At 34.6% G+C, this 72,089-nt stretch overlaps 5 protein-coding genes across 17 annotated transcripts; 2 read left to right on the plus strand and 3 right to left on the minus strand.

Annotated features, from left to right (window-relative positions):
• Nucleotides 1-12,989: 12,989 nt before the first annotated feature.
• Nucleotides 12,990-16,241, plus strand: LOC110790513 (uncharacterized). Of its 3 annotated transcripts, XM_056829218.1 has the most exons (5): nucleotides 12,990-13,367; nucleotides 13,479-13,527; nucleotides 13,749-14,521; nucleotides 14,602-14,745; nucleotides 14,872-16,241. In XM_056829218.1, exon 5 carries the CDS (start codon nucleotides 14,890-14,892, stop codon nucleotides 16,039-16,041), a length of 1,152 nt encoding a protein of 383 aa, XP_056685196.1. In that variant the 5' UTR covers nucleotides 12,990-13,367; nucleotides 13,479-13,527; nucleotides 13,749-14,521; nucleotides 14,602-14,745; nucleotides 14,872-14,889; the 3' UTR covers nucleotides 16,042-16,241. The 3 variants fall into 3 exon arrangements, with proteins under 3 accessions (XP_056685196.1, XP_056685197.1, XP_056685198.1); XM_056829219.1 differs by having other exon boundaries at nucleotides 13,749-14,745; XM_056829220.1 differs by lacking the exons at nucleotides 12,990-13,367; nucleotides 13,479-13,527 and having other exon boundaries at nucleotides 13,598-14,521.
• Nucleotides 16,242-18,838: 2,597 nt separating this feature from the next.
• Nucleotides 18,839-20,543, minus strand: LOC110790504 (uncharacterized). Its single transcript, XM_021995293.2, has 3 exons — nucleotides 20,389-20,543; nucleotides 20,159-20,274; nucleotides 18,839-19,739 (listed from the first exon to the last, which is right to left on the minus strand). Exons 2-3 carry the CDS (start codon nucleotides 20,271-20,273, stop codon nucleotides 19,219-19,221), a joined length of 636 nt encoding a protein of 211 aa, XP_021850985.1. The 5' UTR covers nucleotide 20,274; nucleotides 20,389-20,543; the 3' UTR covers nucleotides 18,839-19,218.
• A 2,860-nt stretch (nucleotides 20,544-23,403) lies between these two features.
• LOC110790505 (uncharacterized) lies at nucleotides 23,404-26,652 on the minus strand. Its single transcript, XM_021995294.2, has 6 exons — nucleotides 26,493-26,652; nucleotides 26,190-26,298; nucleotides 24,967-25,327; nucleotides 24,001-24,454; nucleotides 23,835-23,890; nucleotides 23,404-23,730 (listed from the first exon to the last, which is right to left on the minus strand). Exons 1-6 carry the CDS (start codon nucleotides 26,533-26,535, stop codon nucleotides 23,686-23,688), a joined length of 1,068 nt encoding a protein of 355 aa, XP_021850986.2. The 5' UTR covers nucleotides 26,536-26,652; the 3' UTR covers nucleotides 23,404-23,685.
• Nucleotides 26,653-29,280: 2,628 nt separating this feature from the next.
• Nucleotides 29,281-40,343, minus strand: LOC110790506 (protein IQ-DOMAIN 31). Of its 11 annotated transcripts, none has more exons than XM_056830463.1 (7): nucleotides 40,054-40,343; nucleotides 36,931-37,024; nucleotides 35,182-35,478; nucleotides 33,998-34,198; nucleotides 32,586-32,660; nucleotides 30,517-31,582; nucleotides 29,281-29,675 (listed from the first exon to the last, which is right to left on the minus strand). In XM_056830463.1, exons 2-7 carry the CDS (start codon nucleotides 37,012-37,014, stop codon nucleotides 29,644-29,646), a joined length of 1,755 nt encoding a protein of 584 aa, XP_056686441.1. In that variant the 5' UTR covers nucleotides 37,015-37,024; nucleotides 40,054-40,343; the 3' UTR covers nucleotides 29,281-29,643. The 11 variants fall into 11 exon arrangements, with proteins under 11 accessions (XP_056686441.1, XP_021850991.2, XP_056686438.1 ...); XM_021995299.2 differs by having other exon boundaries at nucleotides 36,931-37,061; nucleotides 40,054-40,211; XM_056830460.1 differs by having other exon boundaries at nucleotides 29,281-29,684; nucleotides 36,931-37,061; nucleotides 40,054-40,211.
• A 22,201-nt stretch (nucleotides 40,344-62,544) lies between these two features.
• LOC110790479 (uncharacterized) lies at nucleotides 62,545-68,150 on the plus strand. The gene is made up of 12 exons (XM_056829164.1): nucleotides 62,545-62,740; nucleotides 63,313-63,443; nucleotides 63,548-63,595; nucleotides 63,758-63,811; nucleotides 63,971-64,090; nucleotides 64,547-64,695; nucleotides 64,779-64,926; nucleotides 65,006-65,086; nucleotides 66,274-66,389; nucleotides 67,044-67,102; nucleotides 67,294-67,384; nucleotides 67,675-68,150. Exons 2-12 carry the CDS (start codon nucleotides 63,332-63,334, stop codon nucleotides 67,903-67,905), a joined length of 1,209 nt encoding a protein of 402 aa, XP_056685142.1. The 5' UTR covers nucleotides 62,545-62,740; nucleotides 63,313-63,331; the 3' UTR covers nucleotides 67,906-68,150.
• The last annotated feature ends 3,939 nt before the right edge of the window (nucleotides 68,151-72,089 follow it).

The raw sequence follows: 72,089 nt of genomic DNA on the forward strand, positions 1-72,089 counted from the left end.
TTTTAAGTATATATGTTTTATTTATATGAAGATCCACATATAATGGGTTTTCTTTCTAAATTTTGTGGCTTGAATTGAACCGAAAGAAAAGTAAAACAAACAAAGGTAATCGGATTCCAAATTGCTAAACTATGAATTGCATATGATGATATAATCTACACACCAGACAAAATAAATTAAAAAAGTTCTATAGGCAAATCATCAATTTTCGAGTCGAGTTCGAGCTTGAGTACGTTTAGGTTTCGAGCTCGAGTCGAGCTTGACAATTCCAAGCTCGCGAGTTTTCGAGCCGAGTCGAGCTTGAGTTTGTGTTTTCGAGTTCGAGTCGAGTTTAGCCAAACTCGAGCTCGACTCGGCTCATAAGCATCCCTAGTTATCACGATGGCGGTAATATTTTAGTAATTCCTTTATTAAGTTGGAAAATGTGGTTTTATAAAAGAAAGGAATTATTAGGGTGGTGTAATTGCAGAGAATGTTCTTAAACAGACTCTTCGCAACGGGTAAAATTCATGACAACAATTCCAAATGAGCATTTTATACTTGAATGGACAATTAGAGAGAGAAACTTAGAGAAAGAAAACTTGTACTCCCTCCGTTCCCATTTGTTCATCCTGTTTCCCGAAATAACGTCCTATTTGTTCTTCCTGTTTCTATTTCTTGACATGATTTTTTACCAAAATACCCTAAGAATCTCTACATATTCTACCCTAATTTTTCATTCACATTTCCTCATTCACCCGCACTCCCTTTTCTGATTTTTTTTACTTTAATAAAAATATCTTCTCTTTCCTACATTTATTTATTCTTTTCTTTTACACCCAATCATTACTCTTACACCAATCATTACAAGATTTCAATTGTCTTAATCACCTCACTGATTTCAATTAGGAAGATAAAAAAAGGTACGGAGGGAGTATTTTGCTACTAGGGTTTCAGCATGGAAGAGGAAGGAGATCCTTGATGAGTGACATTTATGTCACTCATAAGGTAGTAATTTAGGGATTATTCGAGTTTTTTTTATTCACTTTTAGCATATTTTGTCTCTCTATTTTTTTAATTTTTAATTTTGAGTATTTATAGCTTAGTTTAGTTTAATTAGCAATTTTTATTAGCGTTTACGTCTTATTTTCTTAATTTATTTCTTTTTCCTTGTTTTGATAATTTTATAGTTTAATTATTTTAGTTTTCGTTATTAATTTACTATTTCTTTTATTTATTTATTGATTCATTATTATTATTATTATTTATTAATTATTATTATCATTATTATTATTATTATTATTATTATTATTATTCTATTTCTTGTTTCTCTCCTCGTTTCTATTTTTATTTTTGTGTAGGTGCACGTACTCGGGTTTTTGAGTACGAATTTCAAGGGCCCAAGTCAATTGCACTATATGGTCAAGTTAATTTTGAGTATTTACAAAACTTAATTTTTATTAGAAATTTCTTGTTCCTTGTTTCGATAATTTTATAGTTTAATTATTTTAGTTTTTGTTATAAATTTTCTATTTCTTTTTATTTATTTATTTATTTATTATTATTATTATTATTATTATTATTATTATTATTATGATCAAATGCTAACAAAGTCAAATAATTTACAAATAGTTAATGGGAAGCCGAGATACAATTTGGGCCCCCACTCCTCTGACTATAGCTAATTATTATTATTATTATTATTATTATTATTAACGTGTAAACATGTTACATAAAGTTGGATGGGAGTCTAGAAAGAAGTTGTACTCCCACCCCTTAGAAACAATCATCGAGGTCACAAATCGACTCCAAGAGGCTCAAATGGAGGTCGGAAACCTTTAAGAAATAAGAGCCATGCACTACGATCAAATGTTATGTAGTAACTTACTCGAAGTTGACTCAGCATAAGTTGCCATGATAGTCATGGATCTAATAAACAACTATCACTGGGATGGTTTCTTGTGGATAACAGAGGATCTTCCGCTTGCGGTCATGGGTGGGATTAACGCTATTGTCGTGGGTAACATCAATCGGATCAATTAGACGCAGAATAAATTATAGATTTATATATTTAAGGTATTCCATGTCTTTGGTTAGATAGATGTCTTGTGCTTAAGAAGTAATGCTATTATTTTTATTTCAGACATTTTAACCCACAAATAAGTTTATTTAAGTCAAATAATTTTTTTTCAGATAAAATAAGTACAAATAATATAAGTCCAGACAAAATACGTCGAATAAAACAGAACCTTAAGTTAACCAAATTTATCTAAACTTAATTCATTGTAATAGGTGTACTCGTATTTACATTCAATATAAGCTAGGTAACAATTTGCCAATATTTTTTTCTTTCAGTTCTTTATAAATAGTCTCTCATATTTACTCTATTCGCAACTTTTTTTCCCCTTTTCACTCCTATTCTAACTTATTTATTTACTTAAATTATTAATTTCATTACGTATTTCTTTGAAGATATAACACATTCATTTTTCGTAAGACAAAAGGATTTTAAGTCATTATTAAATTAATATAATACAAAGAAGTTTAAAATATTGTTAAAAGGTTTTGAAAATTATTTCTTATTTAAATTAATCAATACGGAGTACTTTTTTCCAAATAATAATTTATATAATGCATATGAGAGATATGGGCAACAATTAAATTTCTACAATAAGGATTGATAGCTACGGAAAAATATTTTTTCTCCATTTTTGTAAGTTTTATCATTATACATTTTTTAAGTTAACAAATATAAAAAAAAAACCTAAAGACTCATCAGGAGATGAAATGGACATTTATGGTGTGTCTTTTAGTATATAGTTATTGATGATTGAGGCTTAATTATGGCAAAATTTTAAGCTTTAATAGACTTCTATGTAATTTTTTCCCAATGTATATTAACTTTTTTTCTTTCCATATAAATATCCATATCATATATTTTTAATTAAAAAAATGTAGGACGCACCAGAAGATAACGTGTATTGTTTTGCGTGACTTTTTTTTGAAGGAGTTTTGTGTGTCTTTAAGTATATAGTAATTGATGTATTGATTGATTGTTATATTATTGATCTTGGTAGTTAAAAATGTAACACAAACATTCTAACAAAGAAGGAACACATAATAATTTTGGTATTATTTTAAAATAAAGTAGTGTAATTATTGATTGATTGTTCAGAAATGAAATTGTAAAAAAAAAATATATTACGTAGTACAAAAAATGTATGTTGCTATATATATATATATATATATATAAGAGGCATATTTGCTGAACTATTAGAGCGCCACATAGGATTACTAATGGTTTTGGGCTTTCGGCCAATGAAAAATAAGATTTCTAATTTATTTTTGAATTATAAAATCGAGTGCCACGTAGATAATTGATTAGGTGCCACATAGATATTTTAATTAATTAATTACTAATATATACAACTTCATCCAAAATCAAACGCTAATCTAAAAAAAAATTCAATTCAAAATCAAACAATCTAATATACATATATAAAGGAGGTATATTTGCTGAAAGATTAGAGCGCCACCTAGGATTACTAATGGTTTCGGCCAATGAAAAATAAGATTTCTAATTTCTTTTTGAATTAAAAAAATCAAGTGCCATGTAGATAATTAATTAGGTGCCACGTAGATATTTTAATTAATTAATTATTAATATATACAACTCCATCGAAAATCAAACACTCTAATAATTAAAAAATAATCGATTGTCACGTAGAGAATTAGTTAGGTGCCACATAGATATTTTAATTAATTAATTAATTACCAATATATACAACTCCATCTAAAATCAAACATTCTAACAATTAAAAAATAAATCTAAAATAAAATTCATCCAAAATCAAATAATAATCTAAAATAAAATAAATAAAATTCAATTTAAAAGTCAAACATTAATCAAATATTAGAGCGCCACGTAGAAAAATCTAATGGCTTCGGCCAATGGAGGAATATTTGCTGAAATATTAGAGCGCCACCTAGGATTACTAATGGTTTCGGCCAATGAAAAATAAGATTTCTAATTTCTTTTTGAATTAAAAAATCAAGTGACACGTAGATAATTAATTAGGTGCCACGTAGATATTTTAATTAATTAATTACTAATATATACAACTCCATCGAAAATCAAACACTCTAATAATTAAAAAATAATCGATTTCCACGTAGATAATTATTTAGGTGCCACGTAGATATTTTAATTAATTAATTAATTACTAATATATACAACTCCGTCTAAAATCAAACACTCTAATAATTAAAAAATAAATCTAAAATAAAATTCATCCAAAATCAAACAATAATCTAAAATAAAATAAATAAAATTCAATTTAAAATCTAACATTAATCCAATATTAGAGCGCCACGTAGAAAAATCTAATGGTTTCGACCAATGAAAAATAAGATTTCAAAATTAATTTTGAATTAAAAAAGTCCAGTGCCACGTAAAAAAATGATTAAGTGTCACGTAGATATTTTTTGTTAATTAATTATTAATATTACGCATATACAATTTCATCCAAAAACAAACACTCTCATAATAAAAAAAAATCTAATATGAAATTCAATGCAAAATCAAAAACTAATCTAATCTCATATATAAAAGTGGTATATACATAGGATTTTTATTTAAACATAACAATTTAATAGAATTCGTGCATCGCACGGGCTAAAATCTAGTAATCCAATATTAGAGCGCCACGTAGGAAACCTAATTGTTTTGGCGATTGAGAAATAAGATTTCAAAATTATTTATGAATTAAAAAAAGTCGAGTGTCACGTAGATAAATTATTAGGTTACACGTAGATATTTTTATTAATTAATTACGAATACTTCGTATGCAGTATATACAACTCCATCCAAAATCAACCACTCTAACAATTAAAAAAATTAATCTAAAATGAAATTCAATCCAATATCAAACACTTATCTAATCTAATATATAAATACAGAAGTTGGTATATATAATAGTTTTATTTTAACTTAACAATTTAATAGAATCCGTGGATCGCACGGGATAAAATCTAGTTAATAATATATACAACTCCATCCGAAATCAAATACTCTAATAATTAAAAAATAAATGTAAAATAAAAATTCTATCCAACATCAAACACTAATCCAACATTAGAGCTCCACGTAGGAAATCTAATGGTTTAGGCAATGAAAAATAAGATTTCTAAATTATCTATACTAATATATATTAAAAGGCGTTGTGAAAAATGTCTATGTGTCACGTACTACTCTCCCCATTACGACACATCATCCACTCACCAAGTGTTATGTCATGGGACAACCAAAAATTAATACAATGGGGTTCGAACACCAGACCTCGGGTATAGATGGTAACTCTCTTTACCATCTTAACCAACCACCAATTGTGGTTTATTTCTTCACATTAATTTACAAATAAATGGTAACATGAAGTCTAAAACAACTAAATTTGTATGTGACTTTTAATTTCTGTGTACTATTTGAAAAAATAAATAAAAATAAAGCATTATGACAACCATGAAGAAACATGATGTCATAAGTCTCATAAGTCTCATAAGAAAACGTGATAAGAATACCACCTAGAATTAAACATTGCATATAACTTTTATTTTGAGAACCTTTATATATACATTATAAAACAGTAATATATATATATACCTCTTTGTTCCTTAAAAAACAAAACTGTGTTCCAGAGTATAAACCTGTTACTAATAGAGAATAGAATTCTAATTGGATATAAATTGTACAATCCTAATCACATCAAGTTTCCTTATGATATCAAGAATATCAAGAATGATTCCCTTTAATTTACTTCGAATTAGATTTGGTTTTCTATTCTTTTTATTATGATATGCATCATCAGTATACAGATACTAATATGATAATCTAATCATAATCTAATCATGCCTTTCTTTTTTGTAGAAAAAAACAAAAACAAAGATGGAATATCTACTGTTTTGCACGAGTTACGGTCATCACGTATTCCATCAAGATGATTTTGTTGTCAAGTGCGGTCATTGATGGCGACTCAATGACCGCACTGGACAATAAAATCATCTTGATGGAGCAAAAACTAGAATTCTTTTGTGCGAAAATTCTTAGTGCAGGTCTTATTCTTAAAACAACTAAGAAAAGTAACAACGCGTGCGAAATTAATAGCGTACCTTCCCTAAAACTATAAAAAAAATAACAGATCTAAATTATTGAAGTAACATACCTAAACTAAAAATGTACCTCCCCTAAAATTATTTCGTATAAAAAAAAAAAGTAACATGTCTAAACTATAAAAATAACATACCTAAACTAAAAAAGTACCTCATCTAAAATTATAAAAAAAAAGTAACATATCTAAACTATAGAAGTAACATACCACTACAACAAATAAGATCAAAGATGGCGACATTTGTCGCCCTCTTTGATTCAAATATCGCCCTCTTAGGCTATAAGGGCGACATAAAATCGCCCTCAAGGTCGCCCTGTTATAGTCGTTGTATTAGCTTTGCAGGGCAATTGTTAAATGTCGCCCTCTTTGGTTGAGATCAAATAGGGCAATTCGTTTCATCCTCTTTGATTAAATCAAAGAGGGCAATCCATAATTTCCGCCATCTTTGCTCGAACCCAGACATGGCAACTATACCGCCCTCTTTGTTCAATACCAAACACAACAACAGACTATAGTCGCCCTGCTTGATCAATACCAAGAAGGGCAATATCAAAACATCGCCCTCTTTGTTCTTTTTTTTATTTTTAAAAAAATAACAATTAGGGAACAGGGGTGAGGAGGAGACCAGAAAAACACATTTACTCTGTTTTTTTGCTCACATACTGTAATTACACTAAAAGTTATTACAAGGGAATAAAAATAAGTACTAATAAATGACCAAAGATAAAATGTGGTTAGCCTAATTTAGTGCAAATCAAGAATCCAAAACTGCTCAAGCTTCATTTTTGGAGTAGAATAATTTCCTGATTGTATCCTTGTTGCTACAAGATGATTAGAAGCTTCAGCTTAATGAACTTCACTCCAAACTACACCCTTTCGTTTATCAGTCGTAGTGTCTGCGTGAAATAAGAAGCAGCAGTGCTTCAGCAAAAGCAAAAAACCATGCAGAACGCATAACAAACAACAAGTCCACAAATAGAAAGAAGCTTACCATTCATTTTTAACAAATAAACTTAAATCTTCTAAATTTCAAGAATCGCAATGTAAAGTTGTCATTTACGCCTAGTGATAACTAAAGAATAAAAATACACAGATATCACATGCAGGAAGTTCTGAGATGCTTTAGAGTGATAGAAAAAATGAATCACAATAATTGTATTGGAAATACATTTGGATTATCATATATCAGTAGGCAACTACTGTGGTCATACTATTCTACTCATAACCTTAACTCATAATCACTTGGTACTCACAAATATCGTAGGGAAGAAGTGAATTTGTCCTTAGTACATCCACAGTTGAATTTGTCAGCTCAACCAGACAACATAAATTAAAAATGTAAGCATAAATGACCAAACTAGTAGAAGTTTTATCCTAGGCCTGCATGCTTATCCTAAAACAACAAGCAGAATACAAGTTTTATCCACATGCAACACATAGCATCATCCAAAATCATGTTAACTGAGCCAATAGACTACAAAGACAGAAAATGGATCTACTACTATCATGACAACATCTAAATTACTCAATGTTCTCACTGACACGTGTAGCTAGATGTTCATTTAATCCCAATTCATCTTCCACAAACAATAGGTGTTCTGCATATTCTGAAAGTAAAGATCTTTGATTGCACGGAAAACAAACAAAGAATCTGAGCCTATATATAAAGTGGCAGGATGACAATAATATAGGAAAATATTTTATGGTAAGATAGTTAATGTAAACTATGAAACTATCTAACACATGATTTTGACTGCAATTATAAACTTATGGTTTGGTCACATTTGTATGATGGATCTAAACCAGGCTACTACCTAACACTACTTGAGTTCCTCAAACTATCTGATTCATTTCAAGTTTCTAATTCGGTACAAAATGGATAGAAATTGCCAAGTTTAGTAAACATCGTCCACATTGCTTTATAATGATGCAACCGAACGTACAAAACCCAAGTCTCTTGTACTACCCAATTACCAAGTTTGTGAACATCTTCAACATAGCTTGATGATATGACAATATTTCAAAACAATAAGGCGCAATAATCAAAGTACTGGTAGCAGCCTTGAACTAGTAAGCCATACCTTAATCCTACTATACAGTCGATCTATTTAAGTGCTTTGCTTGGACCTCGAAAAGGACCTGAAAACAAAAGAGTATAAACAAAACAAGTAAGGTTGTGTGTAGTATGTATTAGTTATGCCTTGATGTCTTGACGTATTTCTACCTTGTCTTTTTTTCTTTGGTTGTTGAGTGGTAATTAATGTAGCTGTGAAATCAAGTTTTACCAGTTTCTGAGGATAGTCAAGAACAACATCACTAAAATCAGCACCTTGAATAAGAGCACCAGTAAGGTCACTTCGAGTAAGGACTGATCTTACAAGAACAGCATTAGTAAGATTTGCTTCATTTAAGACCTGAAATTTGAGGATAACATGCTTAGCAACAAGCCTTTTCATTTCATTGTTTGGGGATTATACGGATCAAATAGGGCGAAATATGAAAGTTGCCCTCTTTACTAGTATCAAAGAAGGCAACATATAATTTTCGCCCTCTTTGTTATTTTCAAAGGAGGCGCCATATTTTTGCCCTGTTTGATGTGTTCTACTAGGACGATTTTTCAGTTGCCCTTGCTGTTACAAAAATATCGCCCTCCTTGGTACTTATTCTTGTAGTGTACCTAAACTAAAAAGAATACCTCCTCTAAAATTATTATAAAAAAAAGTAACATACCTAAACTGAGAAGGTATCTCCCCTAAATCTACTCCGTATAAAAAAAGTAACATATATAAACTATAGAAATAACATATCTAAACTAAAAAAAAGTACTTTCTCTAAAATTATATAAAAAAAAGTAACATGTTTAAACTATAGAAGTAACATACCTAAACTAAGAAGGTATCTCCCCTAAAATTACTCGGTATAAAAATGTAACATACCTAAACTAAGAAGGTATCTCCCCTAAAATTACTCGGTATAAAAAAGTAACATACCTAAACTAAAAAAAGTACCTCCTCTAAAATTATATATAAAAAAAAAAGTAACATGTCTAAACTATATAAGTAACATACCTAAATTCGCAAGTGTGAACTGATCTCAACATCAGTTGATGATGAGGACAGTCTCATATAAGAATTTGGGGAAAAGCAAACATGTAAGTTTTTGTATTGCTATCATTATTTTTATGTATTATACAATAATCAAATTATTTAATTACAAAATAAACTAACATCAAATTACTCCCGTCTTTTTCAAATCTCAACTCTTACTTCCATAAAAACAATATTCGTTTCTTGTAGGTTTGTTTCAAACATTTACTCCAACTACTTGTTACCCTTTGTAATAAATTTTACTCCGTAATTATAATTACAGGCGAAAAATTTAATTCATGATTTCGACATTGAAGAACAGTCACTAGCTGACTATAAGAGAAATAGGGTTAGTTTATTCCATGGTGATTTTTTTTTTGTTTTTTTTGTTTTTTTTGGTAACTTATATGCCTTATTATTTTAGGAAAATTTGGTAATATTAATCCAACCTTTGACCGATTTTCTTTTATTAAGTCCACCTACGACATATTTTTTAATAATCCCACCTTTACTACCCAACGACTTTTATTGGGCCTAACAGGTAATAAACTTGTTGTAGACGATAATATATCTCTACGTGGAAGTACTCTCTCGATATATTCAGTCATTATCATCAATTCATCACCATCTCGTTGACTTTTTCACCGATTTTCGATCACTTAAGCCCAATAAAAGTTTTTGGGTAGTAAAGGTGGGATTATTAAAAAATATGTCGTAGGTGGGATTAATAAAAGAAAATCGGCCAAAGATTGGATTAATATTACCAAATTTTCCATTATTTTATTTGCGTATGATATATTTTTTAGAAACCGTCCGGCACTTTGCAGTCTACTATGACGAAAAAGAAGGTATATACTTCCTACTCGTATACTATATGTGCCTATGCGGTGTGCCTATATGAATTCTGTATTGCGCGTTTCTATTTAATTTATCGTGATTCACATAATCACATCAATTATGAAACCAAAAAAAATAAAAAATTGATCACATCAAATAAAATTTTGAAATACTTTGTAAAAGATTAAAGCAGGGAGACATCATAGTTTATTACTCGTTGTTCATAGGCTACTATGCTTATAAATGCTTTGTGTGCTAAGAAAATATTATAAATATTTCGTTTGATAGGCTATTGTGCCTTTGGATTGGTTTTTAATTCCCCATATTTTATTAAATCAATTCTATTTTAATAAATCATTATATTTTTTTATTCCTCACCTGCGTCGATCATTTGTATCTTATTTAAACTTTATCGATAAAAGTATAACATTTAATAAAATACGGAGTGAGTAACTTGTTTCTTAGTTTTATCCAGCCCAGATTGTCAATTATGGGTCATTACAATTAACATTATTAACTTGTTCATAGAATATTGTAACAAGCCATGATTGGATGGTTGCAATATGATGACCCCCATGTATGAAATGCCCTCAACCTACTTGAAACCTGACACTCTTATGGCATTCCAATCACTCTTTAAGTTGGACATTGCTATTTCTATCAGCGGACGTTCCCTGAATCATTTTGTACAGTGGAAGAGACAATGACAATCCTTCCAAATGCTAATGTAATAAGCTGGTAATTTTATTGTACTTATTATTAGTGTTATATTATTTTTATTATGATTTTCTAATTAAGAACGTTTAAGAACGTTCCTAATGAAAGGAAATTTAATCTAACTTGCGTAGATAGTCCTATATTGCTAATAATGTTAACAAGTTTTTATAATATACATTATTAAATTAATTAACAATATATAGCGATACATAAAACTCTCGGTATTGAGCCCGTACACTCATTTAATATATATAGCAATTACATTTATTTATTTAATTAGGTTTGGACATGATCCTTATGGACTTGACTAATTTGTAGAGCAAATATGAAAAAATTCCTATTCGGTTGGATATGCGGCTAAAATTCCAAAGATGGGTCTTGTCCACCCCTTTGGAGCGCATGCTGACACCAAGTAAGCTAAAGAAATGAACAGACAAAAAACTTATAAGATATTACCCGCCAGCTGTCAAACCTGAAAACATCAAGCAGATACTCTAAAATGACGGAATATTTTCATTTTATAATTCTACTCCCTCCGTCCCGGAATACTCGACCCGGTTTGACCGGCACAGAGTTTAAGGGACTTGAATTGACTTATTTAATTTAATATGTAGTAGATGATAGTGGGGTATTATTTTAATATAGTTAGTGTGAGGTGGGTTAAGAGGTGGGGTTGGGGGAGAGTAGGGGTTGAATTTTTAATTATTTTTTGTATGGAGTAGGGGTAGGTGGGTTAATAGGGGTGGAGTGAGAAATAATATAATATTGTTAGAATATTTCCATTTTTAAAAACAAGTCAAGTATTAAGGGACGGCCCGATAAGGAAAACAGGTCAAGTATTCCGGGACGGAGGGAGTAGTTTTTAATTATTTGTCTACTATATTTGTTTATCAGATATTTATCCCAATGCACGAAGGAAAGCATTGGTTCCTATTGGTGATTCACTTTGGCGAGAAGAAATATTACATCCTAGATTTTGGAGGGGTGTTCACTAAGCGTCATGCAAAAGTTGTAAATTTGGTAAGCAAACCAAATAATGCTCGGACTTATCATCCACATGTTTTACTTATTTAATTGTGATTAAATATATGCACACTTGGTTTTATTCATAGATCCCCGTAAGGCTAAAGATCGTTACAAAGATGATGAGATTATAAGAGTTACTTTGCTAATGATTTTGATATTGTAACTTATCTTATTAGTAATATGTTTAACGGTGCTAACAATGGGATATTCATGCTCAAATACATAAAATCCATAGAAAGTCATGAGTGGGTTGACATTTTAACAACGGTAACTTTATATAATTGTTTCTCGTCTCATGCTTTTATGTATACTCTTAATTTAGAGATAAAATCGGTGATAACAACTTGTTTCACTTTTTTAGACTGAAGACATCCGTATGAAACGGATCAACTGGTTTATGAGGTTGTTTTTAAGCGACTACAATATTTCCAAGAAATAAATACACCTATCGGAATTCACTCCTATTAGGGTTAATAAAAACACACCTATCGGAATTCGCTGAGATCATCATCAATCCTAATTTTCAAAACAGAGTTCCTTATCTTGGACAAATTGTATTCGCTCAAAAACAACCTCATGAACCAATTGATCTGCTCCATACAAATGTCTTCAGTAAGAAGTGAAACAAAATGTTCTCCCTGATTTTATCTCAAAAAAGTATACATAAAAGCACGAGACGATAAACAATTATATAAAGTTATTATTGTTAAAATGTCAACTCACTCATGACTTTTTATATCTTCAATGTATTTGAGCATGAATATCCCACTGTCATCATCATTAAACATAGTACTAATAGGATATATTACAACTATCAAAATCATCAGCAAAATAACTCTTATAATCCTCATCATCTTTTTAATGATCTAATAGCCTTACGGATCTGTGAACAAAACCAAATTAATGTGCATATATTTAATCACAATTAAAGTAAGTAAAACATGCAAATTGTAAGTCCAAGCACTATTTGGTTTGCTTACCAAATTTACAACTTTTGCATGACGCTTAGCAGACACCTCCCCTCCAGAGTCTATGATGTAACATTTCTTGTTGTCAAAGTGAATCACCAACAGGAACCAATGCTCTCCTTTACACATTGGGATAAACATTTGATAAAAAAATAGTAGACAAATAATTAAAAACTAGAATTATAAAAGGCAAATTTGTTGGAAACTACCTTATAAAATTCATTTTTTGTGAAAAACTACCTTATAAAAAATATGTTGTAAGAAACTACCTTATAAAACATAAAATGTTGTAATATAGTACCTTATGCCGGATTGTAACCGTTGACCCGTATCTCCGGCGTTGACTTTTCCACGTGAAAGTCACGTGACCTTCTATGACTAATTTCCCTCCTTTTTGTGCCAGTTGTACCCAATTTCCCTTCAATTTCTACCTTGGTGATTTTAACCTAATTCCCAAATTCTAATTTTCCAACCTCTTCCAATAATCCTTCATCTTCTCTTCAATTTATTTACTGACTCAACAACCTGCACTCTCATTGATGGTGAACTAAAAAACAGAGGACATATGAACTTCAAAGCTCCATTAATTAGTAAGTTTATATTTCTTTTTCTTTCAACATATTACTCCGTAAGTAATAACATTGTTTATTGGATCAATTTGCTGAAATTTTTTGTCCTATTCCTTACTTTCAATGGGGAAGGGTACGTACTAGAGAACGCATAAAGGGACCAGTCAGTGCTTTTACCCAGGTACTATTTTCTTTTATTGTTAATTAATTGATTAAATTGCCATATGGATTTCATTAGTTAATTAGTTTCTGATTTGGGATGTGGGTTGTAGAAAGACCTAGTATTATCTTTTTCAATTTCTGATTTTTGGAATTGTGGGATTTGTGACAAGGCTCCATTACTTAATTATTTGTGATTTGTGCTTGAATTTAAAATTATTTTCTTTATTGTATTTGTAACAGGTTCAGTGGTAGAATTAACAAAGATTGTTCTTGGTATAGATTAATGGAACACATTAATATCAGGTGGTATTATGGTGGTGTTTTTGTGACAACGCCTAAGAAAAAGAAAACAAGTTATGAACCAGGGATTGGTAATAATTATGGGCTTAGTTTACATTCTAATGTACAAGAAGTTTGTTACTTTGAGTTTGTTGATTGGATTAGGAATAGATTAAAGTTCCAAGATATAGGGCATATTTGGTTTAGGAGGAGAGGATGTACACTGTATAATGGTAGGACGGAGATAATTGATGACTCTAATATCCCACGGTTTTTGGAATCTCCGGAAACAGATGGGTGGTACAATTTATACATCACTCATGATAATGGTGATGGAGATGGTGTGGAAAGGGAGGTGTATGTGGAGACTGATGCTGATGTTGAAAGTGAGGGTGAGTTGGAAAATAGGGGTGGGACTGAGATAGCAAACACAAGGGTACCACCTGATTTATTTTTAAACCCTGAGCAGGATAGCAACACAAGCTCATCCAAATTGCCTCTTGGTGTTAAACCCAATCTACAATCCAAAAAAACCATTTCTAGCTCGTCTAATAAGCGCATCAGATCTAAAACTTCATGTAGATCAAAAAAATGGAGAGCTTCATCCATTGAAACGTTAGTAGAAAATGAAGTTCATGTGACTAAGAGGGGAAGTAATGCTGATTTTGGAGATGATTCTGAAGATGACATTGATGTTGTTCTAAGTGAGGGGGACTACATTGATTTTGGAGAAGGTAACCCTCATTACGTTACTTTCATTTACATATTCAGTTGATTTTAATCATAAGCATGATACATTTTGTTGACGTTGTAGGGGTTATTGGATGCATTCAATAGAGTGGTGCCAAATGCAGAGATCAGATTTTGTTGTAGGCACATTTGGGCAAATTTTAAGTTGAAATTCCCTGGAGAACTGTATAGAGAATGTTTCTGGAAAGCAGCCAGATCATCAACCAAGGTAAAAGATTCTTTAAATATGTGTAATGCTCTGTTTTTATTTTATACGAAGTATTTTACTTGTTTAATGGTGTTTTCATATTCTTTGCATTGTGTATAATGTTCTTTATTATTTTACTTGTTACAGTGGCATTTTGATAGTCAAATGGAATCAATTAAGATGTTGTCTGTTGAGGCTTACAATTACTTGAATGAAATACCCTCGTGTCATTGGTCTAGGCATTCCTTTAGCACTAGCTCCAAATCTGGTATGTTGCTTAATAACTGTTGTGAGAGTTTTAATAACGTCATTAAGGATGCTAGGTCAAAACCTATCTTAACCATGATGGAATGGATACGAAGGTATGTCATGAAAAGGTGTTGTGTAAAGAGAGATGGGTTAAAAGAATTTGAGGGTATGATTATGCCGTCAGTGGTGAAGATGATTGATAAGGCTAGTGGTGAAGTATGTAAATGTGATGTTACTCAAGCCGATGTTTATGAATTTGAGGTGGATCACATTAGCACCGGTGAGTCTTATGTTGTAAATTTGGCTGAGAAGAGATGTGGGTGTTTTAGGTGGGAATTGATGGGTATACCTTGCTATCATGCAATGGCATGTATAGTGAAACAAAGACTGAATATTGAGGATTTTGTTCATCAAGCATACCATGTCTCTACATATGCAAAGACCTATGCTCCAACCTTCCACCCAATGCCAGGAAAACACCAATGGCCAACTATTAACCTCCCACAACCTTTACCTCCACCATACAGAAAAATGCCGGGAAGACCTAAAGGGAGTAAAAGAATTAAGGAGAAAGGTGAAGGGGAGGAGAGGGTGCTTGTTATTAGAACCAAGAAGCCAAACAAATGTGGGAACTGTGGTGAAACAGGCCACTACAAGAACACTTGCAAAAACCCTCAACTAGCTCCTTTCACCTCCCCAAAATCTAAAGGAGGAAGGCCAAGAAAATATCCAGCTCCTTCTTCAACAACAAATGCTACAACATCAACTTCTCCAACAACAATTTCTAAAGCAATTGCTCCTACCGATACACTTGTTATTAAGCCTACTACTGCTGTCACCAAGAGGAAGAAATCTGCTCCTTCATCTATGGTAGCAAGTGTAATTTTTCCTCATGCTCCACTTACTGGTTGTATTATATCCCTTGATGCCTCTGCTGTTGCTGCAACCGGTGCCTCAAGGAAGAAGAGTTCTGCACAAATTGGGATCCCTAAACCAAAGAAGCACAAGAGCATGGTTGATGTGTTATCATCTCAAAATAACACATCTTGTATCTCTCATGTGCCTTAATTTATGAACGTTTTTGTTTAGGATGGTAATGTACGGTTTTTGAGGGTTAAAACCCCGTAATCTTTTTGAAGTGACAATGGTGTCGAAGAATGTATGTTTTTAAAAGGCCAACACAGTAGCCTCTAACATTGAATTTGCACTTGTAATGTGGCGTAAAGCTATTTTATTAATTGCTAGATTAATTATAGCATAGATAGATTGATTTTGATCTCTTCTGCACTCCATTTTTGTTGTAAGAAAGCTAGCGAGGCAGTGGTACGTACCAGGGAAAGCCAAGACAAGACGAAGTATTTTAAGTTCCATGAACAATTGTAATATTATGAATTATTTTGAGAATTATAATATAATTTTAAAACTTCCCATATTGAAGATTGGTGGTCTCTCTCTTCATCTTTGCTCCTTGCCATCATCATTTACCGTGCTTCTGCTTTTAGTTTCTAATATATATCTCTCTTCAAGCTTGTGATACCTCTCGAAAAACACTGGTTGTTGTTAAATAGTTTGTTGTTTCTCGCCGACCAAATCGCCCAAGTCGAGGCCATCAGGTTGATGACACCATTGAAATTTCCAATTTGATTTTTTTTTTTTTTTGGAGATAGTTGGACCAATTGTAAAGCCAATCACTCAGTTTAATGTAATGAGAATTTAAGTATACACAACCCCAAATTTAAATCAAGTAGCAATTAAATTATATTCTTAAAAAAAAAAAAACAGAATTAGATTAATAAAAAAATAAAAAAAAATAAAAAATTAGAAGATTTAACTCACTACAGACCTAAAGGTATAAATTAATTTGATTTAGTGTGGATGAACAGAGAAATTGAAGAAAAAAAAAAGAAAAGATTATAAGGAAGCAGGGGAGGGGTGAAGATGAGTACGAAGGAGGAGGGAGAGAGATTGATTATAAAGAAAGGCCAACACATCATTAAAAGTAGGGGAGATTGAGTACACCTGGCGCAAAAAAAGGAGAGAAGTTAGTTATGGAAGGTCACGTGACTTTCACGTGGAAAAGTCAACGCCGGAGATACGGGTCAACGGTTACAATTCGGCATAAGGTACTATATTACAACATTTTATGTTTTATAAGGTAGTTTCTTACAACATATTTTGTATAAGGTAGTTTTTCACAAAAAATGAATTTTATAAGGTAGTTTCCAACAAATTTGCCATTATAAAATGAAAAACTCCTGTAATTTTGGAGTATTTGCTTGATGTTTTCAGGTTTGACAGCTGACGGGTAATAGCTTATAAGTTCTTTGTCCGTTCATTTCTGGTATTTTTCCATTTTTACTCTCCAAACTAGTCAAGTCCATAAGGATCATGTCCAAAACCTAATTAAATAAATAAACATAATTGCTATACATATAATGAACGAGTGTACGTATGGGCTCAATACCGAGAGTGTTATGTATCCGAGAGTAATCACTTGTTAACATTATTAGCAATATTGGATTGTCTATGCAAATAAGATTAAATTTCCTTCATTAGGAACGTTTTTAATTAGAACGTTCTTAATTAGAAAAGTTAATGAAAATAATACAAATAATAAGTATAATAAAATTAACTGCCTATTTACATTAGCATCTGGAAGGATTGTCGTTGCCTCTTCCACTGTATAAAATACTTCAGAGAACGTCGCTAATAGAAATTAACATCAGCAGTGTCCAACTTAAGGAGTGATTGGAATGCCACAAGAGTGTCAGGTTCCAAGTAGGTTGAGGGCATTTCATACATGGGCGTCATCATATTGCAACCATCCAATGTATCATCATTGCTTATTACAATATTCTCTATGAACAAGTTAATAATGTTAATTGTGATGACCCATAATTGACAATCTGATTGTTGTTTAGTTTCTACACAGAGGAAAGCCCTCCCCTAAAAACTATGAAGACAAACCCCATTACTAAAAGAGTATCAAAGGCAGTAATCTTATACGAGTGACCATAATAAGCATTCTTGTTGCTGTATCACTGTATGAGCCTATATTTGTTCTGTCACACTTACCTTTCCCATAAACGGAGCATCCTGCAGAATTCGAGCAGAACATTCAGTAAACAAACTAGTAATTCTCTGTGCATAGCAACATGTATGCAAACAATATACTAGCTTTGAATAATCCATTTTCATTAGTTGATTGAGGAAAAGGTTTACCATGGTTTTTCTTTGTTTCCTTCAAGTATTTCTTCCACATCCAATGCTTAATGCTTTATGCTTTGGCCGTGACTGTGAAAAATTAAAGCTCAAGTTAGTTGGACTGCAGTTTCAGTATAGTACTATACTGAAACTGCAGATTTCGTAGCTCTCAATTCTCAAATAAGGTTCTGACAGTCTCTCCAAGTTAAGCAAGGATTTTAGCTGAACAAGAGCATATAAATCAGAAAAGCTAATCAAATCACAGTTAGCAGCCTAATTACAGTACACACTGCATCTGGGATTCTGTGTTTTCGGCAATTTATACAATGTAAGCAAAGCAAGTCTTTGCCTCATAGGACAGCACAATAAAAACCCACATTATAGTAAAATCCTAGAATCATCTGTATGCAACATGTCATGTTTCAGAGTTTATAGTAATTGCACATATATGCACAAGTGTGCCCAGCCCACATTAGCAATTAGCATTTCCTACCCAACAAACCAACTACTCCGTACTTGGTATATAAAAAGCCAAGATTCATTACCTCACATCCTGCCTCAAGACTCAAGAGCAAGCTTCAAGAAGCCAAGTGAAAATAGAGTGTTTAGCAGCAGACTCTGACAGCTAAATTTGATAACTATCCTACAACAATTGACTTCCTTTTCATATAGTAATTATGACTATAGTATTATACAATTCAATAAAACACACAACCCATACAGCCATACTAATCGGATTCGATACAAACAACCCGATCAATAAGAAATTAAGAATGGAATGCATTCATTGAGAAAGAATACATACATCACCAACAACTTTTTTTTGGGTAATGTGATTAACCAAATGCTTGCAAGTGTCTCACAACAAAATACCAACATACTGTATATCAGTGGTTGATTTGGTTCTCCAATTCAGCACCGAAGATTTGTCATGTCCACAATAGATGGACTAATACAACCCAAAACCATCTACTATCATCATTAGAAATTAACAACAATTTCTCTAAAATTCTAAAATTCCTTTTCCTTCCTTCCCTTCCTTCACTTCCTCCTAGCTCTTGTACTAGGAGTCTTCCTTGCCGTCCCCTTGTCATCGATATTCATCGGTGCCACCGGAAGCGGTGGCTTCTTGGTGGTGCTCCTCAACGCGTACCGTGGGTGTTGGCTTCGATCCACGGATGAATAAGTAGTGGCCGCAGCCATCATCGACTTCTTCAAAGTCTCAGCCTTCTTCTTGGTTGAATCTTTCTTCAATGTAGAATCAACTTTAACACCCAAATGATTATAAGCAGTTTTGGGCTCATCTTCCCATGATTCACTCAGTTTCTTTCTTAGCCTTTCATTCCTCCTCTCTGAATAAGCATTGTACAAACTCCCTCTCTCAAACATCGTAGTATTACCCCCTCCAATTGATGAAACACTCCCAAATCCATTGTTGTTTTTCGCGTTGATTGCGCCCAGCTCGTCTTCCACCATTTTTGCTAATGCCCTCAATTCACAAGAAACTGTGTTGAGTTCTGGCCTGTTCTCCTGTTCTCTCATCTGGGGTTTGCTCATCATTGCTGCAATAACAGTAAAAAACTAAATTAAAACCCATTTCTTCCATCGCCCAGAAAACCCAAAGTAAAATCAAGGAAATAAAACAACCAAAATCAACAGACCAAGTAAGGGCTTGCTATTTGCGATCATTTTCCTTAAACCCACAACATACAGACTCTTCTCTTACAAATTAGAGGAATTTCAGACACTTGGTCAACCCAGAAATTCCAAATTAAAAAAAATGAAATAACAAGTTCTTGATTGTACTATACGCACCCCTAAAGAGCTAACTATACGCATCGATTGCGGATATCAGTTTCCTTAAACCCACAACATAACAAAAAAAAAATTGTGCAAAAGAGAGGAATTTCAGCAACTATATAAACAACGAAACAACCCACATCAAAAACCCCAAAATGATAAGATCTTTGGGGGAAAAAACCTGGTGTTCGAATAGGAGTGTTGGCGTTGAAATTGGAGTTAGGTGGTTGAAGGGGGCGACGGCCTCGAAGAGTCATCGGAGATCTAGCAAGCGGTGGTTTCCGATCAGTTTTCATCCTGCAAAAAAAACAGAGAAAATTGGCCAGATTTTGAGTTTGGTTAGAGAAGAAGAAAATGAAGACATAGAATAAAAAGAAGTATGGAAGATTGAATTTCTAAATTATATTTTACCTAATGAGAAATTGTAGGAGATTGGTCTCACAAGTTTTACTGATTCTCTGTGTTTAGGGTTCTGGGTTTGGTGTTGGAGTTGAATTGCAATATTGTAATGAATTAACAGTGACAACGGGCGGCTGTTTGAATTTTTAAAGCTGTACGAGCGTCTAACGGTCAAATCAATCCGACGGCTTGTGTTTAATTAAGCCTTTTTAGATGGACGGTTTGATGATCACGTACCATATTTAACATAAAATGATGATGGGCGAGTGGTGAGTCATGATGTTGGTTGGACTGCAGTCCTGCACCCTCTTACGGGGTTAAGCTAAAGATCAGAGTCCAATAATTCACAATTGGTATCTTTGAGGACTTATTTTTTTTTTTTACTTTTTGGGATTTTAAAGACAAATTCCGGTGAGTTAACTATAGTCTAACCCACTGTTAATTGAATGAGCAATATTATAATAACAAAAAAAAATTAAGTGCAAACGTAAATATTAATAAACGGATAATGGCCCAAGTGGAATATATAGTATTTCCGGTGATTGATGGTTAGAACATATGGAGTACAAGTAGTATTGAACTAATGGATTCCGGTAATAACATGAGGTTGCCATCATGCCATGTTTCTCGACTCCAGTAGTAATGCAATACGTAGTACAATAGTTCTAATCTTCTTCTACATAAAAAAAAATGATAAGCAAATTATTAAATTCAAAAGAAAAATAAACGATAACCCATATTAAAATTATCCAAAAGTATTTAGTGCCGTGCTTGTGAAAAAATCTTATGTTAATATAAATGTTTATTATCTTAAGAACTCTAATTGTTGAAAATAAATGAAATTTAGATTATAACAATTGTAATACTAACCTTTTTACTGATCTTATTCTAATTTTTTTACTGAAAGTTTCAATATTATTTCTCTTACAATTTAGTGTGATTGTACGTATTGTATACCTTGTCTCAAAATTATTATTATTATATTATTATTATTATTATTATTTAGAAATAACACATCAATTTATTTAGCCACGGGGTGATCCTATATATGTAACGCTTTAAAGTTACTAGAAAAAAAAATATATATATATATATATATATATATATAATAACATATACTTTGTACGTAGTAATACGTTAGATTTTTCATATTTTGATAATTTTCTTACAAATATGGTCATTTTAATTGTCGGATGTATCGAAATTGAAAATAAAATAAACCACGGTTTATACGGAGTCAAATAACCTATGGAGTAGACTTCTTAAAAGGAGATTATCAACTAAACTGATCCTAATAGAGTGATGGAAAAATGTAACGAAAAGGTGGTGTTTTTACATACTATGTACGAGTAGCTTTAATTCTTTCACCTCATTAATTAGGTACAATTCATTTAATTTCTTAAATTTTCCAAAAAGTAATTCAATTTCCTTTTTTTCAATGGACATACTTTGAAAATCAAACCAAGTTAATTTTAATTCAAGGACCTAAACTTTTAACTAGAAGGATTAAACTTTATCTATGCTTGGTTAAGTTTGGCTGGAAAATGAATAGTAGGTCCTGAAAGGTGAAAAAAACAAGTATAGGTCCAAACGTTGAAAAATGTAAAAGGTTAGACCTCAACCTTTAACTTAAGTCATTTAATTCTCATTGGCTAATTCATTACCCTTGTTTATCGCGCCACAAATAATACGCTGTTTATCGCGCCACAAATAATACGCTGACACGTGTACAGTTAACCATAGGGTCTAACCTTTTAACTAAGGGACTAAACTTTTATATTTTATGAGTTAATTTTGGCCGGAAACTGCTTTATAAGGTCAAAATCAAGTAGATAAAATAAGTTTAAATTAGATGGGATCAAATTAGAAAAATTAAGTTGAAATTAGATCAAAAGCCACAAAGAGTGCAAGATAGTCTGAATTTTCAAAGACATGTTAATGGGACAAGTCTAAGAGCTGCATCTTCTCAGACCTCAGTTGTACCTGATATTACTAGGCAATTTACTAAGAATTTGAGAAATATTGCTGACATTATTTCTGCCCCACAGACATCTAGTATTCTAGTGTACAGTCTCCACTTGCAATAAGCTCCTCTCCAATCTCCATCCATGCTAGTTAATTCGAATATGATGATCAGTATACACCAAGAGAGAGCTAGAAGGCTTGATGAGTAGAATAAAATGTTTGCTTCCCACAAGTTGTGCCTTGTTCTGGATCTGGATTCAGCAAAGGTGAATAAGGGACAAAACTACAACCTGGTATGTTAGAGTTATGGTATATCTAGGGTTCTAGTATGTTTAGGAAACTAGATTTGTGTTAGTTTAGGAATCTAATATAGTTATGTTATAGTTTCTTTATAGGAGTATAAACCAATGATGTAACCAAGTTATGATTAAGCTATTCAGTTACATTATCGTTAATCAATATTATTCTTTGTAGTTTATCATCAATATTATTCTTTGTAGTTTATCGTGGTATTTGGAATTTGTTGGAGAAGGTACTGCGACATAATAGTTTCTCCCTTGTATAGTTGTATTGGCTGGACTTTAAGTACAGCTTCATCAACTTCAATGCCCTTAATGTGATGATGGGGATCCTGTTGATTAAGGATTTAATTAGAAGGTGTTTTGGGTATGGAATCTTCTATGGTAATAATAGATGATTCTAACAAGCTAAACCTGATAGTTGTAGAAATACTTTGGTGTTGTGTGCACCAACCAGTTAGATGAACAAGTTGCCCATGTAGTTGCCAATTCATTAAGGTATTCTTTTTTTTTCTTTTTTAATGGACTATCAGTCCTTGATTGTGAGGAATCTGTCTGCATAGTTGATTCATTTAGAAGAATTACCTGTTACTTTTTTATTTCAATTAGTAGGCCCTGATTGTGTTAAATCTGTAACAGCTTAATTGGGCTATGTCAACAACCAGGATCATTACCCTAGCTTAATATCTCAACGTACTTCTATACTCATGTAAAACTGAACAACATCTCAACTGATTCTCATATAATAAAAGACAGAATGAAATTTGACAAGTAGAAATATATTATTATATTAACAAATGACTATATGATAAGAGACAAACACAAATTTGCAAAGATTCACGCCCACCTGTAGAAAAAATCAAAATAAATGGGGGAAGAAAATAACATCTTGCACCACAAACTGATTGTTGTTTAAACCTTTCTACACACAGGAAAGCCCTCCACTAAAAACTATGAAGACAAACCCTATTACTAAAAGAGTATCAAAGGCAGTAATCTTATACGAGTGACCATAATAAGCATTCATTCTTGTTGCTGTATGCGCCTATATTTCTTCTGTCACACTTACCTCTCCCATAAACGGAGCATCCTGCAGAATTCGAACAAACATTCAGTAAACAAACTAGTTATTCTCTATGCGTAGCAAACATGGATACAATATGCTTTCATTAGTTGATCGAGGAAAAGGTTTACCATGTTTTCTTTGTTTCCCTCGAGTATTTCTTCCACATCCAGTGATTTGGCCGTGACTGTGAAGTGCAAGCAAATAGCAAAATTAAGCTCAAGTCAGTTGGACTGTAGTTTGATTATAGTACAATGTCATCATATTACTGTAATATGCTAGAATAATGCAAAGTACCTTCTTCAGAGACTGGATTTTCATCCTGTTTGATGGACTCTTGCTTGACTGGTTTTTGAACTTTCTTCTTTATGTTATTGCCTCCACTTTCAGTGACTAGTTTTGGCTTTACAAGTTCACGGTTAACAGATGCTCGCGTTTTGGTTCCTGGAGTAATCCGCTGTACATTTTCCTTCTTGGAAGAAGCTTTTGCTGAAGAAGCTTGAACATCAGTGTTTAGAGGTTTTGGTTTGAGCTTTTTGGTTGCTGCTGTAGAAGAGTTACTCTGAGCATCCTCACCGGAGAGATTAGTAGCATCTTCTGGTACATGAGAGCAGGTCACAGATTCTTGCAATTGTTCTGGGGTTTCTGAGATTTTGTAGCTCTCAAATAAGGTTCTGACAGTCTCTCCAAGTTCAACAAGGTTGTGTTTCTGCACATAGGATTTTAGCTCCTCACGCAGTCTCTGCATAGGCTGAACAAGAGCATATAAATCAGAAAAACAAAATCAAATGATTCAAATCACCAATCACAGTTAGCCTAATCATGGTATGGCATCTAAGATTCTGTGTTTTCAATAGAAAATGAGGCCATTTGTACAATGGAAACGAAGCATAGTCTTTAGCTCATAGCCTCATAAGACAGCAGAAAACGGCTATGCATAACAGATGTGATTCATGTGAAAGTAGTCAATAAAAACAGAAAAATAATGTTCACTGTTCTCTAATCTATGACCAATAAGTTGTTTTATACAAAGATTTTGAGTATGATACCAACCTTGCACTACCAATCATGTAAACAAAGTTTTTTATTACATGCCAAGTAACTATATACACCTTACTAAGGTGCACTGCCTGTAAAATCCTAGAATCATCTGTATGCAACATGTCATGTTTAAGAGTTTATAGTAATTGCACATATGCACAAGTGCCCACATTAGCATTTCCTACACAACAAACCACTATATAAAAAGCCAAGACTCATTACCTCACATCCTGCCTCAAGGGCAAGGTTGAAGAAGCCGAGTGAAATCGAGTGATTAGCAGCAGACTCTGAGAGCTTAATCTGTGATAGCCAGTATGATGCTGAAGACAGGATATTGAACTTCCTACGCGTTGATGATCTAGAAACATCAGACAACGGCGTCTCACATCTTTCCTGACCAAAAGCCAGTCGTTTTGACCTAGCTCCTGAAATTGGAGTAATGTTGTTAGCAGTTTTTTGCCGAGGGCTTACAGATGACTTTGAAGGAATCGACAGCCTTCTTGGCGGCTTGGCAGATTTCTCCTTCTCCTTGCCAGAAAGCTCAAGAACACTCACACTTCTACTCACACTGGCAGTCCTCCCTCTGAAGAAGACATGTCACCCCACAATGAGGCAAAAGATAAGATACAACAAACACGATGAATTCACAACAGAAAACCGCCATCATTAAAACAAAATATGACTTGCTTTTTCGCAGTTACTGGAAAATCCAAAACAAAATTATTCAGCATTGTGAAAATTGACATTAAGTCGCATTATTTTAACTATCCTACAACATAAAAGCTGGGGAAGACCCACATTAAAACCCTAAAACTTAGCCAGAAAAACACTAAATATCAATGACAATTGCTAGTCTTCAACTAACACAAGATAAAATGATAAAGCTAAACTCCTCACTGATAACATGACCCCCTATTGAACAATCTACTTAAACAAACCCAAATGCCGCGGTCCTTGTCATAACTCATAACTAATGGAATTGTATGTTCCACATAACACAACTTAGCAACCTACTTGCGATAACCATTTGGCTGACACGACAGGACTTGTATACTAATACTATATATAGTAATATATGTGTTATGACAAATTCAGAAAGAAAAACTGTATATTACATGAAATGCTGATACAGGAAATGTACAATTGCGACAGCAAGTAAGACAACTAAGCATATTGAAACGATCACTAACCAAATCTCAGGAGATAATTCTCCATGCTTATCACATACAAATTCCTATTGAACTCCATTTTCAGCACAATTATCATTATCACAAATTTCAATGCGAACTCCATTTTCAGCACAATTATGATTATCCAGAATAAGATGGCAAAAATTCAATTATTTCATAGTGAATTATCCAATTACAGGAATCGTAGTGTAAAACTAAATTAAATATTAAAAACTCAAAATTAAATTGAAAACTGGCGGAACAAGAGAGAATTACCTCTTGGAAGAAGAAGCAGAAGGCAAATTATTAGCAATTTCAGGGGATTTGTTAGTTTGATCCTTTAATTTCGAAGCAGAACGCAGCGGATACCTAAGCTTCGATTTCGCTTTTCCCCCAAATTCAAAAAAACGAAACAAAAACCATAATCAGTTTCATAAGTCGGAAATGACATTAACTTCCATTCGCGAGGCAGAAATAAATGGTGGCAACCAGAATGAATTAAAAACCTCCATAAGTTACGCAATTCCTGAATCAAACCCTATAAATTGATTTGATTTAAGAGATAAACGTAACACTTACCAGAAGATACAGACGATTGTTGAACTTTCAGGGGATCCTCCATTGTTTAGTTGCAGGTTTATGGAGAGAGAAAGATGAGAGAATATTTGGCCGGAGACAGAAGGAATAAGAAGAGAGTGAGAGAGAGAATGAGAAACCTCCTCTCTTTATTATCTCATTTAGGCGGGAAATGTCATACTATTTTTCTTTTTCCTTTATTTAATTTTTGAATCTTAAACGTTAGACTGAGATGAATAAATAAAATGATTATTGTGTTTTTCGTTGACGTGTCGTGTGATGATTGGGGAATGAAGGAGTTTAATTATGTTAAACGGTTGGATTTTTGGCGGGACCCTCATTGTTTTTAATTTTCCTTTTTAATGACGCTCCTCCTCCTCCTCCTCCTTTATCCTTTTCTTTCTTTTTTTGGGATTCGAATTTCGAATTTAAACAATCCTCAAATCTAGGGAGAGTGAATCTGTGTTGCATGACACTGTGACAGTCCTTGTTTCTGCAAAGTTTTATTGACTGTGACTACAAAGTCCACAAAGACGATAGGGTTGTTCAAGAGGTTTGGACAAGAAAAATATACCGGATTAATCCGGTAAATTAAAATTGATGAAAATTTTCTAGTTTTGTAAGTCATATGATTTAGATTTAATAATGAACAAAAAAATAATCTTACTTATAGTAATCACGTTAATTTTGAAAACTGACAACAAAAAACTGAAAATTAGTTTTTGTGATTTTCATTTTTTGGTTTTTAGTTTTTAGTTTGTAAAAAAACTGAAAACTGAAAACAAAAAATGATACTGAACGGGCCCTAAGATTTTGTTTTTAGTTATTATTCCGGTTAATTTCATTTCAAAAAAAAATCATTATAGTTACCACGTTGATCATTTGGGTACATAGTCATTAACCCTATTCTTTTGGACTTTATTTCAGTTCCATACAGTTCAGTTTAATTCAGCTCAGTTCAGTTCAACTCCATTCAGTTATGCTCAGTCAAATAAAGCTCAGAAGAACAGAGCCTAGCTCATGTACTCGTAAAGCCGATTGATAATTTGTTTGCAGCGTTATAACTCATAATACTAACATGAATTTACAATGGAATAGATATAGATATACTTCCTCCATTTTTTAATAATTGCACCATTTGGATTTTAGCACTATTCTCATGTTCTTATATAGTTATTTTTTTTGATTTATATGTAAGAAAAAATATATTCACGTGGGATCTTGTTAGATTCGTTTCGAAATATACTTTCATATTATCAAATTTTTATAATTTTTTCAAATGTATAATGAGAAATATTAGTGGTTAAAATAGTGCATTAGCAAACGTGAAATCTCAGATGGTGCAATTAAAAAAAATGGAGGAAGTATGATATACTCGTACCGGTCACACTACCACGTGTTGACATCTTCCCGATGCTAAGGCCCAGCGTGTCCCATATGAGGCAACTCCCATGAGCCTGTATGCCTTTACTGATGCATGTATCTTGGTGCAAGTTAGTATCATTACGTGTTGTTTCCTCCACTATTGTTGTGTTCGATGCTTGCTGCGCATATGGGGTAGGCTGGCCTAGATCAAGCCTCGGGGATTCAGGCGCCGCGCGGGCGGTCAAAAGGCCCGTCCATGACATGTTGTATCAGAGCCGTCTCAACATCGTCAAGTGGGGAAGGTTCTTACACCATCAAGTAACCACCACGGAATTGTGACGTGCCTCCCTCCGTCACAATTCAGTCTGGCGCGAGTATAAAGGGCTGCCAGCAGGATGCTTTGGTGGGGCATCAAACCAGCGTGGGTGGTGCGCTAACCATGTGAGTAGGCAAGCGAGCTTGAGGAGGAGCGCCCCCAACGGACCGAGGGGTATGTCGTGACTACTACATGGCGGAACCTGTTACGAAGGAGACATGTTGAGCGATGAGGGAAAAATGCGTGCAACAAGCGAGGTGTCTAAAGAGGAGACGCGTTGTGCTGCTAAGGAGAGGGATTCGTTGTTCTAGCATCCTTGTCGATCGTTGGGCGAGCGTGGTGGATGCATGTCACTTGTGTTGTACGAGAGCAGCATGGGTGACATGTGCGCTGGGAAGCGACGAGCGGCGAGCCTCGTAGCGCCACACGAGGGCATTTGTGGCTTAGGTGGGGGAGCTTGTCACGTGTTGACATTTTCCCGATGCTAAGGCTCAGCGTGTCCCATATGAGGCAACTCCCATGAGCCTGTATGCCTTTACTGATGCATGTATCTTGGTGCAAGTTAGTATCATTAAGTGTTGTTTCCTCCACTATTGTTGTGTTCGATGCTTGTTGCGCATATGGGGTAGGCGGACCTAGATCAAGCCTCGGGGATTCACACGCCGCGCTGGCGGTCAAAAGGCCCGTCCGTGACAACACGCTCCACATTATTTTTAACGCAAAGGAGAAAAGCCCTGACAAAAGTAAGAAAATTTAAGTACTAGTACCTGAGTGTGGCTATGCCACTCCAATTCTTCACGAAGTATCTTCCCTACCTCCAACAATGGGACTTGAATCATTTCTATCTTCAACGATCGGTCAATTGCACGCTCTACACTTTGCAATTGCCTTAGCTCACTATACCAACTTCAAAAGATCGTTCACTCTTTTTGTTGGAAAAAGTTAAATCACCCAAAAAGTTCCCCTAATGCTCATCAAACGTTCGTTCAACAGTTGAACAAACTTTCTTTTAAGCTTTATAACCGAAATAGTATCGCCAACTATACGTTTACCCAAGTTTTAGTTTCATTCATAGATTTCATTACAAGCATCACAAGCTACAATAAAATCTTGATGAAAAGCTAGCAAAAGATATATTGTGATGGAGGAACAAACTCGATAAAGTATAGACTATACACAACCTTAATATCGCGTACTCCACAATGAGATAGAGACAAGACAACATAGTTTTAATATAAGCTAAATTTACTTAGGCAGAATGAAAACAGTGAAGCCTGCAATTTACATTCACTCAATGAGGCACCCCCAACTTACAACAAGAAAACGACTACGGTATCAACACAAAATATATTAGCAAGTCACCAGTAAGTTCTTGACCTAAACAACAATGTAATCAAGGGCCACAACACAAACTGCAAAGAGACTTTTAACCTTGACCATGATTGAACTTGAGTCATATCTGCAATGTCATCATCACCTTCGCCATTGTGCTTGAGAACCTTTCCCTGAAACCGCTAAACAAATGCTTGTTAAAACACTTACACGAATGCACATGCTTGATTCATGCTTCAAGGAATTATAATGCAATGGAAATTGGTTAACAAGGACGGGTACTTTGACCTTCAGTCATACAGCAGTAAACAAACACAGGTGCGTACTTTTATTCGCTGAAAAAGAAATCCTCCAGGTGCTAAAATGGTATAGAGGTGACACTATGGCTTCAGTAGGTCTTATTTTTGTTGCAATAGTACCAAAATATCAAAGGATATAATATAAGATCACCTTCTCATTCATGCAATGGTTTAGCTACGTACGAGATATGCACAAAAAACACTACAATGGTCATTCCAAAAGACTTTCCTAAGAAAATAAGTATGCAATGCAATCCATTTGGAACCAAAGAATTATCTGAAGCACCACAGAAACAAAATGCGTTCTTAAATTGGATGTATTACCAAAAGTATACTTGAGAAGGATTACCACGGTTAACATATGTGCGGCAAATGGCAATGATGCAGAAGGAAGGACCCTTAAAATCTTTGTTCTAAAATTGGAAGTTATTTTCACACTCAAGCTTCGCTACAGTCCCCTACTCCCCCCCCCCCCTAAATTAGTTTCTCATGCTAAACAAACCATTAATATATACTCCTAGACCAACATGACGTCATTTGAGTCTCTAATTTGGGGTATTAGGCTAATGATACAAGTAACCATTCTTTCCAGTTTCCAGGAATCCAGGTTAATTAGCAATTACTTTCAGGACAATCCCACTTCACCGGAAAAAACAAGCAAAGCCTCAAAAATAGAACACAAGAAATTATATAAAAAGATTTTCAAAAGCCTTACCACTTCCATCTCTAGAAGACAACAAAGATTTGTCAGTTTTGGTTCCAGCCTTTCCACCACTACCTCCTTGAAGTACTTTCGGTGTCCTTGGTGACTGTGAGCTGATTTTTCCATTTGGAGCAGACGGGAGTGAATGACGTCGAGTCACGTTAATTTTCTCAGCTTCATCTTGGACAACTTTTGGGGATCCCTGAGCTCTTAACTTTGCCTTTGCAGATTGCGTCGCTTGCATATAGCTTGGAAGCTTCGGAGTATTCTGCAACCCATCCTCCATATGCTCCTGTTTTGCTGTAAAAGAAGCCTTCTTACTGGATTTCTGATTTTCATTCAATGTAGAATCTTCCTTAGTTTTTAACACCCCATTTGGCACAGGAGTATTTTCATCCTTCTCATCACTCTCAAAAGACTCTGATTTGACCATGGTTTCATCATCGTTTGATAATTCGACGGACATATTTGTTTCTAAGGGATCCTCCTCAGTTGCCTCTTCTTCATCTGGCTTAGAATAAGTGATTGGCTCTTCCTTAACAGTAACACTTGTTTCTTCTTCCTTGATATTCTCAACGATGCTAACCTCATCTGGAATTGAAACCTCCTGAACAATGGATGCATTTGTTTTCTCAGGGCTGTGAGAAGGCCTCTCAGTTACCTCAGTCTGTGGCTGAACAGAGCTTTCGGATACAGGGGTGTGAACTTTTCTGAGGCTACGTTTAACCTTCTCAAGCTCATGTTGTGGATTTTCTTGCACCGAATCTGCGGGATGGGTTACAACTTTCTTCAGATTTCTCCGTGGTTTTTCTACTTCAGAGGTGGACTGTGTTGACACGTTATCATAAAGGGAAGGAACCTTGCGAACACTGCGCTTAGGCCTGCCTGTTTCCCCATCAATGACCACTGAGTTTGCTTGCTTCTTTTGGACCTTGGAGTTAGTGACTTTCTTTGGGGGAGAAACTGGTTTCCATGGGCAGGATATTGACCATCTATCCAACCATTTCTGGACTGAATTTGGATCTGTCACATCATATTGGACTCGCAGAGGCATCACTGCAGGTGATGGAGCTAGAAGCTGTATGGGAAGGGGAAAAAAAAGTCAGAAAAAGTAAGAAAAAACAAATCCATTGACTATGGTGGCAGTAACAAGATAGATAAATTCAATTAAAGTTTCCACTTTCAACAACTGGTACAAAGATGCAAAGTTGCATTTTACAAGACGAAGATAGAACTCGTCACAATTGTGAAAGTTTATTTCATCAAGACGAAGATAGAATTCATTGAGTAGCATATACTTAAGACAACTAACTACCAAGTAAAACTTTTCAAAGAAGTTACTTGGTCGATAGTTCGATACACAGGAATTGTGTACAATAGAGCTTAAGTGGGCAGATATGGATGCTTTTAGTTGACCCCAAACGTCGGACAGGGACCCACTCATCCATTCAAGGAAACAAACTAGCAAGCTTTTTAGGCACTTAAGAGCATCTCCAATGGTTGTAGTTAGGGACTAGCTTGCAATTTTTAGAAATTCCAAGCTACTAGCTTAACCATTGGAGTTCAAATGATAAATTAGCTTGGCCAAGCAAATTAGCTTAAACAAGCTAATTTGCTTGAAAAAAATTGGCCAATGAAATAATATTAAATTAAATTTAAAATATTGATTGGCAAATAAGATTACATTAATATCAAGCTATTAGCTAGCCATTGGGGTAACAACTAGCTAAAAAGGAAAGTAGCTTGATATATTACGTGGCATGACAAGCTAATTTAGCAATTAGCTTACCGTTGAAGATGCTCTAAGGTTGAATTCAGTTTCTTAGTGGCCAACTATACTGTACAGGATGAGAAGGAAACATACCCCCTATCCTTTTCTTCTTTTGTACATGATATTAGACTGAGTAGATCCATTACGGGAGGGAGAGGGTTGGACAAGAATTCAAGTTTTAAACAACGTAAGTTGCCCATTTGTCTTTTATGTCATCCAGTTCTTAAGGTATTGATATATTTTAATCAGACAGTTTCAAGAGAAATTTGGTACTTGTATGTCATTATAGTAAGAATATGTCAAAGCTTACTTTTCTTGTAAATGCATTCACGGACAAGCTTGTGGCGCCAGCAGACACGTCTCCATGAACCCCAATTTTTCCATCCTGAAACTTTGCAAAATAAGTAGGAGAGAAATAGAATGGTAAGCTATAATCACGATTAGCGGCAGAGTTCAGAAGAAAGATCAATCAACTTTCATGTGAGCTGCATACAAACAACAAAACTGGCCTAGCAAAAAGCCAAGTATGGTCATCAACTGGTGTGGTAAATATCAACCACAATTCACTTTGCTGACTATGAATCTCACATCCATAAAATATTTGGTTCAAAGTGATTGTCTAATAGAGAGTTCATAGTGATCAGAGGAGTTAACCAATAGAACTAGGCTTCACTGTTTCAGTGAAGCAGTACAGAAGCAACTAGGACGAACAGCAAAGTTAATTTTAACCTTTTAAGGCATATAAGCAGATCAAAATAAAAACAGGTACACATTTCAAGATGCAGTTACTAAGATAGTTCTAGATTCTATTGGCACTAAAAAAATGCATTTTAGCTTGAAATATTTGTTATTAGCTATAAATGCTACTGGGCTATCCCCTGACAATCCACTACAAGTCTGCAACAACACAGGAATAAAATAAAGAAAAGATCACACACAAAATATTTCCAGATGCTGTCCTAGAGCCCCTAGCCCCTATATAGGTGACAAACTGACAATGAGTCAAACCAGGGTCTAAGTTACTTAAGCTCTGCTAAGTCAAAAGCTCAACCTAAGTTCAACTTAGAATAAAAACCTTGACGGCTCAAGCTGAAAGCTGGATTGAAAAGCTGACAGAAAGGAGTCGTTGCACGAGTATGTTTTAATAATCATCAATTTTCCACAAATAAATTTTGATTTCATAAATGTTATCCTTTATTGTGTTCAAATTACAAATTGATGGACGTCTTCGCTGAAAATATTTAGAGATGAGATTTATGTGCAAAAAACTGACAACTCACTTCTGCAGAAACTTATGGAAACAATTAGCTTAGCAATTTAGAGCAATAAAGACACCAGAAAAAAAAGAGCACTAAAGCAATTCATACTTGAGGCCAAGCCACCAACTATATATTTCAAGATCGAGTCAAGCATAGCAATTACTAAGCTCAATATGAACGAATCAAGCTGAGACGAGCGTAGTCAAGCAATGAATCTTGGGCTCGGATTCACTTGTCATCACCCTTAGCTGAGCTACATATCTTTGGTGGTGCACCATATTTTATAACTGAAATTTCATTAGAATTTGACCTAAACCATGCATGCAAAACCAAGCAGTTTTCAAGAAAATGTAAGCAATTCATTGCAAAGGCAACACAAGGGAACTCGTATAAGGATTCCTTTTAAACAGCTCCAATTCAGTAATCCAGAAAAGATTCCTTATATGTACTTTAAGGGAATTACCAGAGGCTTCACTATACAGACTTTCTGGACTTCAAGACCCGCATCAGAACATCTAATTTTTGACCCACGAACTAGCGCTTGCAACTTGACAACACCTATTATGCAATACAAGGTTGAAACAGCTTGTCTCCTCACCAAATGCCCGCGAATAAGAGCCTGAAGCCTTATAATGCCCTTCAGGGCCTTGAATGCACGACGAGCCTTCACAGAATTTGCTCAAATTAGAAAAATGAAGAAATACCGACAAACACTGGATAATTAAAATCAGTTAATAGAGCCATGGCAATAGACAAAAAACATGTGGGTGCACACACACCATGGTGTAAAAACTCGCCCGAGTTAACTCGTATCGCCCGAGTTAACAAGGTTTTGGAGGCTGGCGATACGAGATATCCCGAGTTGTAAAGGTGTTTTTAAAAACGGCGAGATCTCGGCCGGTTCAACCGATCCGAACGAATTTTGTCCGCATTAAACGCTGTAAACCTCATATCTACTCGATTTTCGGCCGAATTCCCCATGTTTTCAACAAAAAGAAAGGGAAAAGGGAAAGAAATGGAGAAACTTCATTGAAATAGAGTAGAGAACTCCATTTTCAAATCTAAAACAAGAGAGGAGAGAGATGGTAGACAAAGGAATTCATTTTAATTATGTCACGTGTATGATTTAGGTAAGGGGGACTAGGGTAGGTAGTGAATGGAGCTGACATGGGGCTTCTTTTTCAAATTTCGAATTCCTACGCGACAACCGCGACACGGACCGCGACTAACGCATCATTTCCGTTACCGAGACTGCGCGACCGATCCCGCGACCGTGACCGATACCGCATTTTTTATCTATGACACACACCCACACACTCACATGAAAAAAGAAAAAAAGGAAACCTCAATGAGTGAACTCAAATAAAATTAATCAATCAACCAGATCATATGGCATTCAGCATGTTGCATATCATAATTCACAAATAGCTACCCTGATCAAGTACCCCACCCATTATAGTCTTTATTAGTATGAAGTAGTATTGCTATGGTATTTTTGCATTATGTTATCTAATAGCTGATAGTATTATGTTATCTAATAACTGATAGTATTATGTTATTTAATTACTGCTAAACGGAAAAAAGGTGTGCACATGTATGAAAATGACATAAATGTACATCATTTCTTTCTACAGCAGCGGACGTTACCAGATAGCCCCTAAAAGCAGCTTGTGTCTTGGTTGCAGCTATTTCTAGCGCTATTCTCTCATCGTCAGTTAAAACATCTGTTTCCATGGTTTGTTTTGCATCATTATTCTGATCTCCAGAAACTGCAATTTCTCCATCTGGCTGGCTTAGAGAAGATTCCTCATACTCTGACGTCAAATTGTGGTCATCCACATGAACTTCATTCAAAGCACCACTTGAAACCTCTGGAGGATTTACATCGTTATCACTTTCAGGAGCCCTTACACGAACATTTACCTCCTTCTCGTTGGTGGATTTCTTAAAACAATGAAAAGTATTAATCAGAATGTGAAAGCAAATGCATTAATCAGAATAGGAAAATTAGAGCATGTAAGGCTTTTCATAAACTATGTTTGACCAATACTAGTGTGCTTCAGTGCTTCATTGATGCAATCCACAAAAATGCTTTAAGTCTTTAACACTAATTTTAAAATATCAATGCAAGGATAACGACATAAATCAACTGTACATATATCTGAAACTCAGTATTGCGCGGAAGTTATATATGTATCTGGATGGTGAAGTAAATCACTGACAAAAGACTTTATAAGAATAAATCACTTTAGTCTTTCATTCTTTTCCACATAAACTTCATGAAAGACCCTTGATGTCTAAACCAAGATCCCAAGCATACGCAACTAAACCAAAGGAAGTATCTGTGAATCAATAAGACTATAACAGTTACTTTTCATGTTGAATATTTAGGTGGAATTTCTTAAATCATTACTTGAGCAGAATACAGGAAGACTATCAATTTGAAAGAAGAAGATCCTCAGAAAGAGATAGTAGTCCATACACGCACTATATACTCCAGCAAGCTGGAACACTCTTAGTGACAACCGAAGGTTGAAAGGAAATCATGATGTACAAATGCGAGTCCTAGAAAAGCACAGTTCGAATCGAACAAAGCTTTGAGGAACTTAAATGCATAACGCGAGGACTGACAAGCCAAGAAATCCTGAGCCAAAAGAGTAAGAGCATTGCCATAATTTACCCAAGCTGACTAGCTGAGAGACGTCTTAGATCTAAAGTATACCTCCCTTATATAGCTATATGAAACCCACAAATAATCTGGCAAGTTTATCTGTAATACTTGTTATATCTCTTTCCATTCAGCTGCACTAACCTTTTCCCTCCCTAATCATGTTACAAATCTTTAATCAACTACTCCCTCTGTTTCTCAAAGCTTGTGCCGTTTAAATAAGTAACTTTATTAAGTTCTGGTTGGGAAAAGCTGATGAGAGAGAAAATTGGTGGGACCAAAGTAAAGTTTGTGAGAGTGATGTAGTAGCCCTCCATACCTATCAATGGTATTGGGAAAACACAAAGGGACATCCAAGTATGGGAACTAGAGCAATCTTTGAGGGGCCAAGGGAGTATGAACTATGAACATAATACGAAGTACCGCATTTAGTAAACAATTATATGAGTTAACAACATAGTAAGATCCACGACTGAGCACTATGAAAATATAGGTGGCTCAAAACACCATGTAGATAACTCCAGCATTCCAAAAGTGCAGAAGTTAGCATTAAAGCATTTATTTTTTATGAAAGCACTAAAGCATTTATTTTTTATGAAAGCACTAAAGCATTTCTAAAAGAGAAGTAAAAACACAGCCAAAAAAAGTAAAAGATTTTTTTTATTAAGCAATCTACCACATCCATGGAAGCAGGGTTATAATTGAGGAAGAATGTCTTCAGAAAATACCTCTTTGCCCTTGGCAAAATTGGATTTGGATGGTTTCTTCCCAAAAAATACAGTCTTTATCCACTTTCCTGGTGACTTCCCCATCAATTAAAGGCTGGAAATTGAGTTAACAAAATCTTCAGCGCAAGATTCTGCTTCAGCATATAGAAACTAGAGCCAGTGAACAAAGGTAGCTAACCAATAAATAAAGTACATGATATACTGCTTTTAGCTATGAAAGCTATTCTACTTGACCAGACCTCATAACAAACATGTACTTTCAGATAATAGTTAAAAGTATGCAACTCAGATACTAGTATAAATGTTGGGTATGGGTATATCCAAGTGTTACGCATTATGGCTAAAAATTTTGGACATGGGAAGACCATCTTACAATAAGACGTAGATATGGGAACACTGATTCGCAAAACATTTTTCAGATTTTAAAGAGGATGCCAAAAGCTTTTCGTGTTACAACGTAAACACACATTTTAGGTTGACAAGCTTGCTGGTTCTTGTAATAATTGTGATCTCAATTCTAAACTTCCCAAGCTCATTTGTGAGCATATATCACATAGTATCACATCTTTTCCTTTTCTCTTGCATGAATATGCAAGATAATTGAGATTGTTTAGAAACTCAAACCCATGTCTGAAAGTCCAGGGTGTGACACGGTTATTAAAACAGAATGAAGTGTCAATGCAAAAAATAGCTAAGGCTATGTTACGTTCACCTTATTTCCACTTATTCAAGGAAAAATAAATTCAGATAAAATAAGTACATGAAAAATAAGGGCTACCAAGTACAATTCATAACTCTAAGCACAAGATGGGTTATCAAACAAGAGAATTTTACTTAGAAAAGTTTCACAAACAACATTAAAAGCGCAATAAAATAAAATAAAAAGCGAGAAGTTATGTGTGCATCTAGTGATCTAACCAGAAAAACCTTCTAAAGCAATACACGGTCAGCATTGCTACTTCTATCTAAGTCCAAAAAGATGGTTCTTCATGTCATCTATCCTAAACTTAAAAACCTCTGAAATGCTAAAATAATACAATAACCAACCTAATTCCGTATCTTTTATCCCTATTCTTATTAGTCTCCAAAGTTCATTTCATGAGTAGTATGAGAAAGCCCAAGCACCAGTATAAGCTTTCAAAATAAAACTCCCCACGGAAAACATACTCTCAAAATAAAGGGATCATGATTTTTCCATCCCCTGCAAATAGGACCACCAAGTACAAGGGTAACTCAACCAATAATATCTTCAAGTCCTCCAAAATTCATACCCATTGATGCATAAAATTGTAACCATGGAACTTCAGAAAAAAGAAAGAGTGGTAGTACAAATGGCAATGCTTACAATCAGAAAAAGACAAAAATGGCAACCTAATGTTGCATATGCACACAGAGCAACGGACTTCTAAAGGTGTCTCCGTGTATCTAAATAAAAGAAAATCACCAATACTAAGGCATTTGAAACTAGCTCCACCTGCATAATTCCTCCCAGCATGGCATCAACTACCCACTACAGTAAGCCCTACGAATTCAACTCTCATTAAAGATCCTTAGTCATAGGATGTTCTAACATATTCCTCAAATTGAACTGCCACCATCAGAAACAATAGAAGATGTTCTCTATCAACAATAGAAACAGACCCTGTAGTAGTCTCTTAGCCCTTAAATGGTAGTGTACATTTGACCTGTTAGCAAGATACATATTGGGTCTTTGTTAACTTGTTATTGCCATGGAAAGAATAGCAAGCTTTTATGTTGAGCATTAAATGTAAATCTTGCCTATTATCCAGTAATTATGATGCTCCCTCGATTTTCCTAAACAGTCTGATTTAAATGTTTAATGTGAATATCTACACTCATTTTCATCACTTTTCTATTAACCCTTCATTCTCTGCCCAAGATTAAAGGCTTGGAACCAACAAACAGGAAATCCTATTTAGTTTGGATGACACATATCCTCGCCACAATTCATACTCCATAGTCCATACACAACTGCCGTACCTTCATTATTGCAAAGCAAGTAACATGAGGGAGTGTTCCCCTCATTGAAAAGGGAAAACTACAAGCCCTAGGGTATGCATATAAGTCTATTGTATTACTTGACCAACCCCTAAAGGGTGTAGGAATATCACTTGAGCATATACTCGTCCTAGTTTGATCTAGGCTTTTTCTCTTCAAAATTCAATCTCTGAATCAACCCAAAGGTACATTAAAGTGTAAAATACTAAAAATCTCTTAGAATCAAAGTGGGAAATTCAAGTCCTTGAGCACGCATGTAAGAAAATGGTAGTGACCTACATTCGTAAATGGAAAATTACCTACACTAATACATTCTCAGACAATTCGGACCTCTGACTTGAAAATCCATAAATACATGAACCAGAAAAATCCTAAATCCCAATCATGTAAAATAGAAACATGGGAAATTGCTAGATTCATCCAAGTTGGATTCCTATACAACTACAGATCACTATCCAACATACAGTCATTGTCTATATAGCAATTAGATTTTAGACAGAAACACAGTACACAAACGAAATCTCCCTAAAATGCCGCAACACCCTTCAAAAGAACTACAAAGGTGACCTATTCACTATTCAGCTATTAAACCGCATTTTAAAACAACTCAAACTCAAAACTCCCATATAATAATATTCAAAAAGTTTCCATTTTGTTTCAAACCCTTCTCTCATTTCCCCCCAAAATTCTCTAAAAATCAACAAACCTTAAAAAAACATCATAAAAGTCCACAAATCACCAACCAACAAAAAAAAAACCAGCAACAAAACCAAAGTAAAGATCTACATACAAGTAAGCACCGACATTCAACAAATTACCTTAAAACAATCAAATAAATGTAAATATGAACAAAACCTACAGTTTCCATAATTAAAAACACTTAATTAACTCTAACTAGTAATTACCCACATTCAGATCTGTAACTTACCAAACTAATGAAGCTACAAAAACTCACAAAATCTACCAAAACTTCCACTATTAATTAAATTCAAACCCAAAAAAAATACTAAAAATTACATGCTTATAAATTATAATAATAATTTCCCAAAATAAAGGAAATAATAAAAAGGAAGAGAGAGAAAAAATAAAACCATGAAAACGGACCTTGGGAGTTTAAGCGAAGGTGATGTAGCAGATCATTACACTACTGCTGCTTCTCTGTACTGAACACTGAAATATACCCTCCAATTTTTTATTATTTTTTATTTTATTATGTTTTTTGCAGACAAAAAATAAAGTTAAAATTAATGGCAGTGAGGTGGGGTCCGATATGCTGTATGCGGGTGCATGGTAATACTGCGTCAGCTTGCTGGTTTGAGCCGTATGATGAGATTAATGTGAAGGGATGATGATATCAACGGCTGTTATTTGTTGTTGGAGAAGTTGATACATTGGAACTGACAATTTTGAAGTTTGCTTCAGGGAAAAGGGAGTGTGGGGATTCTTTGGCTTTGGGACTGAAATGACAATTTTACCCTTGTAAATGTGGTTTTCTTTTTTATTTCTAACAGTTATAAGTTTAAACGGTTTTTTTTTAATTTTGTTGGTGAAGAAAAGAGCCAGGCTGGATAGGAGACAGAACTGCTATGATCGGGCAAAAGTGGGAAACGTAGCAGTGTATAGAAGTTAGTTGAACAACCCCATTTTGGAAATTAAAGAAGGCGATTAATGCAAGTTTTATCATCGTTTTCGTTACACCCGTGAAGGCCGTAACGAGGGTCATTACATGCAATTTGAGATATTATATCGTTACTTGTTACTCGTTATTCGTTACATATGAGGCAGTCAGGCAGTGATAGATTTTAAACAGTTTTACGAGGGATTGTAGAAAAATAAACAACATAGTATGAAATTCATGCAATTATACTTAAATTTTAGGGAAGGCAGAATGATTACAAGGAAGATATGTCGTTGATATGAAGTATAATGGTTTTTATTTTTTAAGGTACATGAGTCAAAATGATTACATCATTATTCAATAATCAACATTTGTCCTGTCAAAAAAAAATCAACATTTGCTATTTTGGAGGACTGTGTAGGATTACTCATGGTCCAACGATTAATTATTGTATTAGAAAAATGGTTTTAGGCCATGTTCTATTCGACTTATTTCAGACAAAATAAGTTCAAATAAGTTCAGTTAAGTTCGGATAAGTTCATATAAATTCAGTTAAAATAAGTTCAGAAAAAATAAGTTCAGACATAATAAGTTCGGAAAAAATATTATTAATATTACGTAGTACATATACCGAGTTCTGAGCGCATGACTTCACCAACTAATCAAATGCACCGTCCAAAATCTACACACTCACAAAGCACAGTTAAACTAGAATATTACAATGTTTTAATGAAATAGTACTATTATTACGAATCAATGTCTAAGGATTTCACACAAAAAAGTCTACGATTATTGTTACATATATTGAAAAAATAAGTTATTTTCAGACAAATTCAGTAAAATTAAGTTTATTTCAGACAAATTCAGAAAAAGTAAGTTTATTTCAGATATTTTCAGATAAGTTCATAAAAAATAAGTTCAGAAAAAATAAGTTCAGATAAGTTCAGATAAGTTCAGTTAAGTTCAGATAAGTTAAGTTCAGTCAAAATAAGTCGAACAGAACGGAGCCTTATTTTCATTTGAATAGTAATATTTATATTACTGTTTTGGATTTTATTATAATTTGAGGTTGTTTTTCGTGATATTAAAATAAAAATACAATCAAAGAGTGTTGTAGATATATAATAAAAAGAAAATTAATCATTTTATGAGAAAGCGAAGAATAAAAATATATTACAAAAACCTTTTTTTATGGACATCAGACACATAAACAAATATTTTGAGGCGAAAATATGCATACATGTTGCTCCAAATTCTATCTATTAGGTGAGTAATATAATGCCAAGAGGAAATTTTAGAGACAATAATAAATGAATTGTCTCATAATGTTGCATTGTAGTTATTTTTCGTGTACCGTTGTACTTATGCAAAACTTGTGATTTAAAAGCCTAGTATTAATTGATTGACATATTAAAAGATATAATTAATCATGTTCGGTCAAGCGTAGTGACTAAAGATGATTGAACTTCATCGTCTCATCCAAAGTCGGCGGGATTTTTCCCATCCTTGGCAAGTTACATGATTCTCTCCTTCAATGCTATGCATTTTTCAATATGATGACTTATGAAACGACAATGCTGATAATAATTGGGTTTAGATGTTCTTCACATTTTGATTTAGGCACTTAAACTTAAGCAAGTTTATGATTTCTTCTCTATCAAATTTTATTGTGGACCTACATTTCGGCCGAGTTAAAACATGAAAATGTGTACTTTTTTTGCTTAAAGTGTCGTCGGCATGGGTCTATCACACCTTATATAAGTTTTTCTGTTGATTAAGGAAAAACTAGTAAATGTATTTGGTCAAAAAGCAAATGAAATTGTTTTAAAAGTAAACAAGTTAGTGGCCCGGGCGATGCCCCGGAGTGTTGCATATAATTCGAGTTTTTTTTAATCATTTCAAATTCACTTATAAATTAATTCATATACGCAGTTTGACCATAATATGAATTTCATTACATATCCAATTTTAGAATAAAATTGGTTAACCAACTACCGTTAAACTAATTTTTTGAGTAATTTTGCATTTGCCGTGATTTCTCATTAATTTTCTCAGAATATATACATAGCTAGATTAGGGTTATCTAAGGCTATTATAGTAATTACAAAATAATATAAACTACATTAATTAGAAATACATATTCTATCAGTTTGATCTAAATACATTTCTAGAAAAGATAAATAATTTGATTAGTAAATGAATAAAAATTAAGAAAACTTTTTGTTACCATAAATTATTATTCAAATACATAAATTTTGGGTATTAAAGTTTTATGCATTCATAAGTATGATTTTTCTCCTTTTTAATTGTTTTAAAGTCATAAGTTGTGTCATTTAATTGGAGGGATGGTTAAAACTTTGCATTAACACATAAGAGGTCATGTGTTCAGGATGGATAACAACATTTTTTATGAGGATACAATAAACGATGTGTGCGTATGACATGTCACTGCTATACCATGTCACTTGCCAAGTCATCATGACACATGGAGAGATGTCATAAAATACCTTGAAGTTTTAATATATATATATATAGATAGGCTGGGAATAATCGGTGCAGGAGATCACAAAATGGTTAAAATGTCAATAATGACGTGAGAATCATCAAGTCTAATCCAATTTTGATGTATGAGGGCCCAAGTTGGTTTCATGTCATCATTATAAGATATGGTTCTCCGCTAATCTTAAACCAATATGCGAAGTGTGTATGTTCACAACAATTTGTTACAATGTAAAAAGGCAAGGTTGTATGCAGAAAACCCCCCCAACCGCCCAAACAAAAGGAAAGTTCAATGTACCATGTCCAAGTTTACCACGACCCCCACAAATATTATGCCATAACAGGTTTATAAAGCTCATTTGTTCCATATATGAGCTTCAACAATTATCCAAGGCTAACTGTTTTTCCTAGTGGAGTATTGGTTATCATAAAACGAAAGTGATCAATTTTAGGACATCAAACGATTTGATGAAGGGAAGTATACAAATGGTCGGTTATTTGCGGTTTAAAGTCTCGTATCATACCCTAAAATAGGAGTAGAAAGCCAAATTTAAGACATCAAAAACACCGTAGCCGGTATAAATATTTCTTCTGTAATTATTTTTTTGGCATTTTCATAAATCTGCAACCTCCCAAATCTCAAACCAATTCAATAATAGTAAAATTGCAATTTACTTCATTAAACATATGACCTGATTCTTCCGTAATATTTTTTTTACATTTTCATAATTTTGCAACTTCCCGTACCAACTCAATAATAATAATAAAATTGCAATTTACTTTATTAAACATATGACCCTTATGGTCTTTTATAATTAGAACCGTTTTTTCTGCCAAATACTTATATTATCAATTGTTAATTTGACAACTAGCCATTATCTCATACTTCTAGCTAGTAGTTGACAACTCTCCGCTACTCTGATTGTTACTCACTCCTCAACCGTAAAATAGTTATTCGTTATAACTATTTTTTCAGAACATGTATAATTAAACTGCTAACAATAAAAGAGTTTCACTTAGGACGTTCTCTTCACCTTAAAAAAAGTTTAAGATTCAATAAGTCCAAATCGACTAGTCACATTACGATCTAATCAATCCAATAAGTTATAACCAGGTTCAACAATCTCATGAGTTTTTTTATTTTTCAATATGACTTTCAATAAGTAACAATCAGATCCTACCATGTCCAGTAAGATCAATTAGTTTTTTTTTTAATAGTAAAAGTAATTCATTAATAAAAAGTCATACGACATCTACAAAAGAAATTTGAATCTAAGAAATACATAACAAATCGAATCAAATAAAGGTTTCCTTCATCAAAACTACGGTCGTTGAGTAGATCTTGCACTATGGGACATTTCTCGCACATATCGCTGGAATATACAACTTTTTCGGAGGGACGATCTAACAATTTGTTGTGGTCGTGGGGGTATTTTTCATTTGATTCATATGATTGCATTCGACAAATTGATAACTTTTGCGACCCCGCATAATTCTCTACCAATGAACCAATTTCAGGTAATCCATGAGATCTGCGATCTTGGACAATAGAAAAAACAAGAAGAAGTCTTCTTTGGAGGAGAAAAAAACCCTGTCTTTCGAGGGAGAAAAGATCATCGCAAAGGAGGAAGCATTTTTGTAAACCTAAAAACAAACAAAACATAAGGAAAAACAACAAAAAACAAAGATTGGGGCTTTCCACCGTAAAAATTGACGGAAGCCCCTTCACAAATCAATAAGGGAGGCTAGAGTTTGAGAGCGAAGAGGGAGAGAGAAAAGAAAAGCTCTCTTATGATGCTAGATCAATTAGTTATAAACTTATAGTTAACTCTAGAGCTGATCACGGGCGGGACGACCCGCTAAGTCCGGTCTATACCGTCCCATTTAAACAACAGGTTTAGACAATGATTTTGGAAAAACAATAAAAAGTTGGGCGGGCTAATCCCGGGCCGTTATTGTTAACAGGCAGACACAAACGATATAATATTTGTCGCGGGCAGCCTGCCCGGGCCGTTTATTAAAATAGTAAATTTATTTTATAAATTTTTTAGGTAGTCGTTTGTACTTGTGTTTTTTTTTTTTTTTAAAGTAATAGAAAAACATTGGATTCTTGATTTTTTTAGTGGGTAAAACTTATCACTTTCGTTATTAACTTATTGGAAAATTTGTTTTAAATAATCTAACCTTTCACGATTATCCGTTAATAATTCAAGCTTTTGATTGTTATTTAATAATCCAACATTTGAACCCCATTAACTTTTATTGCACCAACCGGTCACCAACTCGATACAGTAGGTCACCTATACACGACTCATTCAATGATTCGTTATAATTTATTTATTTTTTAAAAATTCTTTTTTTTTAAAAAATTATTCCCTCCTATTCATTGTGGTTTTTTTTACACCTTCTTCTTCGTTCCTTCCTCTGGTGGACTGTTGAACGGTTGAACTCCTTTCCACTCTTTTTTGCTCCCTCCACTTCCACAAGATTCCCTAGCTCTCCTCTTTTCATTTCTCCACCGCTAGCAGACCCCCTCATCATCTCTTGTAATCCCCCGTAATTTCATTACATTTTATTTATATACTTTAACGTATATTTAACATATTTAAATAAGAATTTATGAATTTTGAAAATAAATATATAATTAACGTATATTTATTTCATTTTAAGTACGTTCTAAATATTTTAACGGTTTGTGCAATCAAAAATAATTTTAGAATTTTATGTTGAAAAGAAATCGAATTACGAAAACCGTTTGAATTTGGAAAACAATCCTAATTAGTTTGGATTCAAACAATTATACTCAATCCTAGTTCTAACCCAAATTGGTAAAGCCCAAATAAATAAACCCAAAACAAACCCAAACCCCTTCCACGTGAAACCAAAGATCTCAAATCCCTCCTCTTGTTTCAGCATTCACGTAAAAGAACTCCTACTTCTCTCTTTTCCCTTGTCAGCCGCCGCACCACCCTGCCACCACCGCCGTGTCGCTGCGTCACCGGCCTCCTCTGCTTGGTAACTTCTCCTCCTTCCCTTCCCTCTTATTCTTTCTTGATCTCTTTCGCTTTTTTGTTCTCTCACTCGTTGGTTCTGTTGATTCGAACCAGTACCTCCGCGCCGGGGTGTCGCGCAACCACCGTGCCCTCACTACTTCGTCACCGCCGACAACACCAGCCGACGACCCCCCTCTTGTTCTCCCTCACACTCACGAAGCCCTCCTTTTCGTTTGCCCTATACTGCACGCACAGGTCACTGCAGCCGCGAGTAACCACCGCTGCGCCACCGGCCAGCCGTGCTCCGTGCTCCATCCGTCGCTGCCGCACCACCTGTGCTCCGCCGGCCAGCCACTCCTCCTTATTTGGTTATTTCTTAAACCCTAAGTAAATTAAATGTTTTAATCATATGTTATTAATTTAATTTATGTTTTGGTTGAATTAAATTTATGATTTTTATGATTTAGTTTTGAATTTCAGATTTTAATGTTGAATGAGTGAATTGTTAATTTTCAGATTTCATGAATTATTTGAAACGAAAATTTGAATTATTTAAAGAATGAATTTTTAAGGATTTATTGATTTTAAATCATGGTAGGATGTTTATGAATTATTAAAGTTATGATTTTTATGATTTTAATCATGTTTTATTAATTCGAATTATGTTTTCTTGAATTAAAGTTATAGTTTTATGATTCAAATTATAGATTTCAGATTATACGAATTATATAATAAAGTTACTAATTTTCAGATTATATTATATTGGTTAAATTAGTGCCTTTAAGTAGTAAAGTGTGACTTTTAAGGTTTTAATGGCTTTAAATCATAATATAATGATTATATATTATTAAAGTTATTATTTTTATGATTTTGAAGATGTTGAATATATTTTGAGCAAGCTTTTAATTATTTTAGATTGCTGGAAATTTAAAAAGGAAAATTTATGGAAGTTTAAGATTTAGGATCCTTAATATAATTATTATTATTATGCTTGGAGGTTAATTACTTAAGTTTCGATATTGGAGAATATTCTAAATATGCTTAGGATGCATTTAGAATGCTTTATTATGGTTGTCAATGATTAGAAATTGATTGGGATTATTTGTTGGTTGTTTTAGGCGGATAATTCTCTTTAGGCGACTTTTGAAAGTGTTAAAGTGGTCTATCAGTTTGTTTACACAAGGTACGTACATACCTGTGTGCTTGGAATGTGTGCTAATTGTTGAAACCATGTTGAATTATTGATGAACTTGGTTATGTTAATGTTGTTGATGAACTTAGTCAGGTTGAAATTGCATGTTTGATACTGTTGGATGAACATATTAAACCTTTATTGCATTTTGAGGATTATAACATGTTAGTATGGAAGATTGATACAAACATGTTCGATTGGGAACACTAGATTATTTAGTATATAATTCAGATCAGTTAATTGTTGTTCCCTTTTTAGCTTTTCACTACTTTATGAGGGCGGAGGACCTTATTTAGTAAGTTGAAACCTTATACCCATATTCAGGGGTTGATCAGTATTAAAGAAAAGATTGGAGTTAATTGGAATGAGTCTTGTTTGATGCCTTTGTGATCACTTACTCAATTCCAAGATAAAAACAGTTATAAATAAATGTGAGTTGCATGCCTTATGTGATTGTTGAGTCATAACAGGGTGTCAATTTGTAAATCATGTAAAGTGAAACTGAGTAGCAATAGCTTTAGACTGTGCACGTCTAAAGTGACGGACAAACAGGAGTTGGGGTTCATGGTGGTAGCCCATGGCCTTTCATTCGGACCGGATTGATCACTGCGTCCTATTTTCAGTCAAACGTTCCTCGATATCGCAGGTCACTGAGGTTACGGAGTCGCACCCGTACCTCGCCTAGCTAGAAAACTCGGTCCATTGCCTATTTCAATTAAAATAATATTATTGTTATAAAAGTCTAGTCCAGTCTAGCCTAGTCTAGTTAAGTATGGTCGTCAGATTATCATGCTTTGTCTGCCCTTAATTATGTTTAATAGTATCATGTTAGGATTATTATTGCTTTAGTATGTAGTACTCAGCTTTGCTGATTACGTGCTTTGTTTGTGTGTGTTGATCATGGCTATGCCTTATTGATCCTGTGATGACCCATCTTTGGTGAGCAGTCTCTAAGGATCAATAAGCGTTGCCCATCTACAGGTTTGAAGATGATGCATCATTGGGATCGGGATTAGAGAGCTTGTAGTTCATTTGATTTTCTAAGTTGGATTTGGTTTGTTTAAGTGGACTCTAAAACTTATTGAATTAGTAACATTAACTTTGTTTTTCGTTGATTGGTTTTTGGGATTTATTCTGAAAATGATTATTTATAAACCTACAGTTAGTTTTATGTTTTCCGCTGCAAAATTTTGAATAAGCCGTTACGTTTTCACACGGGCGATAATGCCTTGATAATTCTCTACGTTTTATATTAAAATGTTCTTTTAGAAAGGAGAGAATTGTCGGGGTGTTACAAAGTGGTATCAGAGCTAAGGTTTTACTTTAAAAAAAATTTTAGGCGCCTAACTATCTAGTTATTTAAAATAAATTTCTTAAAAATCGAGATTCTACGTATTATAGTGTTCAAAAATTGGTACTTTTTTTTGGGGGGCCGATTTCATTTTACCTTGTTTGAAAGTATACGATATTCCTTATTTACGTTCGAAATCAAATTATTTTTCCAAGTTAAAGTGATACTTTGGACATTTTTATTTTTTTTATTATTTATTATTCAAACAAATAAATAAAAATAATATAAATACATTTTTTTTTTAAAAAGGAGTTCAATTTTTTTAAAGTTGTTTCAAGAGTTAGAATTCGTTAATTAGGAAATATAAATCTTTTTGAATTAATAACTTTATTCTCGAATTTATTCGCTACGTTATAATTTTATTATATTTTCGTTCTTTTATTTCGTTATATAAATGATTCTAATGCTTTAGTTTATGAGAGATGGGTAGTATAAGAAGGGCATATAAGATAGAAATACATGTGCATTAGTAGCTAGTTAATGCTAGCATAAGAAATTAATTGTTATGTACGTGCATGTGTTTATTGTTTAAATGTTACATTTATATGTGCATAGTAAAATTGTTTGTTTCCACCAAACTTATTGTGTTATCGAATTTTGATTATGATTCTGTTAGGAAGTCATTAGTGAGACCTGAATTGTTTATTTCAGGAATAAAATGTTTCTTTCCAAGTATACCAACATAGGATCCTTCGAGAAACTTGATATAGAAACCCCTGATATTTACGTGAAGAAAATCATGTTTGGATGTGAATATTATGCTAAAGTTCAAGGGCAACCTATCTTAATGAGAAAGGATATCATAGCAGCCACTATCATTAATTGCTTACCTAACAAATTTCCATATTTAGAACTCAAGGAAAAGTTTAAAGACATGCATTCTGATAATGGAACTCCAAACTTGACTAAGTATGGGACTTGGGATGGTAGATGGAAATATGATTCAGAAATTCTGACCACCATTATTGAAGCGGCAGAAAGTGGGTTTAGAGACGGTAAAATCGTAAGGAGTCATGTTGGGGATTCAGTTACAGAAGAACCTATGGGAATAAGTGTAAATAATGACCTAGAGGAAAATGATGTAGCTGTGGAGAATGAGAATGTAGGTGTTGAGGCAGAGAATCCTAACCTAGTGGCCCATGAGCCAACCATCGAAATTTCTAGTGACTCAGATGCAGAGCTCGAAAGTGAACAGGAGATTGCAAGTGAGCCTAATCAAGATGGAGACAGGGGAGAAGATGCGAACCCTGAGGAAGACCCCGATGAAGACCCTGAAGAAGAGTTCGATAATCTTGAGATCTAAATGTCACTCCGCAAGTTTCAGGAGCAATGGATAGGCAAGAGGCCACAAATATTTTGAAGTCATAAATAGTTAATTAGCTCTTTTATGTTTTTAAAAAAATAAGTAGCAAAGCTACAACAATTTAAGGTTAAAGTTTATTGAAGTTTGAAATGTTCTTTATTATTTTGAAGGATGTAATAAATCTTTATAGAATTAGCAATAAAAGTTAAAGCATTCGTTTCCAATGTGAAGTTCCATTATTCGCCAACAATAGTTTATGTTTGTGTCGTAGAACCTTTATGTTAATTTGAGGACAAGTGTGTTATTATGGTTTAGAAATTGTTATTAACATTCTTTTGAGGAATAGAGTTAGATTATTGATAATCCAAATGATCAAGAGTTTATTTTGGGCACGAGAATGGGAATATTATTACTTAGTTGTTGTGATTGAATTTCCATTCATTGATTTTCAAATTGTATGTCCTTGATGGGGATATTTTCTTGAATGAGTGACGATGATTGCTCTATTATTGGTGTACATTCTCGAATAAGTGTTTGTTGATGCGATCTCTATGATCAAATCTAAATTTCTTTCGTAGAGAGGACATATGAGTTATGTATCGTAGAGTAATTAATTTTAGGTCGCACACTAGAATGTCAAGCAATAGTGAGTTAGTTGCTGTTATTCGCCTTTTGGCGGGAAGACTGGCTGAAGAGAGAACTGAGCGTCCTGATTCTACTGGGGACATGTTTGAGAGGCTAACCAAGTTAAGCCACCATACTTTAAGGGGAAAGCTGATCCTACCTTTTTAGAGAACTGGGTTAGAGAGTTTGAGAAACTGTTTGGGGATGTGAACTATCTTGAGAACATGAGAGTGGTCAAGTTGTACTGTACTTGGAAGATGAAGCTGATTTGTGGTGGAGAGAAAATGGGGTTAGACTTAGCGCTGTTGAGAGATTCAATTGGGATTCGTTTGTTACTGTCTTAAGGAAACTCCTTTAATGTGAAAGCAAAAGGCACAATAGTTCATAAACCTTAGGATGGGATTGGCTAAGTTTGTACAAGGCTAAGATAGATGTACTGTGAAATTCAGAAAGTAAATTTAAGGAACCATATTGGAATATTGACCTCGTATAGATGTTTTGAGAAGTCCAAGAACCTTTAGTTATTTCTGTAATGCAAGTGAGGACTTGATGAATAAGGAGTGTGAACTGTTTTTCTGCAGTGTGTTAGAGGTGGGTAAAGAAGTTGGAGTGGAAATCAGGGATGTATTGTGAGTGGATTCATTGATGTGTTTCCGAGTGAAATTGCAAGTATGTTACCTGTTGGAGCCTTTGAGTTCACTATAAACTTAGTTCCTGGAACGACACCTATAACTAAAGCACCATATAGAATGACACCTCTCGAAATGAGCAAAGTAAGACACAATTGCAAGAGTTGTTTCGTTAAGGGGTATATTAGGCCTAGTGCATCACCGTGGGGAGATCCTGTGTTGTTTGTTAAGGAGAAAGATAAGAGTATGGAATCATGCATCGATTTTAGGGAGCTAAACACCATCAAGAACGAGTATCCTTTGCCTAGGATAGATGACATATTTGATCAATTGAATTGGGCGACTGTGTTCTCAAAGTCTGATTTGTGTTGAAGTACCACCAATTGAGGATAGATGATAAGGGTCTAGACCTCATTAGGACTCGTTATTGTCATTATGGGTTTAGAATAATGTCTTTTGGGTTAAACAATGCACCTACCATAATTATGGATTTGATGAATAAGATTTTCCACGAATTCCGAATTAAGTTCGTTATTATATTGATGATATCCTGATTTATCCAAGGAATGAGAAAGAGCATGACAAACACTTGAGGATTGTTTTGGAGACGCTTAGAAAGAATCTAGTTTTATTAAATGAAGTATACAAATCTTGAAGTCATGTGTGTATAAGTGACACCGACGGAAAAGTGAAGACTAAATTGATTGAAAACTACGTTACTTAAGGGAATAAAATTAAGAGAAGATTCGAGTGGTCCAGGATCGTTAGAAATCATTTGTTGTCTTGAAAAGATGGGAATGTATGAATTGGTGGAAGTGCTAAGAGTTAAGACCAAGAGTTATGACATAAGGAGGTTTGGTAAAAAGGAAAAGTTGACCAGAAAGAGTCTCTGTAGATCCTGCTAAGATTCAAGATGTGAGTGAGTGACCTACTCCAAAGAACGTGTCCGATATTTAAAGTTCTCTAAGCCTAGACGACTATTATAGGAAGTTGTGAAAGACTTTTCGAAGTAAGCAAAACCAATGACCAACTTGTTGAAAAAGGAATCGAAATTCAAGTGAAGTGAGAAATGGAGGACGCTTTCTAGATTTAGCTGATGTCGCGTCAATTGAAACCTTATAAGGCTAATTACCAAACCCATGACCTAGAGTTAACTGTGATGGTGTTATCTACGAATATTTGGAGACATTACCTTTATAGGGCAACTTGTAAGATCCTTACCGAGAACAAAAGTCCGAAATTTTGGCAATAAGGTCCAGTTGAATCTTGGGGACAACATTGAGAATGAGTATTTCTTTCCACCCTGCAAACGATAGACAAACTAAGATTACTAACGGAATATATGTTGAGAACGTGTGTTATGGATTTTAAGGGTAATTGGGAAGGCCGCCTAGGTTCGATTGAATTTTCGTGCATCAATAGTCACCATGCAAGCATTACGATGTCACATGTTGAGGCATTGTATGGAAAGAATTGTAGAAGTCTTACTTGTTGGAATGAGTTTAGTGATAATATTTTATTGAGGACATTATTCGTTGAGGAAGAAATACCCAAAGTTATTCCCTGAGATGAGTTACGAGGGCGTAACTCGTTTTCTTTAAGAGGGGTAGAATGCGATATAAATTCGCGCTTTTTACCTAATTTTATGGTGTTTTTATGCATTTTTATGCTTATTTTAGCAAATTATACAGGTCGATGCAAGTAAATAGATTCTTCGCGTAAGAAATAGGTGTTCATGAGTAATTCAAGAAACTTTAAGTTGGCAAAAGAGTGTACATAAATGCCACAAGTACTTCTACAATAAGAATAAGTTCAAAAGTTTGGAAAGATATGTGAATTTTCGTGTCAAGTTTCGGGACGAAACTTCTTTTAAGAGGGGTAGATTGTAATCCCCCGTAATTTCATTACATTTTATTTATATACTTTAACGTATATTTAACATATTTAAATAAGAATTTATGAATTTTGAAAATAAATATATAATTAACGTATATTTATTTCATTTTAAGTACGTTCTAAATATTTTAACGGTTTGTGCAATCAAAAATAATTTTAGAATTTTATGTTGAAAAGAAATCGAATTACGAAAACCGTTTGAATTTGGAAAACAATCCTAATTAGTTTGGATTCAAACAATTATACTCAATCCTAGTTCTAACCCAAATTGGTAAAGCCCAAATAAATAAACCCAAAACAAACCCAAACCCCTTCCACGTGAAACCAAAGATCTCAAATCCCTCCTCTTGTTTCAGCATTCACGTAAAAGAACTCCTACTTCTCTCTTTTCCCTTGTCAGCCGCCGCACCACCCTGCCACCACCGCCGTGTCGCTGCGTCACCGGCCTCCTCTGCTTGGTAACTTCTCCTCCTTCCCTTCCCTCTTATTCTTTCTTGATCTCTTTCGCTTTTTTGTTCTCTCACTCGTTGGTTCTGTTGATTCGAACCAGTACCTCCGCGCCGGGGTGTCGCGCAACCACCGTGCCCTCACTACTTCGTCACCGCCGACAACACCAGCCGACGACCCCCCTCTTGTTCTCCCTCACACTCACGAAGCCCTCCTTTTCGTTTGCCCTATACTGCACGCACAGGTCACTGCAGCCGCGAGTAACCACCGCTGCGCCACCGGCCAGCCGTGCTCCGTGCTCCATCCGTCGCTGCCGCACCACCTGTGCTCCGCCGGCCAGCCACTCCTCCTTATTTGGTTATTTCTTAAACCCTAAGTAAATTAAATGTTTTAATCATATGTTATTAATTTAATTTATGTTTTGGTTGAATTAAATTTATGATTTTTATGATTTAGTTTTGAATTTCAGATTTTAATGTTGAATGAGTGAATTGTTAATTTTCAGATTTCATGAATTATTTGAAACGAAAATTTGAATTATTTAAAGAATGAATTTTTAAGGATTTATTGATTTTAAATCATGGTAGGATGTTTATGAATTATTAAAGTTATGATTTTTATGATTTTAATCATGTTTTATTAATTCGAATTATGTTTTCTTGAATTAAAGTTATAGTTTTATGATTCAAATTATAGATTTCAGATTATACGAATTATATAATAAAGTTACTAATTTTCAGATTATATTATATTGGTTAAATTAGTGCCTTTAAGTAGTAAAGTGTGACTTTTAAGGTTTTAATGGCTTTAAATCATAATATAATGATTATATATTATTAAAGTTATTATTTTTATGATTTTGAAGATGTTGAATATATTTTGAGCAAGCTTTTAATTATTTTAGATTGCTGGAAATTTAAAAAGGAAAATTTATGGAAGTTTAAGATTTAGGATCCTTAATATAATTATTATTATTATGCTTGGAGGTTAATTAGTTAAGTTTCGATATTGGAGAATATTCTAAATATGCTTAGGATGCATTTAGAATGCTTTATTATGGTTGTCAATGATTAGAAATTGATTGGGATTATTTGTTGGTTGTTTTAGGCGGATAATTCTCTTTAGGCGACTTTTGAAAGTGTTAAAGTGGTCTATCAGTTTGTTTACACAAGGTACGTACATACCTGTGTGCTTGGAATGTGTGCTAATTGTTGAAACCATGTTGAATTATTGATGAACTTGGTTATGTTAATGTTGTTGATGAACTTAGTCAGGTTGAAATTGCATGTTTGATACTGTTGGATGAACATATTAAACCTTTATTGCATTTTGAGGATTATAACATGTTAGTATGGAAGATTGATACAAACATGTTCGATTGGGAACACTAGATTATTTAGTATATAATTCAGATCAGTTAATTGTTGTTCCCTTTTTAGCTTTTCACTACTTTATGAGGGCGGAGGACCTTATTTAGTAAGTTGAAACCTTATACCCATATTCAGGGGTTGATCAGTATTAAAGAAAAGATTGGAGTTAATTGGAATGAGTCTTGTTTGATGCCTTTGTGATCACTTACTCAATTCCAAGATAAAAACAGTTATAAATAAATGTGAGTTGCATGCCTTATGTGATTGTTGAGTCATAACAGGGTGTCAATTTGTAAATCATGTAAAGTGAAACTGAGTAGCAATAGCTTTAGACTGTGCACGTCTAAAGTGACGGACAAACAGGAGTTGGGGTTCATGGTGGTAGCCCATGGCCTTTCATTCGGACCGGATTGATCACCGCGTCCTATTTTCAGTCAAACGTTCCTCGATATCGCAGGTCACTGAGGTTACGGAGTCGCGCCCGTACCTCGCCTAGCTAGAAAACTCGGTCCATTGCCTATTTCAATTAAAATAATATTATTGTTATAAAAGTCTAGTCCAGTCTAGCCTAGTCTAGTTAAGTATGGTCGTCAGATTATCATGCTTTGTCTGCCCTTAATTATGTTTAATAGTATCATGTTAGGATTATTATTGCTTTAGTATGTAGTACTCAGCTTTGCTGATTACGTGCTTTGTTTGTGTGTGTTGATCATGGCTATGCCTTATTGATCCTGTGATGACCCATCTTTGGTGAGCAGTCTCTAAGGATCAATAAGCGTTGCCCATCTACAGGTTTGAAGATGATGCATCATTGGGATCGGGATTAGAGAGCTTGTAGTTCATTTGATTTTCTAAGTTGGATTTGGTTTGTTTAAGTGGACTCTAAAACTTATTGAATTAGTAACATTAACTTTGTTTTTCGTTGATTGGTTTTTGGGATTTATTCTGAAAATGATTATTTATAAACCTACAGTTAGTTTTATGTTTTCCGCTGCAAAATTTTGAATAAGCCGTTACGTTTTCACACGGGCGATAATGCCTTGATAATTCTCTACGTTTTATATTAAAATGTTCTTTTAGAAAAGAGAGAATTGTCGGGGTGTTACATCTCTCCTCCACCCTCGCCTTTTCCTCCGCATAAGAAGAAAGGCGGGACGTAGCCGCTCTCCGTCGTGTCCCATTCCTCGTCCTCCACCCAACTCCAACGCTCGATGTCAACCCGACACCACCTCCAACCTCGATCTCCACGCCTCAAACTCTATAGCCATGTCCAGCCCCTACATCAACTAACGATAAAAAAATAAGAAGAATTTGATATAATATGTAAATATTTATTTCATAAATATTTTGTACAAATTAGCTTCCTAATTAGCTGCACTATATTACGTTAACTTAGCCTAGTATTCCGCTAATTTGTAACTGATACTTCGTATATATTTGCATTACACAATTAATGACAATCAAGGGATTAATTCTCACATGGTATCAAAGTAGGTCAATCCTTAACCCTAATCGTCGCACTCTAGCCTACCTCTTCTCCTTCCTCTTCTCTACATCACCATGGCATAAACTTCCAAGTTTCACTCTGCCCTCACTGTCACCAACGTTAAAACTCTCATCCCCATAACGTTGGACATGGAAACCGGAAAATACCATACTTGGGCGACGCTTCAAAGTTCAAGAAAACATTCACTCTATTCTTAAACATATTATCCCTCCCACTGATGCAGATGCTACAAAAGCCTATCTCGCTGCGTCAAAGCCGATCTTCCCCTATAGACTCGCCTTGATAATGTTGTTTTGGTGTGGATTTATGCTACTGTTTCTCCTGATATTTTGGACACAATCCTCGTCCAAGAGGACCTTGCTGAACGGGCACGGAAAAGGGTGGAGAATCTATTTCATGACAATAAAAACACACGAGTTGTGTTCCTTGAAACTCAATTCACAACGACAGTCATGGCAGACTTTCCGTCGCTCGTAGCTAATTCAAACCGCCTACAATCCCTTTCCACATAACTAGAAAATGTCGGTGCCCATGTCTTTGAGCACCGCCTTGTCCTCCACCTCCTTGTCGGCCTTCCAGAGGCATAACGACATTTTGTTACACAAATACAGCAAAAGAAGAAACTGTGGGGCTTCGTGGAGATGGTGTCGCGATTAAATCTTGAAGACACCACTAATAAGGAGTGGGTCGCGCGCGAAAACAACGGTGCAACACTTCTGATGGTCAACGAAGAACCTCCGCAACCACCTCCTCGGCCTCACCACGGTAACAACAACAACAACCACAATAATCATGGGAGAAACAATTAATGTGGTAAAAAATCGTATCGAGGCAGGGGTAATAACAACAACCACCACCCCGACCGACATGACGACATCGACAACAACTACGGCAACAACAACAACGGGACAGGTCGTGGTCGTGGCAATACCAACAACACCAATAATTATCCCTCACCACAGTGGGGCTGGACACCTCCACCGTGGTCGTGCCACCATGTCCATATCCAACAATGTCGTGGCAGTAACCACAACAGTAACAACGTCCGAACAATCAGGTTGGGGTGCTCGGTGCAAGGTCGCCGCAATCTTATACTATGCAGGCTCCCCCACAGTCAGGGTACATGCCAACATATATTGAGCAGGACATGCATAATTTCTCTCTCTATGTCAACCGAATGAAAATTGGTACATGGACACCGAAGCCACTTCTCACATGACTGCAAACTCAGGTAGTCTCACGTCTTATTTTAAATTGAGCACAAATAATGGAATTGTTGTTGGTAATTGAAGCACTATTCCAATTCATGGTTATGGTCATAAAAATCTCACTCCGCCTATCCCCTCCTTAACCCTATCCAATGTTTTGCATGCTCCTAAACTCATTAAAAATCTTATTTCTGTTAGAAAATTCACTAATGACAATATGGTTTTCGTTGAGTTTGATCCTTTTGGGTTTTCTGTGAAGGATTACCAGACGGGGAGACGAATAATGAGATGTGAGAGCTCGGGGGAACTCTATCCGTTCACTACCGATTCTCAAGCTATCATAAAACCATCTACTTTCCTTGATGCCTCATCAAATTTATGGCACTCTCGATTGGGCCATCCAGGAGTTGTTATTATTAACTAGTGTTTGCCCCGGGCGATGCCCCGGTTAAAACGTAGAATACTGTATGAAATATATTTTTACACATTGTTTACATTTATACGTGGGTATGCGAGTTTGACTCTTTTTTTTAAAACTATCCAACAATAGTTTATTTTATTTGGATGTGGTGTGTTGTACGTAGTATTATATTTTAGTAATAGTGTTTTATCTTTTTTGGGTTGTTAATATTTGTAAATCATAACTAATATATATTTAATGTCTTGTATATATGTTATAATCCATATATGCTAACACAATTGTTTACTAATGAATGAAAAAACATGTTCTATTATATGTAGAAAATGGTCAAATTAAAGATGTAATATTATTTGAAACCTTTTTCAATATTTGTAACAAAATTACATTTTCTTACAATCACTATTGTGTGAAAATTAGCAAGTAACCTAAACATGGTGAAAAAGTAGTATAAATACACAATAATCTTATCCAACTTAAAATATATTTAAGTAGAATTAAAAGACATAACTAATAATTAGCTAAGATGGTAAGCTTTCTAATATATTACTTGTTGGTCCCATGTCCGAACCCTAACAAAATCATTTTTCTTATTAATATAAAAAGCATACCCTCCATGTCATTGTTGATGTGGCGCCTTGTCATATTTACAGAAGGTGACACATGACGGCGTGACATATTTTGTCTTGGAGATTTAATAATAGTATAGATTCTCTTCGTAGTAATGAGTTTATCAAGTGTAATAAAACTCGCAGTTTTTGCAATTCTTGTCCTTTGGGGAAACACATTAAATTGCCTTTTCATGACTCATTGAATGTTACTACTATGCCTTTTGACATTATTCATAGTGATTTGTGGACATCACCTCAATTCTACAAGACACCGCTACTATGTCTTATTTCTTGATAATTTTAGCAATTATTTGTGGACTTTTTCGATCTCCAAAAAGTCTCAAGTATACTCTATATTATTATCCTTTAAGGCATATGTCCACACTCAATTTGAAAGAAATTAATATTAAAAACGACATTCAATGCGTCAATGGCCTGGAGTTTAATAATGGAGCATTTCAAACTTTTTGCAACGTTAATGGCTTGCAATTCCGATTTTCTTGTCCCCATACTTCTTCCCAAAATGGAAAAGCGGAAAGAAAAATCAAGTCAACCAACAATATATATTGCTCGAACATTACTTGTTCACTCCTCTATGCCTCCATCTTTTTGGTATCACGCCCTCCAAATGGCCACTTATCTCCTCAATATTCTCCCTACCAAACTCTTAGAATACAAATCTCCTAGCTACTCAAATCTTATTCAACCGGATCCCCTCATATTCCCATCTACGAGTCTTTGGTTGCCTATGCTACCCGTTATTCCGTTCTCCAACAACTAATAAACTCGAAGCCCGTTCCACTCCTTGTGTATTCTTGGGTTACCCTACCAATCACCGGGGATATAAATGTTTGGATTTATCGAACAATAAAATCATTGTTTCGAGACATGTGATTTTTGACGAGTCACAATTTCCGTTTTCAAAGATTCACTCACCATCTCCTACTTCCTATGAATTTTTGGAAAATGGAATTTCACCCCAACTTCTTTTTAATCTACCTATTGTTGTTGCAACCCGTCCAACTCAAATCAATGAGCCCATGGTCCAGTTGGATATTCCGGCTACTCCTTCTCCTTTCGGACATGGCCCAACTCACTCCAATGAGCCCACGGCCCAGCCGGACGCTCCAACTTATATTTCTCCTTTTGGGTATGTACAACATAATTCTTCCAATGGGTCACCTCATTCCAGCACATCTCCACCGAATCAAGCCATAAATCACCCAGCAGCATCCCCTCTTCATCCCACACTACAACAGCCTCATCGTATGGCTACAAGAAGCTAACACGACATTTTCAAACCAAAAACACAATTCAATTTGAGCACATGTACCACCACTTCCATCTCACCCATCCCTCGGAATTCAGTGAGTGCTCGAAATAACAATAATTGGAAGGATTCTATGCAAGAAGAATATGATGCTTTAGCTCAAAATAAGAGGTGGGACTTGGTTCCACTCCCCCCTAATGTGAATTTGATTTGTTCTATGTGGATTTTTAGACATAAAAATAAATCTGTCGGTTCTTTTGAGAGGCATAAACCCCGTCTTGTAGGTGATGGAAGTGGTCAACAGGTTGGCATGGATTGTGAAGAAACATTTAGTCCAGTTGTGAAATCGACATCTATTCGAACTGTGTTGAGTACTGCTATGTCCAAATCTTGGCCCATTCATCAATTGGACGTCAAAAATGCATTCCTTCGTGGAAATCTCAATGAAACAGTTTACATGCACAAACCCATGGGATTTAGAGATCCCGCTCATCCAAATTATGTGTATCTCTTGCGGAAATCTTTAAATGGGCTGAAACAAGCTCCTCGGGCATGGTACCAATGGTTTGCAGATTATGTAGTCACCATTGGTTTTATACACAGTCGTTTTGATCTTTCACTATTTATTTATTCTCGTGGCTCTAACAGTGCTTACATTATTCTTTATGTTGATGACATTATTCTCATAGCTTCCTTAGATGCTCTTCGCAAGTCTATTATCTCTCTTCTTAGTGCCGAATTTGCCATGAAAGACTTAGGACATTTGAGTTACTTCTTGGGAATTGCCGTCACCCGTTAGAAAAATGGTATGTTCCTTTCTCAAAAGAAATATGCGAAAAATATTATTGAGCGTGCAGGCATGACTAACTGCAAGCCGTGTCATACTCCGGTAGACACGAAAACCAAACTAAGAGCCACAATTGGTAATTCTTACGAGGACTCTACTCAATACCGCAAGCTTACGGGTGCATTACAATACCTCACTTTCACCAGACCAGACATTTCATATGCTGTTCAACAAATTTGCTTGTACATGCATGATCAAAAGGTTGAGCATATGAATGCACTCAAGCGTATTATTTTCTACATTCAAGGTACTATTTCTCATGGCTTGCATATGTATAAATCCACCCTTGGATCTCTCACATCATATACAGATGCAGAATTGATGGATGCCCAGATACCCGTCGATCCACCTGCGGTTACTGTGTATTTCTTGGTGATAACTTGGTTTCTTGGTCTGCTAAATGACAACCTACTCTTTTCAAATCAAGTGCTGAAGTCGAGTATCGAGGAGTAGTTAATGTTGTTTCAGAATCTTTTTGGCTTCGTAATTTACTATTGGAGCTACATTGCCCAATCCAAAGCCACATTAGTCTACTACGATAATGTTAGTGTCATCTACCTCATTGGTAACCCAGTTTAGCATCAACGCACTAAACATATTGAGATGGATATTCACTTCGTCCGTGAGAAGGTTGCATGGGGTGAAATCTGCGCCCTACATGTTTCGTCCTGTTACCAGATTGCCGACATCTTCACAAAAGGGTTTCCGTGCGTATTATTTGATGACTTTTCGGAAAATCTTAGCGTACGACAACCTCCTGCTTCGACTGCGGGGGTGTGATAGAATATTAGAATATGTAAATATTTATTCATAAATATTTTGTACAAATTAGCTTTTTAATTAGCTGCACTATATTCCGTTAACTTAGCCTAGTATAATTTGTAACTGATACTTTGTATATATTTGCATTACACAGTTAATAAGAATCAAGGGATTAATTCTCACAGAATTATTGGTTGAATTTCATGATTATCGGTTGAGTTCTAGGAATTGAATTAGTTTTTTTCATGGCACTAAAATTTCAAGTTTAATTGAGGAGGAGGGAGTTGTGAAGGCAGACGAGGTGGGTGTTAGGGACTTGGATGTTGGGGGAGGTGAGGGAGTGGGAGAGAAGTATGGGGGTGGTGACATGGGAAGAGGTCGTGACGAAGAAGGGGGGCGAGGATGGTGGTCAGAGAAGGAGTTTAGTGGGGGTAGGTTGGCTAGGGAGGAGGAAGAATAAAAGAGCAACAAAAAATAATACTTCGTAAAAATAAAAAGTTTATCTTTTTACCCGGTTACCGATTAAATTAGTGCAATAAAAGTTAACAGGATATAAAGGTTGGATTATTGAGGAATAATCGAAAGGTTGGATTATTGAGGAATAATCGAAAGGTTGAATTATTAAAAGTAAATCGCTCAAAGGCTGAATTATTAGAATTAATTTTTTCTAACTTATTTATTTAAGACAACTTGATTCTTTCTCACATTCTTACCATTGAATATGTAACGATTTTAATTTTTCACTTTGTTTTATAAGATAAAACTAAAAAATGTAGAGATAATTTAAGCAATTTTTTTTTTAACCATAAATATAAAATAAATAAATTATATTTTGTAAAAAAGTTAAAATATTTTTAGGCCCGTTAGCCATCGAAAAAGCCCAACACATTTAATAGGCAGATACAGACAAGAACTCTACCCCGTTAAAAAGAAGGGCTTGATTTTTTATTTTTTCCATTCCAGCCCCGTTAGACATAAAAGTAAGTTTAAAGTGAGTTAGACCCGACCGACTACTCGTCCAAGCCCTAATAAGTTCATGTTTCATTCGGTGAATAAACTCACCATTAGTAAAAAAAAAAAAACATTTAAAATAAAAATAAAAATAAAAATAGAGGAGAGCAGAGATAGCGCCCCTCCTCCCTCCCGTGACGGAGCGCCGGCGTCAGAATATTATCGCCGTCCTCAGTAGCGGCGTCGCAACTTAATTCTTTCTCCACTCGTCTATTTCTCAATATTTAATTGTGAGGTTAGCCCTAATTTCTTAATTAGCCCTTCAATCAATTTTTTTTGATCATGCATATGCTGTAGACTGTTAACAGTACGATTAATCCTAAAATTTGGTGGATTCATGGCCTTGTATTTCTAAATTCCATGCTTTTAATTGCATATTTAATGGTAGTTCAACTCCATGCATTATATTGAGTGGTGAATTTGTGTCCATCTCTGTTCTAGTATTTAGGGTTCTGTAATTTTTTTTGTTGAAGTTACTTATGAAGAAATTCTGTTTTGAATTGTGGTGTTGTGTATAACTCATATGTTGGAATTGTCTAATTAGAACATGGAGATCTCAAACTTCCCATTTATCTATTATATGGGTGGGGATTTTGTGGAAAGAGGAGGTGATGTGTTCATATCTCATATGTAATCGGGGAGAATAAGTTTGTGTTCATTTGTTTAATTGTGTTGTGTTTTGTTTTATTCGATATATTTAGTTCGTAATTGGTAGTAGTAGAGGTTGAACATACTTGTAGAAAGATTAAAACTTGAATCTTTTTTATTATGATTATGTTTTTGTTAATACATTTTACCTAATGGTAGAAATTTTTGGAGCTTACATATGGCAAATTCAATAGCATCTTCGGTGACCGAGGGTTCTAGCAGTGACGACGAAGGAGAGTTTTTTCTAGATGATTCAGATATCATTGACGAGATCGTACTAGATGATGAAGGTCACTCACTTAGCCCCTGACATTTTAATTGGTTTTGTTTCTTGATTATAGCTCCTATCGCAATTATACGTAATTGTTGCTTTTATTTGAATTAATTAATGCAGATCTCCCTGATGTTGAGGATTATAATGATGAGGAAGTTGTCTCTGAAGGTATCTTACACTTAGCTTACTAGGATAAGCTTAACTTTAATGTTTAGTGACCCATTACAAACCATTATTATTTTTACATATTCTCTACCTTTTGACTGATTGATTCATAAACAAATTACTGTTGTACTCCGTAGTTCTTATAGATTTTTTTGATTCCTGCAGAAATGTCATATCCTGAGCCTGAAGATGCTGTTGATTTGTTCGCACATCACACTAGTGAGAAGTGTTTCTGTTTTAATTTTATCTTATGCAGTCAGGAAAAAGAAAAATTACGTTATAATGTTACACTGATTTTGCTGCTTGAAATCATGCGTAGCCACGGAGAAGTAGCAGGTATACACTTTTCATAAGTTCTTTATATTTTGAGTTTTGCAGAGCCACTTTATGCTGTTGCATGTAGCCCTAAAGATGCGACATTAGTGGCAAGCGGGGGTGGAGATAAGTTGGCTTGTCTTTGGAGTATTGGTTGCAAAGATAGGGTACACGAGCTTAAGGGTACGTCTCTGTTTGATCAATTCGTGGATTATGGACAAGGGTGCACATTGAGCATGATGCACCCAAGAACCACAAGGGCATAGGTAAAAGAACATGACATTGTGATAAAGAACATGCGATATATTCTTTTATTAAACCTATTTAAAAAAAAAAAAAACATAACTCATATTCTTTTAATATAAATTTATGTTATTTTACACAAACACTTGTGTTGTTCTTTGGGTGCACCATGCTCTCACCCTTGTCCACCTTCTTAATTGCTCTGTTTATTTCAGTTTTTATAATGTAACTAAATATAAACGGAGTACTTTTTAATCTAACTTCTTGTGTACACGACTACACTGGTTTATATTTGGCTCACTTGTACCCAATGTTGCCCAAGGAAATATCACTTTGTCATCATTGGCAACCTAAGCATGTCTCGTCACCTTCCCTTGCACACTGATTTTGTTATAGGTCATGCGAACACCGTTTCTTGTTTGTCCTTCAGCAAGGATGGTCAGTTACTTGCTTCTGGAGGAATGGACGCATGTGTTAAAATATGGGACATTTTGGGAAATCTTAAATGGACATTTCAAGGCCCTGCCAAAAGCCATGAATTTGAGGTAGGGAGAAAACAGTTAGAACTTTTTCTTATCGAGAATCATTGTGCTGCGAAAGGCTAATAATAATAGCTGTGTATATGCAGTGGGTAAGATGGCATCCAAGTTCTCATCTAGTCTTGGCCGGTTGTACTGATACAACTGTATGGCTGTGGAATGCTGACGAGGGCGCCCTTCTCAATGTGTTCTGTGGTCATGGTAACCATGTGACTTGTGGTGGTTTTACACCTGATGGTACTTGTCTAATCTTTATCATGTTCATTTATGATAGGGCTGTAGTTTAATCACTCACCCCTTTGTTTGTCTGCTGAAGGGAAATCTATTTGTACCGGTTCTATGGATGCCACCTTGAGAATATGGAATCCTACAAGTGGCCAGGGTACTATTGCTAAAGGTAAGCAATTTATGAGTTTTGGTTTGCACTTTTTTCATCACTTCCCAATAAGCAGTGTAGTTAGTACTTAGTAGATTAAGAAATGATTCCTCATATTTGAATCCAAGACGATGCCATTATGTCTATTCATTTGTATAGAGTTCAGAGGGTAAATTGTTAAGATTTCGAAGCTGGATGTATAAGATCCAGAGATGTAAAGTGCTTACAGTTGATGTTATTGCTACTTTGCCGATATTATTACATGGTGATCTATTTTTTGTAAAAACTCTATTAAGGAAGCCAAGGTTGGATGTAAACTGTAAAGAGACGGGTAGGAGACTGGATATGGAACCCTTTACAAGTATTTGCGTGGTACTTTTGTTAGGAAAGTTTTCCAAGCTTGCTTGTTAATTTTTAATGCTCTATTTTGTTTTCTTTGCATGTTAGAGGTAAGAACTTGCGAACTTTGCTGTGATTTTCTTATCTGAAGCATATTTCGGTACCCAAAATGAACAGGGAAGTGACTTTAGCAAAGTTGAAGATAAATCTTGCAGCAATTTGATCTAGCTGTAGACAGCTTGTAGTGATACCAAAGTGCATGTTGAGATTGAAAGATATGAAGTAAAATAGCCAAGATGATGATGCACATTGCACGTACGACTTGATGAAAAGTGTGCTGGTTAAACTGGTTGCTATCCCATGATTCAAGTAGATCCTGTTCTTTCTAGACTCTGCTAGGTATTTTGATGATTTATTCTTATGCAGATGTTGTTATAGCTTATTTTTAAAGGTCCCACGGTGATCCTAGAAATTGATACATGTTTTTCTTTGGTGTTGCTCCCACCTTCCCAAGTGCAAGTAGGACTCGTGATTCCTTGGCTTTGACTCAATGACCTGCAGTATATGTCCGTGTTTAATATTCTTTTTCTATTTGTGAAACAGTTGAAACCTTAAATTGAGATTGAGTTAGAGTCTGAAAAATAACACTTAGTTTAGACCAAGTTGAGCTTGACTCAAGCCACTCCAAGGAAAAATATGGCTTGACACATGAAGTGGCTTTTGCAAGTTAGCTTAACAAAGGGGTGCCTATACTTACAGACTACACCTTTGCCATTGTTACATTCCTAAACCCAACAGGGCTTAGAGTTTAGACTATGTCCAATACTTTTTTTTTATAATTCTTCTGCTTTATTGTACCTGATCCCTAGGTTATTCAAAAGCTTCTGGACCATTGAGATGCCTGACCTATACCTCCGATTCAACTCTTGCCCTTACTGGAGATGAAAATGGTATCCTCAGTGTAGTGAACATCGGAAGTGGAAAGGTGAGTTATCTCATTCTTCGTGTATCTCCTTGCTTCCCTCCTTATGCTTACAATATGTGGTAATTATATCCAATTCTCAACTATGTTCCATATTCTCTTTGAAAGTTATTAATGCGAACAGAAATATCAATTGTGTTAGAAACTGTTGAATTATTTTAACTGTGAGATGGTCATAAAATATACTACAGGTTCATTGACAGCTTTTTAATTTTCTCTTTTCTTCACTTCCTTTCATAAAATCAAACATTGGAAAATAAAATCTCTTCCTCTTCTCTTCCTTTCTTTACCCTTCAGTTCTTTCCTCTTCCCTTTCTTAATATTAAACCAAATAAAGCGTAAAAAGAGTAGACTGTATTTTCTTATTCAATTTGAAACTTCCTTTTCGAATGTTTATACGGTTTATATTTCTCTTCAAATCAACTAATCAGCAATCTATACTTCTATAGTGATTTCTGAGCTTTCTCTTTTGTTCTTTTGATGTAATTCTGGCGACATTCTTCACCAATATTAGACACAATTGCATCTCAATTTCTTTCATGTTATTAGGAGCTTTTATCTGCAGGAATTGAAACCTTGATGTATTTGCCTAAATTTATGATGTGCAATAATAATAGTATTTATATTAATGATGGATTTTAAATATTGCTTCATCAGGTTACCAGCTCATTTTCATCCCACTCAAGTTCCATTAACTGCATTGGGCTTTCATTGAGGTAGTGTGTTCTCCCTTTTGCTGCAAGTGTTTGCTGATGGCTACAAATTTATTCAAATTAGTTTGAAGTGTTGACTTAAAAAAGTTGTGAGAAGTATAAGTACCAAGGAAACAGTAGTAAGTACAATAGATGTAGGAGAAACAATGGTTTGTTTCCATTTTCATTGAACCTAAGATGTATGTGAATGACAGCATGCCTTGGGTGGCAACTGGAGGTTCAGATGAGAAGGTTGTTATCTGGGATCTGCAACATTCAGCACATCGCAGCACTTTTGAGTACCAGGTAGGCCGGCTGTGTGTATGCACGCTTCTTTCACTCCCGTAAAAAGTTAAGCCTTCTTTTTGTGTGACTTAACCACCAGTAAGGGTGTTAATTTATGTCTGCTAGAAGGCAACTTAACTGTTACTAAGAGGGTTTTGATTAAAGTGTTTGGGGTTGATTGTGAGATTATGAAATAAAAGCTGATTTATTTTCGTGTATGTGACCACTATAAGGAGGGGAGTATTGGTTTTGGTGTCTTGAGCTGAATCCTGCCCTCATTATTCTCGATGTTGGTGTAAACATTGATGCAGGATGAGGTAACTTGCTTGAAATGGCTTGGCGAATCCAGATTTGTGGCTTCAGGATGTGGTGACGGGCAGATACACATCTGTGATACTCGCTCAGGAGAGCATGTAAGGAGCTTTAAGGATCACACTGGTAATATCCAACAACTGGATGTGTCTGCTGATAACAACTTTCTTGTTTCAGCTTCAGAGGATGGTACTGCTCGTGTGTTTGACATATCAGACTTTAAATGCTAATCACGTAGAATCTTGTTAGGTTTGTCTCCATATATATTTTTCAGGTAGCAATTTTTCTAAATTTTTTACTTGAACAAAATAAAAATAAAAATGGTTTTCAGTTGTGCGTTGCAAAGTATGATTTTTAGAGCAGAGGAATCAAGTATGAAAATTTTATTAGAAGTATTTGTATGAAGATTAGTACAATAGATCTAGGAGAGTAGGAGAAACCTTTTTCTTATTTTTATACATTTTCGTTGAATCTACGTCGTATGTGAATGACACCGGTGCCTTGGGTTGCAACTGGTGGTCCAAACCAGAAGCATGTCATCTTCATCGGATATGCAACATTGAACATAAGTACTTTTGAGTACCAGGTAGGTCTTGGGTGGTAACTTGCTTGAAATGACCAGCTTGGTGAGTCCTGATACGGGACTTCATCGCGTATGTGGCGATGGACATAGAACCGTTACAGATACTCGCTCGGTTGGAAGAACATGCAAGGACCAAGGAGCAATCACCTGCAACGGCAGCAAGAAGTTGGGCCAGCAAGAGGTGATGAAGATAAGGAAAAGTAATTTGACACCAGAAACCCCAGTTTCAGAAGATCAAGAGCATATGAGAAAACTCATGTTAGAGTTTGTTTTCAGTTTTTGGTTTCCATTAAAAAAATCATATAATCTAGATTGAATCGTTAATTGAAAAATAGTCACACCTATAAATTTATAATGACCATGTTTATTTAAAAACTGGAAACAAAAAATGATATTGAACGGACCAACATGCTTCATTTGTTTGATTTTAGATGCAATATTTCTATTTTCACGTTTGCCAATGCAAACAAGAACCATTAATTACACTATTTTGAAAGTATTTGTCGAGAGAACCTAACAAGATCTCCTATGACATTGTTTTTCCTAAAACATAAATCACCAAAAGATGACTTTGTTTTTCTTAAATAAGCATCACCAAAACAAGATTCCGTAAATAGTGTAAAAATAAAAGAAAGGTAGCGCACAGATAAAAATGGATGAAGATTTGATGCTTTCTTGAATTATTGAATCCACTCCGTATTTATTTAATTATGAAAACAAGGAAAAGTAAGTAATTAAGAGAAAAATTTAACCCAAGTTTTTTTTTACTTAAAATATGTCATAGTTAGAAATCCAATTTACCTCACAGGCTCACAAGCATCAATTTTCTTCACACAAAAAGTTGGTTTATGCGAAAGAACATTTTTGCATTGTCGTGCTTGATGTTTATCAACCTTCAAATAACTTATACTTTTGCGAGTTTTGCGCTTGCCTGTATTTCAATTAAACAATTTGGTTAATTGAGATAGAAAGTCAATAAACATTGTTATCAAATCACATCTAGTTAATACAATACAATTATGAATAATGTCATGTAACTCTTATAAACATGATCAATAGAAACCACTTTGATCAATCATGAATCTTATAAAATCTAACAAAAATATTACTCCCTCCGTCTCTTTATGTTTTCTTTTTTGGTGTTTCAAAATGTTCTTTACATTTCCTTTTATATTATCACATAAATGATTTAATATTCTATCAAAATTTGTACCCAATTATTATATTAACCAATTAAATCAATTGAGTCATTTAATCCCTCACACTTTTCCACAAAGACATTAACTTTATCTCATTTTCCCCATATCAGAATTTTGATAGGAGTGAAAACATTATAAATAAAAGTAATTTTCCCCATTTACATGAAAAACTTAGAAGAATCTCAAAAATGCACATTAATTAGTCGTTAAAACGCGTACAAAATACCAAACGTAAAAAACAAAAAGAGATGGAGAGAGTACCTGCTATTGCTACTAAACACTTGGGTCTCACAAGAAACATTGGATGAAACAATAGAAATACCGGTACACAACACCAAGAAACGACGTTTAACCGACCCAAAAACACCATAATAATAATTAAGCTCCCCTTTTAAAATCAAATCAAGATTCATATCCTTTTTTTTCAACCCACCCTTTGATAATTGAACCATTCCATTAGCATTCATCAATAATTTAGACACACTTTTAGACCCTTGTGCAAAATGTTGTACTTCATTACTTCCTCCCATTAAATCTCCTCCTACCTTAAACCAACGAGTTTCCAATACCACATTCCAAAAATTGACTCCAACTAATTTATTTGGATTATCAGAATGAAACAAAACATTCATATTAGTCGCTACAACAGGTGGTTTTAGACTTATAACCCTAAAAGCAGAAACTTGAATGCTTTTGACGTGAAATTGAGGTGATTCTGCGAATTTGAAGGCAACTAATATAACTATGGCTATGATTAATAGGGTAATTAGGAGGATGACGACAGAAATGACGCAAAATAGTTGGGCATATTTAACCACCCAACGTTGGGAGGCTGAGGCTGAGGCTGAGGCTGAGGCACCTTCTTGTGGTGTGACTGTGGGTGCTACATTCTCAGCCTCCATTGATGGGAAGGGAGAGGTTTCTTTGTTTTATTTTAATTATATTTTTTCATGCTAATTTCAGACTTATCAAAATTAGAGGTAAAATATATTTTTGACTATAATTAGTGGTTTGCTAACATGTTTTCTTATTATTAGTTTTTTTGCTACATTTTTTTTATTGACAACAAATTACTACATGATTGTTTTGACTTATGGTGAGAAATTACTATGGGGTACATTATTCTAAACCTTTGTTACATCCCTTCTATTTAAGGGGGAAAAAAATCATTACATAATAAATTAAAATGTCAAGTTAGAACATCATCATCTTGTTGTAAGATTTTTTATCCCGCAAATGTAGCCCTTTATTTACATATGTAACGTCTTTTCGGTACCTTAATTAATGGTACTTGACTGCACTTAACTGCTCATTAGCAGTGGAATTAGGCAAAAATTATCCTGGGACCCGTGGGTATGGGACCACAATTAAAAAAATCCTCAATAACATTTCGTAAATAATTCCCAAAATAAGATATATTCTCATAATCACCTCAATAATAGGATTTGCATAATAAATAATTTCTCGTTTCAATATCTGCATACTAAAATACTAACTCCAATGGTAACTTTCTTCTTGAGCAACTTTATCTCCTTAACCAAACCTGTACATTATCATAAAAATAGAAAACAGGAAAAACATAGAAAAATTAAAAAAAACGAGTGGAAAACTCAGTAATATTACTCCAATTCGTCAAAACGATATTATTTTCGAGAATCATTTGACTCATATCATATATTAGCATTTATTGTTCATAAATAACTTACTCGTTATTTTGGAAATATGTGTCGGCAAGGAATAATTTCCTTTACAGCTCATTGGCAATTATAGGCTTTGGCGAAACTTTTCTGGGGAATTGTTTCGCTTTTTAATTGTAACTGTAACTGGCCTCCACCTATAAGTCGCCAATTTACTAGTTCCTTTCACTTTTCCATGCCGACAATACAGGGTCAGGCCACGGGTTGTCGTGCCGGGCTGGGTCGCCGTGTCTAGCCTATTTTTTTTACTAAATTTAGGCTTTGTTGTGTCAGGTCGAGTCGTGCTTTTTCCAAAAAAAATGCGGTCTGAGCCCGGCCCCCGACCAACAACTTCGTACTCGTACCGGGTCAGGCCGTGCATTTTTGGCGCCTGGTGGGGCCTCGGGACGGCCCGTCCCACGGCCATCTTTAATTTATTGGCCGTCGGGGTAGTGCCCCTTCAATGGGGGTTTTTGTATACTTTGGGGTAAGAGATGAATGCAGGTTGAGTGTCTGCAGCATCTGAAATGTTTTAAGCTGTTGTATAACATATGTTAGTTTGATTTTTTTCTTTTTGTTGAGTATTGAGAACCCTGACAATTGATCCAGTTACGGAGTATTTCTTAATTCGGTTGTTTCATTTTAGAATTTTATTTTTTTTAAGGTCTATTATTGTATAGATTGGTTATATGAGAAATAATTGTAACTTAAGTGGAAGTTTTGCAAGAGTAGAGAAGAGTGTGGACTGTGGAGTCTGACCTTTGCTCTAAAATCTATTATGGCTGACAGAAGCAGTAATATTGGTTGCTAATATTTTCTTATTCCACAATAAATTTAGGCTACATAGCTGTTCACTTTGTTTAATGTCATCCCATTCTCATCATTGTCTAGCAATTGAACATTGATTCTGTCCTAGTTAAGTGGTTAAAAGCAGAGCTGTAGGATGAGCTCGTTTA

Source organism: Spinacia oleracea, chromosome 5 (assembly GCF_020520425.1).
Source record: "Spinacia oleracea cultivar Varoflay chromosome 5, BTI_SOV_V1, whole genome shotgun sequence".
NCBI classification, from domain to species: Eukaryota; Viridiplantae; Streptophyta; class Magnoliopsida; order Caryophyllales; family Amaranthaceae; genus Spinacia; species Spinacia oleracea.

What these genes read in the sequence shown, in the direction of transcription:
- LOC110790513 (XM_056829219.1), top strand. Translation starts at nt 14,890, where the DNA reads ATGGAATCAATTAAGATGTTGTCTGTTGAGGCTTACAATTACTTGAAT.
- LOC110790504 (XM_021995293.2), bottom strand. Translation starts at nt 20,273, where the DNA reads ATGAAAACTGATCGGAAACCACCGCTTGCTAGATCTCCGATGACTCTT. An exon ending in CACTCCTATTCGAACACCAG is followed by an intron (nt 19,740 to 20,158) that starts GTTTTTTCCCCC and finishes CTGTTATTGCAG; the next exon opens with CAATGATGAGCAAACCCCAG.
- LOC110790505 (XM_021995294.2), bottom strand. Translation starts at nt 26,535, where the DNA reads ATGGAGGATCCCCTGAAAGTTCAACAATCGTCTGTATCTTCTG. An exon ending in ACAATCGTCTGTATCTTCTG is followed by an intron (nt 26,299 to 26,492) that starts GTAAGTGTTACG and finishes TTGGGGGAAAAG; the next exon opens with CGAAATCGAAGCTTAGGTAT. An exon ending in AAATCCAGTCTCTGAAGAAG is followed by an intron (nt 23,891 to 24,000) that starts GTACTTTGCATT and finishes TGCACTTCACAG; the next exon opens with TCACGGCCAAATCACTGGAT.
- LOC110790506 (XM_056830456.1), bottom strand. Translation starts at nt 37,014, where the DNA reads ATGGGGAAGTCACCAGGAAAGTGGATAAAGACTGTATTTTTTGGGAAG. An exon ending in ATTTTGCCAAGGGCAAAGAG is followed by an intron (nt 35,479 to 36,930) that starts GTATTTTCTGAA and finishes CATTGTTTTAAG; the next exon opens with AAATCCACCAACGAGAAGGA. An exon ending in TGAATGCATTTACAAGAAAA is followed by an intron (nt 31,583 to 32,585) that starts GTAAGCTTTGAC and finishes CTTCCCATACAG; the next exon opens with CTTCTAGCTCCATCACCTGC.
- LOC110790479 (XM_056829164.1), top strand. Translation starts at nt 63,332, where the DNA reads ATGGCAAATTCAATAGCATCTTCGGTGACCGAGGGTTCTAGCAGTGAC. An exon ending in TGAACATCGGAAGTGGAAAG is followed by an intron (nt 66,390 to 67,043) that starts GTGAGTTATCTC and finishes TTGCTTCATCAG; the next exon opens with GTTACCAGCTCATTTTCATC. An exon ending in TGCATTGGGCTTTCATTGAG is followed by an intron (nt 67,103 to 67,293) that starts GTAGTGTGTTCT and finishes TGTGAATGACAG; the next exon opens with CATGCCTTGGGTGGCAACTG.